Source organism: Gymnoscopelus braueri, assembly GCF_963280865.1.
Source record: "Gymnoscopelus braueri genome assembly, chromosome: 24".
Taxonomy (NCBI): domain Eukaryota; kingdom Metazoa; phylum Chordata; class Actinopteri; order Myctophiformes; family Myctophidae; genus Gymnoscopelus; species Gymnoscopelus braueri.
In genome coordinates this window covers 7,173,323-7,245,411 of record NC_137626.1, presented here as the reverse complement: position 1 = coordinate 7,245,411, position 72,089 = coordinate 7,173,323, and the positions used below count along the sequence as shown (strand labels likewise).

The following is a 72,089-nucleotide window of genomic DNA, read 5'->3' as shown; positions in this document are numbered from 1 at the left end:
GCGACGGTAACGGTAGATGAGCAAACTGATAATCAGGCTAACAACTAGCCTGATTATCAGACTGAAGCTGCATGGCGCTATCAGTCAAAGATTGTTAATTTAGCAAGATACGCACTCTCCGGTTTACTTCCCGTTTCTGCGTGACGTAGGTGGACGCCTTTTTAGGAGACCGGAAGCAAGTTGGAGTCTATTGATTCCAATGGAAGAATGAACGTGAACACAGCTTCTGAACCACCGGTAACGGCGACCCCCATTACAGCTTCTGAACCATTCCTTAGCTCCATGGTTACTGAACTAAATATTGGACCCAATCATCACAAGCCACACAATATGTACAAGATTTTCATACTAAAATGGCTTTTTTTAGAGACACAAATTAGGAGAAAATCTACTTTGTTATCGACCTTTCTCTATCCCAGCAACACACTCTCGCGAGATTTGGGAAGATATCTGAAGAGTCCATCTGCAGTCTGACGCACGAGACATAGAGGGCTCTGTCTGTCCCTTATATTATATTGTATTATTATATTAGATTTGAACTCTATGCTCTGTACGCATAAGATATGTTCTAGAAACTAATAAACTGAGATTCCATATGTGAATATAGTACGTGAAATATGGACATATTAAAAATTAAATAAAATGTGTGTTCCAATGCTCTATAATTTTCCATTATTACAGTAACTGTCTTGGTTGATGGTGTCTGATTTGGGAATCATCATGCTAAACATTCATGCTAAACACACTAGTGGTAAAATATATACATTATAAATAAAAGGTCCTGTTACAATATTGAGCAGAAACAGGAGCACATCTAGCATAAGACTGAATAATACATACGTATGTTTGTAGTGGGAATTTCATAGGTTTCTTAAAAGCATCTTTGCCAATAACAGTGCACTTTCAAACATGTAAAGCATTTATTTTCTTTAATTAAGAAAATACACAAATACACATCCATATGACGTTGTCAGCCAGGGAGATGGTGGGATGGTCGGGGGAGAAGACAACCATGCCTACTTATAGGAGACCATTTGTAGGATTTGTGTACTACTTCGCCTCTAGTGGCTCCAATGGAGAATGTGTATCTTGCTAAATTAACAATCTTTGACTGATAGCTCCACGCAGCTTCAGTCTGTTAATCAGGCTAGTTGTTAGCCTGATTATCAGTTTGCTCATCTACCGTTACCGTCGCGGGTAACGTTACCGCCGCGGGTAACGTTACCGCAACGGGGACACCCCTTACCGCCGCGGGTAACGGCGACCCCCGGGGACCCCCGTGGACGGTACTGCAGATATATAAATAGATGGATTCCATGTAATCTCAACATTGCATGCATGGCGCATTTAATAGCAGAGGTAGACCTCGTTGCTTTAGAATGTTTATGCTGAAAAGTAACAGTTTTGGCCATAATGAGGTTTCCGCCCGACAGACAATATATTTATATTGTTTTTCAGGACTTTCAAAAAGCGTTAAGCAAAATGGGGTCCGGGGACCCCCAGGGGTCCTTGGGGGGGTTCCAGGGAGTTCCCAGAAAAATGTGTATGTGTGTGTGCGTGTGCGTGTGAGTCACATTCTAATAGAGCCCAAATACCGCCCCTCAGCGTCGGCCTCAGTGGCGCACCTCGTTTATCATTAGACTTCCAGTCCTTTACTTTTGGGAGTTTGGGCTCGTCTCCCGCTTGAGACATTACTTTTTCAAACAACCACAGACTACTTTTTTTCGCCGATAAAGTATATAGTTAAGAACACTTCATTCATTATTTATCTTATCTGTTGATATTGTATAATCATACCCTGACTGTCCTCAAAGCAGTCAATGTAAATTGAAATACTCCAGCGCTGACCTATAAGAGAATTGGGATTTGAACATAGAATCTCTGCACAGAGAGTTTGACGCTTAGACCACCACACCACCCGGCCACATGTTGTAATTGTGTCTTAGATTAGTAAACTACTGTACTGTTCATTTGTATGTTAGCCCTCAATTAGTACAGTTAAGTTGAAATACTCCAGCACTTTTGAATTATCTTTCAGAAATTATCTTTCAGAAAGAACCCCCCACCTTCACAGAACAATCAAATACTGCCATTGTGATTTGCATATCAAAAACTCAAGGAACTAGCCATGAATGGCTGTGGCTGCATATCAGTGATATTAATAATAATAATAATAATAATAATAATAATACTACTAATAATAATAATAATAATAATAATAATAATAATAATAATAATAATAATAATACCAGCTAACATCCCTGCCTTGTTGACATAATTATTTTAGCCTGCTTTACATTATGTTCTTTATGGTAGTTAGTTAATAACAATCATATCTTTGATTTATTGAAGTGAGGGAATGTATTCTACTATTTCTTGATACATTTCCAGTAATCCCATCAGCGTGTTTTTGCGACGAGGTCTGACTTTTTGATGGTTACAGCCTGTAAGAGACATCAAATTTCTCTTTTGGGCCTTGAGTCCCAAGACTCAAGGTCTTGAGTCGAACCAATTACTCCCGCGAACGCATTAGATCCAAGTAGACATCAAATTTCTCTTTTGGGCCTTGAGTCTTGGGACTCAAGGCCCAAAAGAGAAATGTGATGTCTACTTGGATCTAATGCGTTCGACTCAAGACTCTTTTGGGTCTTGAGTCTTGGGACTCAAGACTCAAATCCTGGAAATCAAATCCCGGAAATGGCAAATCAGCATGTGTCTGTCCCTGGGGTCTAGGTTCAAGGTTCAAGGTTCAAGTTTATTAATGTCCCAGAAGGGCAATTAGGTTTACAGCCAGAGTAGTGGTTTAAAACATACAGACAGTACAGGACAACAGCAGACATGAAACACCATAGCATAAAACATAAGTCTGGGCGCATCTAGTGCAAGAGATAAAATAAGAATTATAAAGTGCCGGCATAAAGTGCTTGTTTCATCATCATCATCATCATCACAGTAAAGTGCAAGAGATAAGATAAAATAAAGGGCTACATTCAGAAATATAAGGTGCCTGCATAAAGTGCTTGTTTCATCATCACCATCACCATCAGTAACATTATCCTCTATCGGTCCCTGGCAACATTGATTGCCCGAATTGAGGCAGGAACAAATGAGTGCTTGTATCTGTTGTTTTTGACACCAGGGGCAGTGCTGTAATATTGATAGACTCCTGTGTTCTTGGCTGTTGCTGACAATAAGCCCACTTGTAAAGTGCATGAGCCAAATGCGTTTAATTAATTTGGTGGAATGACCCATCACGTTCATGTAATGTCAATGTACAAAGGTCAGTGTGCTTGGATAGCTCTGTTGGAAGAGCTCTTGACTTCAGACCACAAGGTCATAGAATCGAATCCTAGCACAGGATCCTTGCAACGTTGAATTATGGGTTTCGTATTGAACTTTTAAGTGCTTACATGGCTTTTCCCAACCTGTAGCCTAAGTAACTCATGAAGACTATTATCTTCTGTATCTGTGATGCCAAAAATAAGGTCATTACAGTGAGGTGACAAAATCCAGCCCTGAAAAAAATGAATCAATGCCAACGCAACAGTTATACAACAAATTATAAAGAACACTTAGTTGATTATTTATTACTTATCTTTTGACATTGTGTAATCATACACTGACTGAGCTAGTGAAGCCAGTATTAACAGAGTGTGATTCAAATGCCAAATGAGCAACCCAAGTAAGCACACTACATAATATATGCTGGTTGACATGATTATTTTAGCCTGCTTTACATTATGTTCTTTATGGTAGTTAGTTAATAACAATCATATATTTGATTTATTGAAGTGAGGGAATGTATTCTACTATTTCTTGATACATTTCCAGTAATCCCATCAGCGTGTTTTTGCGACGAGGTCTGACTTTTTGATGGTTACAGCCTGTAAGAGACATCAAATTTCTCTTTTGGGCCTTGAGTCCCAAGACTCAAGACCCAAAAGAGTCTTGAGTCGAACGCATTAGATCCAAGTAGACATCAAATTTCTCTTTTGGGCCTTGAGTCTTGGGACTTAAGGTACACAAACATTGTTTAAAGATGGCTGATAAACATGTTGACATGTTTGTGACTCACTATATCATATGAACTTGACTGTTTGTTTTTGTAACTATGAAATGCAATGATAAACACATGTATTGCATAGACATTAAAGCTGCTTAAAATTGGTTATAAACATAGCACTGTGCAGTTCATGTTATCCATAGATCCCACCACAGTTAGTACACTTTAAGTATACTCAGATCGAGTAGTAAACTTTAAGTATACTTTAAGTATATAGTATCATAGTTTAGAGAGAGAGAGAACTTTAAGTACACTTTAAAGGAGAATTTTGGACTAAAGTTTTCTTACCTTTTCTATGACGTTATGATATCTTAGGATGAATGGTACAGTAGAAAAATTTCATAACTCCACCCCTGAGCCGCCACAGCTTAAAAGGTGCGCGGATAGGCCTTAGGTTAGATCACATATTTTAATAGCTTTTTATTATAATTTTTTGGGTGAGATCTGACGTTCATAGTGACAGAACACTGTCCCAAAAAAAAAAAAAAAAAACAGAAGTCTCGCCAGACCAGATTGAAATCTCGAGATTTCAATCTCGTCTAGCGAGACTTCTGTTTTTTTTTTTTTTTTTTTTTGGTTGCATAGTGTTCTGTCACTATGAACGTCAGATCTCACAATAAAAAAATAAAAAAAAAGCTATTAAAATATGTGATCTAACCTAAGGCCTATCCGCGCACCTTTTAAGCTGTGGCGGCTCAGGGGTGGAGTTATGACATTTTTCTACTGTACCATTCATCCTAAGATATCATAACGTCATAGAAAAGGTAAGAAAACTTTAGTCCAAAATTCTCCTTTAAGTATGTAAGTATACTCGGATCGAGTAGTAAACTTTAAGTATAGTCAGTGACCAAATTCTATACAAAAAGCCCAAGCTTAAATGTAATAGCACCAATGAAATGAGCAAACCATTATTAAAAAACAACCAGAACCAGAACTTTAACTGAAATTCTTCCATTGGGAGCCATAACGGTCAGAAGAGCTACAATTGCACTCAGTGTTTTAAGCTGAAATAAGAAAACAATGTTGAATTGAGAAACTCTTTCATTTAGATTAAGTACCATGGAGTAGAACGATGTAATGCATATATTTTTCAATTTCCGCAGTATTGTGGCTTTTCAGTTACTGCTATTTTTGTAAACATGTCATCAAGGGCACAAACAACAGAAGCACACCATTCCATATCATATCCGTAATCAGCAATTGCCCAATAATATGCATGGCTCTCTTTCAATCTGTGTGTGGTCAACTCTGAGGTACTTGCATTCAATATGGCTTTGTGCATTTGGGCATTTAATTTCAACTAACCCAAATGATGGTCTCTCAAGTGGGTCATAGACCAGCCCATCAGGTGAGGCCCAAGCCACGGTGCATCACATCTCCTTAAGTTAATGTTTTTCTGGGTTGCACCCGTGTCTCCAGATCGGACTCGCTTCATGAGTGTGGTTTGACGTGTTCCTCGGATGATCCTCTCAGCCAGGTTTTCTGCTGAACTCTGCCCTCTTAACGTGGCTTACCTCTCTAAATGTTGAAGCCGTCACCCTCTCTTTCCTGAGCGAATGCCACTCAGGCGCTGCACTTTGGCATCTTGTTACCTCTTCAATCTTGTGTGACTGAGACACGGTCACAGACAGAGATCTCATGTACACTGTGTTGGATCTAGCTGGTATCCCTCTAAAGGTATTTCCTCATGGTTGATGACACAACCCTCTGATGTAGGAGGTGGCTGCTGATATGAAAGGATGCTACCAGCCTGTACTTTACCAAAGATGGAGTCTACAAGTGGTTTAATGATATGATAAGTGCAGATTAGTGGAGTGGAGCCTGGTTTGAAGCCAGCATAGGCAGGAGTAGGGTCAAGCTCACCGCTGTAGGCTCTGTATAGCGTAGACCTGGAATAACAAATAAGTGATCAATTGCCATTTTTGTAACACAGTGTAGTGCAGTGTGCCCGTTTACACCAATCCAATCCACTTTATTAATAAAGCACATTTAACCCATTAAGACCTAGATTTATTTGGCTATTCAAAAATAGCAGATATACAAGCTCATAGCGCGGCACCGAGTGCCGCGCTATGAGCTTGTAGATCTGCTATTTTTGAAAAATCTTGAATTATTTATTTATTTTTTCAAAAAACTGTTAGGATTTAGAAAACATTTTTAAGAATCGTCTTAGGTCTTAATGGGTTAAAACAACAGCCTTGAACCAAGGTGCTGTACACTCAGTAACACAAATATATACTAAGAGCAACACTATACACAATAAACCTCTCGGGATCCCAGATCCAGAGAGGAGGTGTCACAGGGCTGTGCTGGGTCTGAACACCATGACCTCCGTTTTGCTTTCATTAAAATGTAGACGCAGCCAGAAATAAGTCTGGCAGTGAAAGAGTTAATAAGAAGTCGTTCGACATCACGAGAAAAGAGGGAATGATCTACATGGAAATGGTTCAGATTAAGAGCTTTGGTAAGAGTCAATATGGTGAGTGGTTATACATTAGTATTAAAAAATGGATATCCACTGAGGATTAATGTCTCTTATTAGTGGTTAATCAAATGATTGATATATAAAATAAATATTTTTTTATTTTTACAAAAAATTATAATCAAAAATTATAATCAGTACTTGCGGGCTTGTGGAGCTCCATGTGTTTGGACCTGACCTCCTGACCTCCCAGACTCCTCTCCTCCATGTCTTTGGGCCTCCTCTACTGTTCCTGTGTCTGGATTACAATCCACACACACACACACACACACACACACACACACACACACACACACACACACACACTAATTACCTGGAGAGTAATTGAGTTTCAGGTCACAATCAACTGAAGTTGCAACTGAACACACGCACACACGCACGCGCGCGCACACACACACACACGGTTCTACCTAACATTTCTGGTAAACATACAACAGGACAAAGGTGAAAAAGGTCAGCAGGGCACCCCAGGGAGTTGAACCCCGTCCCGCTAAAGCAGGAGTACCATACTACCAGCGCCTTTTGCTTTTTGACACCATGTCCTTACCTGCATGTGAATCAGTGTTGATCCAGTAAAAAACAAGTCATTTTATGTTTAGTTGCGCTCGGGTGTTGCCTCTGAAAATAGCCGATCTACAAGCTCACAACGCGTCGCAGTGCGACGCGTTGTGAGCTTGTAGATCGGCTATTTTCAGCATGCAACCAGGTGTAAAATCAGCCATTACGACACCATCAAGGCACCGCCGAAATATATTTTAGTCGACTAAATCAACTGTAGATTTATTCGACTATAATCTTATACTTAGTCTACTAAAACTAGACAAAAACATTTCAGATGACTAAAATATGGAATTCTATTCAAAAGACTGTGACTAAAACTAAATCAAAATTTGCTGTCAAAATCAACACTGATGTGAATACAGTTTGTACATCACAGATCAACAGAACGTGAAGAAAAGAACCATCACAGCTCTCCTTCAGTGTTTACTGATCAACCTGTAATCAAAGTACACAATAACACCGTGATTCTCACTTTGTGTTAATATAGCATCAAAATCTGTGTAGCCACTTCAAAGTTTTTCAAAACCTTTTCAGATGGGTGGCCAAATATACAGTATATGATTGATTGATTTTTCTTTGTTAAAGTGTCATCCTTCCAAGGAAGCCCCGCCCATACGGACTTACAGGACACTTTTACATTTGACATGAACCGACATAACTCACAAACAATGAGCAAAGGAATGAATATTAACTTGACTTGAAAACGTTTACAACCACTGCTGTAGCACACATGAACATGTATTCACATCAACAGATCTCTGTCTGTCTCTATCAGTCCAAAGCCTTAACTCTGTCTGTATATCTATATATTACACTAGTTGGCAGCATAATATGAACACATTATGCCCAATCATCAAGAACATGCCCTGAAGAAGGCCATAAAGGCCGAAACATGTTGGCTTTTATTGCTCAAAGATGAGCTAGCCTTTATATGAAAGCTTTTTAAACTTTGAAAGCCTTTTCTAACCAAAGAGCACCTTCCTACCATGTATCTTACACAGACTTTAAGAACACTGCAGCCCTCTTAAGCTTTTTTCTTAGATTTCTGTCCGTCTCTATTGGTCCAAACTAAGCCTAAACTCTGTCTGTAGATATTAGTCGCCCAATCATGTACACTAGACATAATGGAAAATATCAAATAAAGTAGTGTGGTTAGAATCAACATATCTGCTATATTGTCTATTGTATAAAATGGCCAATTATGTCCCTGCATGTATCTGTCAAGTCCCCAACAACTGAAATGAAATAATGCAATAACATCAAACTTACCATAAGGAAGCAAACACATATGATGTCGTAATAAAATCTATACTATATCACACCCAATATTGTCTCCGCCAGTATAGAGTATAGAGTATGTATTAAAAATATATATACATTAAAAGATTTGCACACATTTTCACGATTTATTTTTCCAAAAAAATAGCAAATCTACAAGCTCATAGCACGGCTATTTTAAAGAAATCTTAACATGACACAGATGCCTTCCTGGTCTGAATGGATGAACTCAACTACTAAGTCAAAAGTTGCTTTGTCAAATTATTAAAATTACAAACAATGTTTTCTTTTTCATATCAATGCAGAGCTGTAATTGAGATTTAGACCCCCACTCCAAATAAAAAAAAAATATTTTTTTTCCACAACCTTCCAAAAAATATCAATAATAGAGAAAATAGCAGCTCTAGAAGCTCACTACGCGTCGCAAGTGAGCTTGTAGATCTGCTATTTGCACTATATTTGAAACAGGGCTTCTAGTCTAGTGGTTCATTCATAATGAACTTTTCCCCTTCCTATAAATGCAGTGGGAGTCAATAGCACAACATTGGTCTTTGAAATGTGTAGTGGAGTGAAAGTATTAAAGAAATACACCTACTCAAGTAAAGTACATAATACCGGTACTCCAAAAGTGACTTACTTTAGATAGAGAGTTATATATATAGAGAGAGAGAGCTGCGTCACGCTTTTGAACTGGCTTTGATCTCTCAATTTATTTTAAAAGGAAGAGACGCCAACATCATTTTCTCTATCCAGCAATTCCATTGGTCAGATTGGTGGCACTGGGTGTCAGACTCACATCGGAAGTTCAGTGAAATAACATTGGAGCCTATGAGAGCCGGCTGGACAGCTTGTGAACAAACACTATTTCTGAACGATTGAGACCTTTATGAAATACTCAGCTCAGGAAAATAAAAGAAGACATATCACACATTGTTTTCTGCTGTGTTGCTTTTCCATGTGTACCCTGTATATAGTTATAGAGGTATCTAAAGAGCACAAAGTACGTTTCTGAACGGCCAAAGTGTCACAAGACTGTCCATCATTTCCTGTCTGGGGCCAAATCTGGCGATACCTCTGAGACAGAAGCGATACGCGTTGCTGTTTAGATGCCTCAATAAAATGATGTACTGTGCACATGGAAAAGCAAGTGATTCTAAAACAACCATTTAGAGCTTGTGGATCTGCTACTTTTGCTACTTTTGCCATTTTTGAATTTGAATCCTGAAAAGTAACAGTTTTGGACATATGACAGAGACGGTAAGCAGAGGTGATAATGGGATGCATGTCCATCAACTGAATTTTAAGTTAAACACAAATGCCGCCATCTTGTGTGAGCTTACTGTGATTTAACCAGTTAAGCCCTATTTCATACTTCCCTATTTTATGTGTTCGACGGTGTAGCACGAAAATAGCAGATCTACAAGCACACAATGCTTCGGCAAGTGACGCAACACACTGTGAGCTCGTAGATCTGCTACTTGTGAAACTTGGACCCCAACAGAAGAGAATACAGAGCATGGAGATGAGATGCTACAGAAGACTCATGGGTATCTCCTACACCCAACATGTCACCAACGAGGAAGTCCGGCAAAAGATCAGCCAAGCCATCGGCCCACATGATGACCTGACCTCTGTCAGAAAGCCAAAACTGAGGTGGTACGGACACAGCACCAGATCCTCAAGCACTTTGTGAGCCTCTGTGAGAAGTGCTATATACATAAAATGTACTTACTTACTTACTAATCTTATACTTTGGCCATTCAAAAATAGCTCATAGCGTGGCACCGAGTGAGCAATCCCACCGATACCTCCCTGCCCAGGCGTCTTCACTTTGGCTGTCACAATCCTGTATAGAACCAAACAAAAACAACATTACAACAGGGAAACGTAGACACTTTACACACATCTGCATTTAGAAGTTTTATCAACATTGGTAGGCCTACTTTGTTTTTTGACGGTGTATTACTCATTGTAAACTTAATCAGCACAGTCAAATATGTATCTGAAAACATTTTAGGTTAGAAATAAGCAACTTGGTAACACATTCTGCCTAGTGGCCGTCTCTCTCTCCCTATAGCAGCGTATAGTCCCTCTCTCCTTGAGCAGCGTGGTAACACACATTCTGCCTGGTGGCCGTCTCTCTCTCCCTATAGCAGCGTATAGTCTCTCTCTCCCTTGAGCAGCATGCGCGTGCAGGCTAACAGCAACACTGCACGCCATGTGAGTGAGATTCCACCGTGCCATAGCCTGAAGGGATGGAACCTTCTGATTGGTTGCGAGGCCGTTTCAGACTGAAACGTCAAAATAAAGTGAACAGAAATGTCATTTCACTGGACCTTTAAGATGTAACTATGAGAACTTACCAAGGCAGTGGTGTAGAAATTGCTGGGGTCATCTCCAAGCAGAAGAGGGAGGCCTCGGAGAACAAGCGTACGCAGCGCTGTCACATCTGGTTTCTAGAAGTGGATAATGAACAAATAAAGTTCAAGTTCTGACATTCAAAACTTACAGAACAGTTACAGCATGAAACACAATTTATGTGTGATGGTGCAGAGAACCGTTACTGGTTGGAGATGTGATTTAAAACAATACAATCCACAGCATTTAGTTATCAACAACAATCAATAGTTAACAATAGGGGTGTGCCGATATATCGTCCCGCGATATATCGCGATACGTTTTCGTGACTATGTGTATCGTTTTGGAAAAAAAAAAAATAATAATCAGGCATGCAAACAGCCCGAGGTGAAAATGTGACAACATGTTGTTTTTTTTCTCATCAGGTGTCACACTATTGCCCTATTTGGATTCAAAACGGCTATTGTAGCTGAAAAGCTACAAGTTTGCGTCTGAATAATGCAATAACAGAATAACTCCATTTTTAACATGTTAGATTCATCAAAAACACCCGTCCTTGGTTCTGGTGACTCACCCTACCCTCCTAATACGTGAGGGGGCCGTGTTCTTTCGATAACTTTTAACATTTATTTTTAATATATTTTTTGGAAAATGAAAAGAATTAAATACAATAAAAAAAATTAATAAAATAAATGAAAAAAGTAATCGAAAGAACACGGCCCCCTCGCGTATTAGGAGGGCAGGGTGAGTCACCAGAACCAAGGACGGGTGTTTTTGATGAATCTAACATTTTAAAAATGTAGTTTGAAGTTATAATGGGTTTGTATAGGAAGGGGGCGTGTCTGATAAAATGAATATCAAATATCTAAATAGTGAATCAAGCAACTTAAGAACTGTCTGGGGGGCTCACAAAAGCCTGAGTAGATGATAAAATGACCCAAAGTTTTTTTTAAAGTGAAATATCCCTTTAAGCCCTTATCCCATCGGGACCCGGTGCTTTGCGTGGGTTAATTCCTTTGAGTGTTCTACACACTCTGTTATTAAAAGTGATTGACCACTGCCAAATTGGTCCTTTAAAAAATCACGTTCAACAGAAAAATCTGAGGTATCAAATCTGCCATAAAAGGTATTTAATTCATTGGCAAAAGACAGATCGTCATTATTTGATGACCTCTTTCTTTTCTTTTATTCCTACCATTGTATACAACCCCTTCCATGCTTGTCTTACATTTGTATCCCTCATTTGCCTTTCAATCTTAAGTTTGTAGTTGTGTTTACATTCACTGGTTATCCGTTTTATATCTTTCTGAATAGCTTTCACTTGAATTAGGTCACCTTGTTCAAAAGCACGTTTCTTCCTATATAATGCTTCTTTCATTTCCTTATTCATCCATGGTTTATCATTTGGAAACACTTTGATCCTTTTGGATGGAATAACACTATCTGTACAAAACTGTATATAGTGCGTCACAACAGAGTTAAGTTCATCAAGATCAGCACATGTGTCATTAAACATGTCCCATAAAGTCACTCCTCACTCCACTTAAGGATGTTTTTTACTTCGGGTTTGCTTGATTTGAGTCTCTGTTTGTAATGTGGGATCAGATGGACAGCATTATGATCAGAACTCCCAAGCTTCATTTTTTGGTGGCTATTATATGCGCCCTTTATGTTTCCAAAGCATAAGTCAAGAGTTTTTTCCTGTCTTGTGAGACAAGTGACATACTGATGCTTAAGCGAACATCCATTGAAATCTCCCAGTATGAACTTGGGCGAGTCAGGATAAATATTCTCCTGCTTGGCTATTGTCTCATATATTACCCCCGCGGCTGCCTTCATATTCGCACGGGGATGAATATAGACAAGAGTGATAAATATCTGAACAAATTCTCTTGGCAGGTAAAACGGTCTAAGTGAGATAGAAAGGAGTTCCATGTCTTCTGAACAATAGGAGTCTCTGAGTGTGTAGTCTTTGCACCACCGCTCATTCACAAATATAAACCCCCCCCCCCCCCCGCCCGTTTCTTTCTCCGTTACCTCAAGGTCTCGGTCAAGTCTAATAGGCTCATTGAACCCTGGAATACGGATGGAATCATTGACAATCGTATCCTTAAGCCACGTTTCAGTGAAACAAAGCCAGCAGCTTTCCCTGTACTCAGAGACGTACCTCTCCTCACGCATTCCTCCGGTACATTAAGTGGAAAGTTGCCACGATCGCTGTATTCCCTCAGCTGACATAGCTGTTCGTGGCCGTAACGGAGGGCCAGGTGGCCCCCCGTGGAGGTGTGTTCAGCGGTGTTGAGTGTCAGCGTCCCAGGCAACAGCAGGTAGAATGCATAAGCAGTAATATACAACACAATGGCTAGATTAATTGTTGCCAGCTTCCGTCGTCCCAACTGCAAGCACTTAATGACTGTATGACTGGTGTCTATTTTGGGCAAGATGCCCCAGTGAACGTACAAAGACACAGATAACAAACAATAACAAACAATCCTGATGAGCTACAGGCACCCGTCGCCACAGAGCAGCGCCAGATTGTAATGCATTTTGACCCATTTTGAACTATTTTAGTTGAATTAACCCTTCAACTAAAATAACATGAACTAAATGGGTGAATAGAACCTGTTTTTTTTTTAAATCTCAAATGGTGCTGGTTTGTGGTGTCTTGTCCTTTGATAAAACTCAGGCAGGGTGTGGTGTTAGGGTTAAATTCTTACCCTCTGGTAGCATTCAAGCAGGGTGTACATGGTCTATAGAAGGTAGAGTTCAGGGTGTACATGGTCTATAGAAGGTAGAGTTCAGGGTGTACATGGTCTATAGAAGGTAGAGTTCAGGGTGTACATGGTCTATAGAAGGTAGAGTTCTCTGCATCAGGATCCTGATCCACTCCCTCAACAATGGATCCACACTGAAGGTCAAACACAAAGGTCATAGGTCACAAACCGATGCACACAGTGATATTTATAATCCATCCATTTCAACAATATAATAATGATCAGATCCTAGATCAGCTACAGTGGTGTAGCTATAGACAGTGCAGCCAGAGTGGTCACACTGGGGGTCCGTGGGGTCTGGGTTTATCTCAACCCGTTAGCCAAGCCTGCCTGTCACGCAGCCTGCAGTTAGTCCAAAACGCTGCCACTCGCCTCTTAACAGGGTCACAGACGTATGATCACATCTCCCCGATTCTTGCCTCTCTCCACTGGCTCCCTGATCGTTACACGATTTGGTTTGTTCCCGCCTGTGGTATGTTGGGTCAATTAAGCCATTAAAACATGGTCTGTGCCCGCCCCCCCCTAAGTGAATTCATTAAAAGGAAGCCTGAAAGAGGAATCAGTACCAGAGCAACCACTCGAGGAGATTGTGAAGTGCCGCACCGGCAAACAACTTTCGGTCAAAATGTCCTCTCAGTACAGGGTTGTGTAGCATGGAATGGCCTTCCTCTACGTATAAGGGATTGTGCTACATTTCCATCTTTTAAATTCAATGTGAAAAGATGGTTGCTTGAAAACCAAAGCTGCAACCATTTGTGATCATGTTTTAGGTTTATTTTTAGGCTATGTAATGTTATGTAAATGTATTCCACCGTTTGTCTGTTTTTCTGATTTTATGTTTTGTGTGAGGACTGCGGATGAAAATTAGCATCTTTGCTAAATCCGGTGTATTTACGTTCATGTGACGTTCATTAATATGCTCTGTCCTGTCTAAATAAACAAATAAAGTAAAAAAGTAAAGTAAAACATAACTACAGTATAGACCCATGAAAACACAAATCCACCACAACCATGGTTTATTTGTTTTAGTAAAATAGGCTGATAATAAAATGATATGCAACATTTGGGGCAGAAGTTCTTCCTTGACCAACTGCGAGAGTGCATGCAAAGTTTGAACTGGCACGCATGCGCGCACACACGCACACTCACACACACTCTATTGCCCTGGATGTGGCCAAATAAGCCCTGTTTGACTGCTTTTGATAAGAGAATGATTAACTGATAAGGTCCTATCAAATATGGATGTAGGACACACGTCACTGGATATTTTTTGTAATTATCTATTTTGAAAAAAACAAAAACTAATTAGAAATAAATGAGAATATAGTCCATGAGTAAAAAATTAAAAAAAAGTAAATAAAATCCTCAGTGTGTGCGTGTGCCTGCGTGTGTGTGTGTGTGTGTGTGTGTGTGTGTGTGTGTGTGTGTGTGTGTCTCGTTGGCTCACTGTGTGTGCGATGGTGTTGGCGTATGTGTCGGTGATCCAGGACATCTCCCTCTCTCCCGTGCTCATGTCAGCGGCCGGGATGTCGATGCCGGGTCCTGGGTGAGGAGGAGGGGAGGGAGGGAGGAGAAGGAGGAGAGTGAGGAGAAGGAGGGAGAGAGGGAGAGGAGAGGAGAAAGGAGGCTTATTTTGTGGTGGAGGAGCACACGTTCTTGTCACGCACGGGTCAGTGCATTGTATTTATGTCACATAAAATGACAGATACGCATACACATACTTTTATATAACTGTCAAAAGGATAAAACAAAGCTTGAGAGGTTTCTAATATTTTTATGCATCTGATGTATTTTTTCTTAACCCCAGACTGAGAGATGCACAGTTGAGAAGCAGATTAGAACAATATCTGGCATACACACTGGCCGTAATTCTATCCATAAACAGTGAAATACTCCATTTTGAATAATATAATAACAAACTAACCAACTGGTGGGCTTTGAAAAACATGACTTGCATATCTATTAGTGACCTCTGTGTGGAGGATATGACCATGTTTCACGTGAGTGACCAGGGGGCGTACATTCCAGGTTCTGTGTCCCTTGTGTCATAAATACACATGACCTGCCTGCAGACCCCCCGGGATGACACACACACACACACAGGGCAGGGTTATGAAACTAAAATATAAACTAGAGACATGTAGGAAGACAAAAATACAAACATTTTACGGTCAACTTAGGTGGTACCAAAATCTGTCTTGGCCCATGGATGCATAAAATGCACATAACGCTTTGCGTTTCTAGCTTGTAGATCTTCCACTTTTGATGCTTTTGTGAGACGCTGTACTATATTTCAAGTTGGCAGTTAATTTACGAGAAAAATAAATAAACGTTACAATATGGTTGATAGGAGGTTTCTGCGACAATATATCTTCATAAACACTTCTGCTCGTTCTGCTGCTGTGCATTTGTCTGCCAACTTGTTAGTGGTTATTGGTTGTACTATTACTGTACATTAACCTCTTTTTTTTCCACTTACTGGACTGTGTGTGCGTGTGCGTGTGTGTGTGTGTGCGCGCGTGAGAGACTAGCGTGACCTAGTCATGCATCCCTATGGGGTTTCCTCTTGCACTACGCTAATAATGCCAGAGGCGATGTTGTGTGTTATTTCTAAGCATTATACTGAATATACTGTAAACTTAACATACAGAACAGATCCATACTTGCCGCCCTGGATGTCTGCTTGCATTTTGGGATGGAGACATTTAACAGCACAGAATGCTTGATGGATGGACAGCGTTACGCTTTTATGTATTCATTTTAACCAATGCAGCCCTATTTCGGGCATGTAATTTATAGGTGATTGTTTTATATATAATTTAAAAAACATTTCAGAAAATAAAAACTCAAACATTATTTATAAAAACATCTAGATATATCTTCAAAAATAGTAACAATAGCAGATCAACAAGCTCAAAATACAAGTTATAATTTAGCAGGCGCTCCTAATCCAGAGCGATTTACAGTAAGCAAGGTATACATTAAATGCAGAGAGACAGTGTAGTGCCTCAGAAATCAGTCTATAGTATCAGCATCGGTCTAAAAAAAACATGATAATATCCAAAAGAAAATATCTGTTCATTGAAACTATATACAACCTATATGCCTCAGGTCACACTGCGTTGTGATTGAGTGTATAGATTGGCTATTTATAGGCTACACTATATTATAAAGTTAATAAATATTAAGTTAAAATAATTAATAATTAATAATAAGTAGTTTAAATACATTCAAGGCAAACATTCCCCTTTTGGACCCTTTAGTGTTTGTAGAATTATGTTACGAACTGAACAACAGTAGAATATTCACTGACGGACAGTTTTGTGTGTGTATGTGGCTGTATGTATTCTCTTAGCTCCGACGGAACCTCTCCCTCCGCTGTATATAGATAGCGGAGGGAGAGGTTCCGTCGGGGCTAGTATTCTCTTTACTACAGTACAAACTCATGACATTTGACCCAGTTGGCCTCATCAGATAGAATACACAATAATAACTGGAGCACATCACCATCTCCTCCTTTTAGCTCAGAGAGCACCCAGAGGATGCTACAGTATACAGAACTGTACAGTAGAGTTCCCTCGAAGAGAATGCAACCTAGCTGTAGAATACAACTCTCGTAGACGTATTTATGATTCTGACGTTTTCAATCTACGAGAGTTGTAGGGTTCACGCCCCATGGAGACAGGGACTTTCTGCACTATGCCCCGTAGACACTCCAAACATGTACAAATTGAACATAAAGGTGCTTACCCCCAAGCCCCAAATGTTAACTGTCTCTACGGGGTAGTAGTTTAATGTAATAATCCATATCTTTCAATAAAGAAGTGTTTTAATGCCGTCTGTGGCCGAACGCCATTTTTTCACCCTCGTTTACTTCCTGTTTACATTTAGTGTAATTCCGAGTTTCACCGGATGCGCCCCGTCACTACCCGTCACTACCGCCCATTGGGCACTTCCGACAGAATCGGCCACAGACGGCATTAAAACACTTCTTTATTGAAAGATATGGATTATTACATTAAACTACTACCGCGTAGAGACAGTTAACATTTGGGGCGTGGGGGTAAGCACCTTTATTTTCTTTATTTGACCATGTTTGGAGTGTCTACGGGGCATAGTGCAGAAAGTCCCTGTCTCCATGGGGGGTGAACCCTACAACTCTCGTAGATTGAAGACGTCAGAATCATAAATACGTCTACGAGAGAGAGTTGTATTCTACAGCTAGCGCTGCTCGGCACCACTCACCAGCAGCAGTGGGTTATCCGTGAAACCGAGCAGTCAGTCTCCTTTGCAGGTTAGTTAGAACAACTATCCCGGCGTGAAGTGTTGACTTCAGAGGAAGGCAGTGGAGGTGGTGATTCTCAGCTCTCCATGACAATGGCGCTTCACAAAATCAATCCACTTCTTTTTCATTTCCTCGTTCTTTGGAAACGCGAAACAGTGACATTGCACAGCACTGCTCTGACGCGCCTGGCATCCACCATCCAGGCAAAACGCATTTGCGCCAAGGAGCCATGATGATGATGATGATGATGATGGACTAAATTAGCAAAAGCTAAACTAACAAAACTAACTGTGTTTCAGAAAAAAAAAGTACCGCAGGCTACTATAGCTGTAGGGACTGAAGAGTGTGGGGGAGGGGAGGAGCAGCAGCAACAACACAGCTGACTAAAACATTGGTTCTCAAAGTGGGGTCCGGGGACCCCCAGGGGTCCTTCAGGGAGTTCTAGGGGGTCCCCAGCTAAATGATAGATTAGGCACCAAATGGACCCTTATGGGTCTGTAACTCTGAGAGTGTACAAATGGAACCAAATGGACCCTAACGGGTCCATTTGGTTCCATTTGTACACTCTCAAGAGTTAAATTGACATAGACAATATAAATTGCGGTCCAAGTGATAGAAATGCCATGAAATGGGGGTCTGTAGCCCTAATGCATGTCAAACTGGGGGTCCTTGAAATTAAAATGGTTGAGAATCACTGCTAGAGCCGTAAAAAATCTTCTCTTATGGGGGTCCCTGGCATATCTTTTGAAAAGGGGGTCCTGGGGCTAATAAGTGTCAATTTGGGGGTCCTTGACATGAAAAAGTTTGAGAACCACTGCTCTGGGGCATGCATGAGGGGCGGAGCTTCTGCACCGGATAACTGACTTGTGTACAGTATGATAGTACAGTAGGCTCATTACATATTACAGTATCACCGTGGTGTGTACACAGGTGATATTTTAATCCCGCCCAGAATATACTACCCCAGATTTTATTCAAAAAACATAAAGTGGTCTTATTCCATAACACTGTAAAATAAAGTTCAATTTTTTTTCCAGGGTTTCAGCAATGACTATTTTACATGTATAATATGTCTATAAACAAATAGCTTAATTCACTTTACGTGCTCTTTAAGTATATTTTGTAGCTGATACTTTTACTCATACATCTTTAATATGGGAGTGTTTTACTTAAGTAAAACATTTGAGTACTTTTTCCACCACTGGTTACAGAGGAACGTCCTGTCGAAGTCGTTTCAACGTCTGATTTGGACGTCGTATCGACGTCGTATCAACGTCGTTTCAAGGTCTGACTTGGACGTCGTATCGACGTCGTTTCAACGTCTGATTGCGTTACAGCTGATGTCTGACTTGGACGTCGTGTCGACGTTGTATGGACGTCTTTTTGCGACGGCCGTGCATTACAGCTGAGGTCTGACTTGGACGTCGTAGCGACGTTGTATGGACGTCTTTTTGCGACGGCCGTTGGTGGTGGTTACAGAGGTCTGACTTTGGACGTCGTATGGACGTCTTATGGACGTCCGACGTCGTATGGACGTCAGTTGGTTGTGCGTTGAGTGAGGTCTGTTGAAAAGACTGTCCGTGCAACATTGAATTGACAACGTTGCAAAGTCCCCATTGATATGCACTAGGCCAGGGGTCTTCAACAGGGGGTCCGGGACCCCTAGGGGGTCCTCAACCCAAAGTTACTAGGGAGCCGCCAAATCTTTGTGTGAAAGAAACCTTTTTGTCTTTCTTTTTTTTACATGAACCACTTGAAATGATATTGGTGCGTATTTTGATTATTATTACAAAACATGCATTAACCACTTCAGCCCTATGCATACTTAGGCTATTTGAAAATAGCCGATCTACAAGCTTGAGAGCTTGTAGATCGGCTATTTTCGGTGCACGACACCTCTGCTCCACTAGTCCCTCGCTGACATTCAATTTTTATTTTATTTGTTGATGAATTTATCAGTATATGTATTAGTCATAGTGATCATATCATAGTTATTTAGTTTTCGTCATCGTTTTAGTCGACACACAGAGACAAGTTTGATATAAAACCCTTTTTTAAATTTTTATTATCATTGATCATCGTCATTCAAATAAACCTCTCAGCCATGCACTCACACTTGTCACTCACCACAGCAGTGGTTCTCAACCTTTGGGTCGGGGTCCCCAGATAACACAGATGACAGTGAAGTGACAATTTAAGGACATTTAAGACCTTTTTAATACCTCAAAAAAAGAGGGAAAAAAGACAAGAAAGAAGCCCATTACTGCATCAAAAGTAATCAACAAACTATACTACTAAATATACTAACTACTAAAACTGGTCAAACATTGGCCAAATTGTCAAATAATATAAGAAAGAGACAACATTTTTGAAAATAGCCGATCTACAAGCTCACAACGCCTCTTGAAAATAGCCAATATTTTCACAACATTTATCTGTGGAACCGAGTCAAACTAAATTGAATGCCTCAACTTTTACATCCCAAGTGCTTGTCAGGGTGGGGGGTCCCCAGTTCAAATATGATTATTTTGGGGGGGGGGGGGGGGGGGGGTCACAGCCTGAAAAGGTTTAGAACCACTGATCTACAGAAAACATTGCATTAGGCTCAGTGTAGAGATAATGTAGTGCATTGTGTGTGTGAAGTGAACACAGCTTGGGGGAATGCTAATGGATGTAAACAAAAAACAAAAAAACAACAACAAACAAAACAAAAAAAAACGGCATATTGTATTAGTCAATATAGCGTTGTACATTTGCAGGGTTGTTGATTTGTAAAACAAACAGACAAACAAAAAAAAAACGGGGGAGGGGTTCTTTACTATTAACTATTATTCTTTACTATTCTATTATTATTAAGACTTCTGGTGATTAGTAGTTTCGTTCCCTACCTATGTTGAATGCACTTATTGTAAGTCGCTTTGGATAAAAGCGTCTGCTAAATGACTGTAATGTAATGTAATGTATTCGTCTTTGTACGCAGAATTGTGAAAGTAGACAATCAACAAAGTCACAACGCAACTCACGATGCGACCCATTCACTTTGCAGGTTGTCTATCTTCTTATTTGATTCATTTTGACAAATTGACACATTTAGAAAATGTACCCCATATACCAGGGTTAGCATGATTAACATATGTTTTTTTCCCTTTACTTAAACAGTTAAATTGTGATATTATCAAACATAAATAAACATATCAGACGCTCCACATTTCCCCGAAAGGAAATGCATGTATTTAATGTGATCAGTAGCAGGGATAAAACATATTCCCCACCGGACATTAAAAAAAAAAGAATGAGCAGAGGGTAGGGATATCAAAAGCAGAGGCATAAATCCCCCCCCCCCAGCCCCCCCAGCAAATCAAACCCTGCATATTTACAATACATTGTGCAGCCCTACAAAATACTGTCAGATTGCTTATCATTGATGTCGGGCGGAAACCTTGTATCTCCATATTTCAACTCTACTATGTTTTTTTGTGTAAATTAATGCCCTTCTTCGTCATGCTACTGTGTCACCCAAAAGTAGCAAAAATAGCCGATTTACAAGCTATTTTTGAAAACATTTGAATTGAAAGTGGTGAAGTGTGTCTGGGTTTTATAAATATTGAACCAATGAAAAGTATTATCAAGAGCTTGTGACTAAATAATAACTACATTGGATCCATTGGAACACAGGTTCCAATTTGATGTTTTTCATTTCCTGAACGGTAACAGTTATGGACATACAAGGTTTCCACCAAACAGCGACATCACAATGAGGTAAATGACACTTGTATACTGACTGGCAAGAAGTGGGAACGACTGCATAATTGAGATTGAGATGTTGTTCCCTATGGCTTTTAAGTCAATGATGAAAAACGCATTCCCTCGAGTCTCAAGTAGTGTGATACTGTAGGTAAAGAATTTCCTTGATAAAAAAAAAAACAGTCTTTGGTAAAGGAACACGTAGGTAGTTCATAATGTTGGCTTGCAGATGGGGTAAATAAAATGGACACAGGAAGAGTGGGACCAGGTGGTCTAGCAAGCCAGACTGTTGCCTCCCACAAATTTCAATCAACTCCAATGCATCCCACTGAACTCAAGGCTGCAGTCTGGCTCCCTGGTGCGACGAATCTGCCGGCTGGAATTGCATGATAGCGAAAATGACGTAGATGACCCTACCTTCTTTACATATACCTTGTTTGGTATATGTATATGTTACAGGACGATTGAATAACCAGGACGATTGAAGAAGGAGCGCTTGTTTTCAGGCAATTCTGTAAAACCAACGCTAGAGGGCAATGCAAGCCAGACTAGAGGGAGGGTGTGTGTGTGTGTGTGTGTGTGTGTGTGTGTGTGTGTGTGTGTGTGTGTGTGTGTGTGTGTGTGTGTGTGTGTGTGTGTGTGTGTGTGTGTGTGTGTGTGTGTGTGTGTGTGTGTGTGTGTGTGTGTGTGTGTGTGTGTGTGTGTGTGTGTGTGTGTGTGTGTGTGTGCGCACACGCATGCACACACATGCGCGCGCATGCACGCGCCCGCACGCCCGCGCACACACGCATTGTTTTAGTTTCTCCCTGAGACACACGCATACACACACACACACAGTGATCCATGAAAAGAACTATTCTGTCCCTATCGGTTTACAACTCGGACGGCGCTGTGTCGACTATCAGAGCATCGGCCGGTCAGTGCGGGCACTCGCGCCTGGAGGCGCGAGGGCGCGCCTCCTCGGCCTCAAGCTCTGCTGAGTCGGCGCGCCTCCGTCATGGACAATAACTATTATCACGTGCGTGTGAACGCGTGTTCAGCGTTCCCCTAGCGTAGCTTCCTGGTTGCTAAGTGGGGGGGAACAACAACAGACAGGTCCGCGTCGCAGCAAAGCCCCGCCTCGCCCCGAAGCCCCGTGCCTAAAAACGAGCGCTCTGTCTTCAATCGTCCTGGTTATTCAATCGTCCTGTGACATATATATTCGAGCAGCTTTTCATTTAGATTGCAAAACCGAACCCGCCTGTCATTCATTTCTCTCTTTTGTTCCTCAGAACCAAAAAAATGCACATGATGAAGATTTCTGTGGCGAGAAGTGATTCATATTTCATCTTTGTCTTCTGTGTGTGTGTGCGTGTGCGTGTGCGTGTGCGTGCGCGTGTGTGCTTGCGTGTGTGTGTGTGTGTGTGTGTGACTATGTCAGTGTTTTGGGAGATCGTGCGTTAAATATTGTAATGTCCTGGGCGATGCGGTGTGGTGTGTTGTGCTCTGCCGTGTTCAGTCTGTTTGTTCAGATAAAGAGTCGTTTCTCTTTTCCTCACTGTCATTTCTGTGCTTACACTCAAAGGCCAATATTTAAAGCTCATGTTCAAGATTATTATGTATATACTTTGTTGAATGACAGTATTTTAACATGCACATGACCTGTGTCACATGTGCACACACGCATGCATGCCTGTACACACACACACACACACACACACACACACACACACACACACACACACACACACACACACACACACACACACACACACACATCCAAGAAAAATCAAACACCAATACACCTACACTGACTGTCCTTGCGTTGACAAATGAACAGACATCGCAAACCCTATGTATGCACTAGAAGAATGCACACCCCCCCCACACACACACACACACACACCCAACACACGCACACACACACACAGTCTCAAACCTAAAGCTATAAAAAGGACATCTGTCCTAAATATCCTGCACTGGGGCCGTAACTACACTACACCACTCATAAATATAACATGACAATCAACCAATAGTAAGACGTACAAGGATCAGATCCTAGATCTGTCACATTACAATGTAGGCATTTAGCAGACTCTATTATCCAGAGTGACTTACAATAAGCAAGTTAAACACACACATACATCATTTTTCCTTTTTTACATTAACCACATGAACCCCACCATCCCTATTCTGGTGGGAACATTCGCAGGAAAATTGTGAGCTTGCAGATCGGCGATTTTTGGCAAAAACATTTGGTGTCGAGGGAGAAAAGAACAGACCAAGTACCCAGTAAGAGTGTGTATCACACACAGAATCCATTCTTTTCGGGTCCAAACATACCCTTAGTAACACAAATGATTTCAAGAGTCAGAGTTGACGATTGGGCAGTATTCTTGACAGCAAACTGACGGGTGATTTTTTAAAATCAAAAGTGATCGAGAAAGTCAATCCTTTTGGGCAGGATTTCCTATTTTGGAAAATGTTTAGAAAATTCATGCTTGCACCTCTTGGTTTTCCAGCATCTCAATGTCACTAAAAACTAAGCTTCAGACCTTCCAAAACAACCTGATATGACTACTTCTCATCCTAAAGCACATGACCCACCTAATTACAGCACACTTTGCTAGTTTGGGATGGCTCAGGGTAGAAGACAGGATTAAGCAAATATCAATGCCTGGGATTGGCATTTAAGACAGTCAAAGGGACAGTTTATGAGTTTATGAGTTTATTAGGATCCCTATTAGCTGGTGCATAACAACAGCTAATCTTCCTGGGGGTCCACAAATAACGGAAAACATGAAATTTGACAGTACATTACAGGACAATGATACAAATAGTGTGCAGCGTAAATTTTCCTTCGAACAGTGCCTTTCATATCAACCATCACATACAGCTTATTTTCTGATTCCCCATTTCCTTGGAAAGAAAAATTAAAAAGAATAATAATAATAATAATAATAATTTTACAAATGTCTCCCTTCACTTCTTTTAAAGTAAAAACAATCGAAACTAATACAATCCTAATCATAACTGTGAAAGGATGTGTGTGTGTCTGTGTGAGCGAAAGTGCCATATTCCTGCATGTGTTTAAAAACTCCTACCTATATGAATGGGTACGTATGCTGCTGTATGTTTACCATAACCTGTCTGCTGCTTGTGTAATTACAATCTTTGGGCTTCTAGGTGCCTCTTCAATCGTCTTTTGAAGCTTGATTTCGTTTTTTTCTTTAGAAATCTGATCTGGCAGTGTGTTCCATGCAGCCATGGCTCTATACAGCACTGTGCTCTTCATAGACTCTGTTTTGGCTTTAGGGATTTGATAGCAACCTCTTGTGGCATAGTCTTATATGTATGGATTTTAGAGCTAGGTGTAAGTTGCTTATATAGAGTATAGACAGGTAAGATGTTTCAGCTCATTAATGTTTCGGTTGTTTCCCAAAAAGACAAGGAGTGATACCATCAGCCTCTCCGTGACTATTGTCCAGGAGAGCTTGACATGCATTTTGTTTACATTATGCCTTGGTGTACACCAAAGGGCAAGCCGAGCTGCTCTGTTTTGAACCAGTTGCAGCTTTCCCAGGTCCCGCTTGTTTACCCCTGACCAAACCATTGAGCAGTAGTCCAGTTGTGAAAGGACTAGAGTCTCAATGACTTGTTTTGTCAGTTGCGGTGGTAAAAACACTGAACACCTCTTGATAACAGATATATTCCTCCCCATCTTTGCCACCACTGAATCTATGTGTCTCGTCCATGATGAATTGTTCACTAGGATGAGTCCCAGGAGCTTTGTTTCCTCCACCTGCTCAACCTCTACATTATTCAGCATCAGATTCAACTGTGGTTTAGACCTTAGTACGTCATTTGTGCCAAATACAATACTTTTTGTTTTTTGAATGTTGAGCACTAATTTGTTGCTGGTCACCCATTCCATTACCGTTTAAGTTCTATGTTCAAAATCTTATCTCACCGATTGTGGGAGCCTGTGTATATATTGTCGTGTCATCCGAGTACATAGAGACTTGTGCTTTTTCAAGAGCTAATGGAAAATCATTTGTAAAGATTGAGAAGAGTAAAGGACCTAGTGAACTTCCTTGTGGAATTCCACTCGCAACACATCTAGCACTAGAGATACTGCCATTAAAGTATACACTCTGAGTTCTGTTATATAGATAGCTTTCTAGACATGATATCGCCTTTGGGGCAAAACCATAGCACTCCAATTTGCCAAGTAAAATTCTATGGTCTATCACATCAAAGGCAGCGCTATAGTCTAATAGTACTGCTCCCACCATTCTCTTCACATCAATCTCTTTCATCCATTGATCTGTCATTTGTGTCAGTGCTGTGGCTGTTGAGTGACCCTCTCTATACGCATGTTGATATACTCACTCATCAGACTGTTAACAGAAAAATAGCATTGTATTTGATTGAATACAATTTGTTCTAGTAGTTTGTTTAGAACGGGTGACAGGCTTATTGGTCTGCTGTTAGAGCCAGTGAAGGCAATCTTTGGATTTTTAGGGAGTGGAATAACTTTGTCTACTTTCCAGATTTGCGGGCATGTACCTTCCAGACTCATGTTAAAAATATGACAGATGGGTGCAGCAATGAACTTTACATTCTTTAATAGCTGACCGTCTAAGTTATCAATACCTGGTGGTTTATCATTATTGATTGCCAACAATAACTTTTCCACCTCTTCTGTCCTAACTTTACCCAGCTCAAAGGTGCAATTAATTTTTTTCATAATACGTTCTCTAATATTTACATAGGACGACTCGCAGCTACATTTTGGCGTACCCTGCCTTAGCTTCTCCACTTTATCAATGAAATAGTTATTAAAATAATTGGCAATATCTAGTGGTTTAGTGATGTATGCCCCTTCTGATTCTATAAAGGATGGTGTTGAGTTGTTTTTCCTACCCATGATGTTATTCAAGGTACCCCAGAGCTTTTTTCCATCATGCTTTATATCATTTATCTTAATCTCATAATACATTTTCTTCTTCTTTCTGTTCAGTTTTGTCACATTATTCCTTATTTTGCAATATAACTGCCACTCAGAATTCATTGCTGCCTTTTTCGTTCTGTCTCTATCAGCCATACATTTCTTTAGCTCCTCGTCAATCCATGGTGCCTTTACTGTTTTAACGGTTAACTTCTTTACAGGTGCATGTTTATCCATTACTGGTAACAACAATTTCATGAAAACATCCAGTGCCACATTTGGGTCATTCTCTTTAAAAACATTAGACCAACATACTCTCTTAACATCATCCACATATGAATCACAGCAAAACCCTTTATAGGATCTCTTCAGCACTATTTTCGGTCCTGCTTTTGGGACTTTGGCTTTCCTAGATATTGCTACAAGGTTATGATCGCTGAAGCCAATTGGTACTGATACCGCTTTTGAGCACAGTTCACGTGTGTTTATGTATATGTGATCAATGCATTTGGATGATGGTACTCCAGAGCTATTGCTAATTAAATTACCCTGGTTGTTTGATTGATCATCTGATCTAGGTTACATGCACTTGTTACCGTCATCAATTAGTTTTTCAATGAACAGTCTGTCAATATTTTTCAATGACATAAAGTCAATATTCACATCACCCAATAACTATATCTCCCTGTTTTCATCACATGCCGTCTCAATCATTTCACACAAATGATCTAGATAATTACTATCAGAGCTTGGTCTATAGCAACATCCCAGCAACATAGGTTTAAATGGGGCAGGTGAACCTGCAGCCATACCATCTCTACCTCACTTCAAATCCTCCCTATACTTCACAGGAATGTGACTTTGTACATAAAAAGCCATGCACTCCTCCCCCATTGCAGTTTCTATCCTTTCTGTAAATATTGTACCCCTGTATTGATAGTGCACCGTCCTCAAACGAGTCATCTAAGTGAGTTTCAGAGATGGCCAAAATATGAATTTTATTTGATATCAACATATCCTGAACACACTGAACTTTATTTCTAAGGCTGCAGATATTCAAGTGAGCTATCTTTAGCCTTCACTGACATAGATAGAGAGAGACTAGCAGCAAATTAAGCACAATGTCCATTACAGTCCTGATGCTAAAGTGCATGTTTGTGTGTGTGTGTGTGTGTGTGTGTGTGTGTGTGTGTGTGTGTGTGTGTGTGTGTGTGTGTGTGTGTGTGTGTGTGTGTGTGTGTGTGTGTGTGTGTGTGTGTGTGTGTGTGTGTGTGTGTGTGTGTGTGTGTGCATCCCTTGTGTGTGTGCGTGTGTATATGCATGCACCAAGCTACAAACCCCTTCTGTCTCTTGAGTCCCTTCTCTCAGTCCTCTGATGAGACAGTGCCCTCAATACCCTCATATCTGTCTAACTACTTCCCCAAAGTGAGTGACACTCACAGCCACAACACTAGAGGGACCATGATCTGGTATCAACCAAATATAGAACAAACATGTGAACGTTCTCGTTCTACTGCTCTGCCACCAACATGTGGAATGACCTGACACCATCCATTAACCCTTTAAGACCGGGAACGCATCTGTGTCATTTTCTTGGCTATTCTAAAAATAGCAGATCTACAAGCTCATAGCGCGGCACCGATAGCCGCGCTATGAGCTTGTAGATCTGCTATTTTTATGAAAAATCGTGAAAATGTGTGCAAATCTTTGAATGCATTTATTTTTAAAGCATAATTTGTAACTCAAATCTTTGTAACTCAGTCTTTTGAAAAAACCTTTTCATGTCAAGGACCCACAAAATTAATGTATTTGGCCTCGGACCCCCATCTCAAAATATGTTGTTCCAGGGACCCCCAGAAGCAAAGATTTGACTAAACATTTTTATATAAAATATATATATATATATATTTTTTAAATCACGATTATTTAAAAATTGCAGATCTACAAGCTCATAGCATGGCACTCGGTGCCGCGCTATGAGCTTGTATATCTGCTATTTTTTGAATAGCCAAAGAAATAAAAAAAATTACCCGGTCTAAAGGGGTTAAATGATTTGTAACAATGGTTTCTTTCTAAATTGGCCTGAAAAAAACACATCTATCAGGAGACCACCAGGGGAGGTACATGTAATTTTCCCATCTTGTATGGCCTACATAGTGTTTGTATTTGTTGATGAACATGTATTATTGTGTTAATTTAGCTGTTTAAATGTCTGACTAATAAAGTATTCAATCAATCACAAAACACGGCTGCAGAGACACTCATTCAAGCCTTCATCACATCCAGACTCCACTAACTGCAACAGCCTCCTATACGGTGTCACCACCAAGGTTCTCAAGAAACTACATTCTGTACAAAACCTTGCTGCCCGCCGGCTCACCAGAACCCCATCCAGGGAGAGTGGTGGAAAAATAGCAGATCTACAAGCTCAAAACGCGTCGCACTGCGACGCGTTTTGAGCTTGTAGATCTGTCTATTTTTGCTACTTGTGTGTGACAATAGCCCGACAGTATATGTAATGTGGCCCTCTGGAGTGAGTGTGGAAATACAGTGGCCCTCTCCATCATCAAAGTTGCATCAGCCCTGGTCCAGGACAACACCAAGGCTCTTGGCCGTTGGAACAGAAGTCACCAGGGAGTTGTCTATGGAAATAGTTAGATCCTGCGTGGGCCAGGACTTACATGGGAAGAAGAGAAGCTCAGTCTTGTCCGTGTTCAGCTTGAGGTGGTGAGAAGACAAGACATCCACTGTGAGATGTCAGCCTGTCATGCAGCGATGCACTCTTCAACCTGAGTGGCAGGGGGTGGAGAGAGAGAAACACAGTGTTTACAACGGTTACAATCAACCAATAGTAAGGAGTCTAAGGATCAGATCCTAGATCAGTAGGGCGATGATGATTAATTGTCTTACAGATAATTGCGATTAACAATTGAATTGTCTTTTTCCATTGAACGTTGGAATGTAGCTTGTAGGCTTTGTAAACAAAAATTACATATGGCAAATAACTTAAATATAAGAAGAAATGAATGATACCAATAATCAAAATAAATAATATAGGCTACTATGGCCAAAATAGGCCATATTTAATAATTTTATATATATATATATATATATATATATAAATATATATATATTTTTTAAGTAGTGGATATAGCCGATCTACAAGCTCACAACGTGTCGCATTGCGATGCATTGTGAGGTCATAGATCAGCTATTTCCACTACTTGGAAAACGTTTGAAAATATATGAACATTTTGCAACATGGAAAGGATTATGAAGGCGATTATATCATAATTGTGACAGGCCTATCAGTGACACTTCAATCAAACAATAGTTACAAAACTAACGTCTAACTGACTGATTTACAGATCATTAAAGCAGCGTCACAGATGAAAAAGAGAAAGAAGCAGTGGATCACTCTGCTTTCATTTCTAAATGATTCTAACATGAAGGACCCATCCAGTCCAAAGGAACATTTTTAACAGTTTAGCTTCACAAACCACTTTGTTTGTTGGAGTTTATTTGACGCTTGTTGGAGTTTATTTGAAATCCTCAATGAAAGGATTGTCTGTACTCACAGTTCCTTTGAACTAAAAACTTTAGACAGCTGCTGGAGAACCCACTACCCCACCTGTCTGTGTGCTGGAGAACCCACTACCCCACCTGTCTGTGTGTGTGCTGGAGAACACAGCACCCACCTGTCTGTCTGTGAGCTGGAGGGGTTCTCCAGCTCACAGACAGACAGACAGGTGGCGTGGGTACTGTGTACCCAATGGTGTAAAGTAACTAAGAACATTTACTCAAGTACTGTACTTAAGTACAATTTTAGGTATGTTTGCTGTATTTAGTATTTCCAATTTTCAATTCCAATTTTCCAATTCTCACAACACGTCACGATGCGACGCGTTGTGAGCTTGCAGATCTGCTATTTTCAAACATTTAAACATTAGTACTTTTACTTTTGGTACTGCAAGTATATTTTTATGCCAATACTTTGGTACATTTACTCAAGTAACATTTTGAACACAGGCCTTTTACTTGTGACAGAGTATTTTTATATTGTGGTATTGCTACTTCTACTTAAGTAAAATATCTGAGTACTTCTTCCACCACTTTCAGTAACCCACCTGTCTGTCTGTGTTGTGGAGAACACCTGTCTGTCTGTCTGTCTGTCTGTCTGTCTGTCTGTCTGACACCACAACACTATTAAAGGTCCTATCCATAGAATGGCTGTGACATTACATTCATTCCATGTATTCCATATACAAAGCCATAGATCACTCCTATGCCCTCCTGTGTCAGTGAAATGTATCACAGCCTTCTAGGCCTATAAAGGTCCTATCCTTTAACTAAAGGTCCATGTCATTACAGTTCTCAGAGAGCGTCCATACTCACTCAGAAACGTGTTGAAATGTCTCACACACTCTCTTCTCCTCGAGCCTAGTGTGTTAGTTCAGTTGACCAGCCACAGACCATCTTGTTATTATTAATGTCAGCTGGTTATGGTAGAAATACTGAGTGAAAACCCAGCTCCAAACACACAAACATACTGATATATCAACACTGATATTAATCCCTGGCTCTTCATTAACCACATTATTGAACATCTCTGTTTTCACCTGTTTCTCTCACTCTCACACTGTCTTCCTTCCTCCTTTTTAGTCCCGCCCCCTGTCAGAACCTGCTAGGATGCTAGGTAGGAGCTTTCTCATTCTCAGGATTAACCCATTTTGGGCGGGAACCCCTATTTGTAACTATACGAGGACACATTTCGTGTAAGTGCAAAAGTGTTTCCGTGGCAAATACTATTATTATCATTTTTATTTTTTTACACCGCCCCTCATGAATCAACACCCACTAACTAACTACTGCCTGCAGTCCTGTTCAGACAGTGTTGTATGCATGTAGGTCTTTCTTGTGCTGCTGTCGTATATTCATCTGCTCAATATGTTTCCATTAAAACTAACAGTAATTGATATGGTTATGCAGCTGCAGCCCATTTGAAGTAATTAAACTTGTGTGTGTGTGTGTGTGTGTGTGTGTGTGTGTGTGTGTGTGTGTGTGTGTGTGTGTGTGTGTGTGCGCGTGCGTGCGTGCGTGCGTGTGGTGTCCTGCTACTAGACTACATCATTTCATTGGTGCCGAAATGAATACAAAATGTTGATGAAAAGATACAAGAGCCAAATGATATGAAATGTTCATTATGGAAATATGGGATTTGTTTCTACAACTAACCAGCAACACTCTCAAAAGACGTGTTACAGCTGATTTTATACAGTTGGTTTTATTTTGAAATGGCAGTTTTATCACATGAGTTTTGAGTGAACTTTTGTTATTTTGCTCTTTGGGTGTGGATGAGGGGGGAATTTAGAAAATGATGTAAAATAATTCCTAATGACGGGCCTGACTACACCACATTGCCCAAATATGGACACATCTGCATCACAGGTGACGTCACACCTTGACATAGTCAAGTCAAGTCCCGTCCAGTCCAGGTCCAGCCACTCCTCACTAGCACTAGCTTAGACTCAAACATCATTCAGCCATCTGCCTGATATCGACACCGTGTTTGTTCTAGACTTCAGTGACGTAATCATGGCGGCCACTCGGTGCCGCGCTATGAGCTTGTAGATCTGCTATTTTTGAATAGCCAAAGTGTAAAATAATGCTTTTTTTTAGCTCAAATCAAACAATAACACAGATGCGTTCCAGGTCTTAATGGGTTAAAGACAGTTGGACAGTGGAGCCTCCGATTTGGAGAGAGTCACCGACTATGCAGAGGAGAAGGAGATCTCCAGTTCCGACTTGGAGAATGCCATGTCAGTCATTGGAGACGGGAGATCACAGGAACAGCACGCCAAACAGGAGAGGGAAAAGGAGCTGGCCAAGGTCACCGTCAGCGTCAGGAGAGAGGACGTAGAGCTAATGATGGCAGAGATGGCGATTTCCAGGGCCGTGGCAGAGCGCAGTCTGAGGGAGCACAGGGGGAATGCGGTGGAGGCTCTGGTTGCCCTGACAAACTGAACTCAGATATAGAACACAGCAGCCATATTGGAAAGAAATTGGGCCTCTGTGGTTTTCAAACTTTTTAAATTCAAGGACCCCCATAACCAGTGTTGTGCTAATTTTGGAAGGGGAGCGCACCTCTGAAGCCCGCGCCCACCCCGCAGCGCTAGGTGTAATGTATTTGACCTGTATTTGTTAAATGAGGTGAGATTAACTTTGTAAACCCCACATGGTTTTCTAAATCTCACCTGCACAACCCAATATTATGCTGTTGTTACAAATATGTTGCTTTTAAAAAATATAAATAATTTCTTTAAAACAATTCAAAATTCAAAATAATTTCATAAAAATTAAAATATATATTTTTTCAGCAGTTAGAGAAGTGAGGGAGCGCCGCTCCCCCGCGTCCCCCCTCCTCTACACCCCTGCCAGTAACTCTGAGAGTGTACAAATGGAACCAAATGGACCCATGACCATTTGGACACTCTTAGAGTAAAGGTTTCAACCTTTTAGGTGGAAACGTTTTCACCTAAAAGGTGATTATGATAAAAACAGAGAGATGTGTTGGGGTGAGCGGCGAGTCGCTTATCACCGCGGCTCAGTCACACCATGCTGTAGTTTTTCTGCGGTGAGAGGGTGATCACCGAAAATGGTAGCATGCGGCATGCGCCCCCCTTTACACACCCGTAAGGGGACATTTGGAACTATGAGGGTACCTGGACCACACTTTGAGACCCACTGGTGTAGCCGAGTGTTTCCAGTGAGCCAACATGGCCACGCACAATATCAGCACCCTGGGGCCCTGTTTGTGTGGTGTGGCCAATGCTGTTTCGCGACTCTGTTTGACCAGAATGCAACAGAGCCTTCATCATCGTAGAATTGATAAGACCTGTGAAGGAAGTAAGGAAGAGGCCCAATTTATTTCCAATATGGCTGCTGTGCATAGATCCTATTGGGCTCTGATTGGGCTCTGAAGACCCCTGAAGTAGGGGATTTCCTGGGTATCTTTATATGTGCATGTGGTCAAGCAGTGAAGCTCTGTCTCCACCTCTCCTAGACTGCAGTGAGAACACAGTCTGTTCTCTCTGGTCAGCCAGGCAAGAGTCCATTTGGACATCGAGAAAGGCCGTCAAGCCTTTCTCGGTGTCCAAATGGACTCATGCCGGTCTGTGACTCTGAGAGTGTACAAATGGAACCAAATGGGTCCATTTGTACATTCTCAGAGTTATGGGGGGGGGGGGACTGTGTGCTAAATTCATACCATCCTGGGGGTGCTTGAAATAAAACGGTTTGAGAACCACTCATGTGGAGCTTTCTGACTGACTTTGTAAGGCTTGTTTTTGGGTTCTGGGCGCGGGGACAACTTGGACCGCAGCACTGGAAAAAAAGAAGCTATATGGTCTATTTATAAGAGGAAAGAAAGAAGCTATATGGTCTATTTATAAGAGGAAAGAAAGAAGCTATATGGTCTATTTATAAGAGGCCCATTAAGCAACAGAAGGTCGTCCTCTGTCACTGATAAAGACACAAACAGATGGGCTCTGTACGCGGCTCTCAGAGCAGAGGCTGAGATGTTGAAAATGGATTCACGGTTGCCTTTGAGGCAATTTCAGAAATAGATTTTTTGTCTTTTTTTATTTGTTTTTAATAAATATTGCTTATTCTTGTGCAACTCAGCGTCATTGGAAATGAGGGGTTTTCCCTCAACGAAGTAGTATTTATAGAATAGAATGAAATAGAATAGAATAGACTGTCTTCGGTGTCCTGCACAAGCAAGCATTTAGAATGTCTTAGCTTTTTTTCTTGATGGCCAGTGTCAGTGATGTGGCGGATTTGTTGTGACAGTGCCTCCCTCTTGTGGCCACATAAAGGGCGACAGTTCATTTTAAGCAGCATAAAGCTGTCTCGTTCAGCTATACTATGCAGCATATTATACATACTGTAGGCTATCACATCATTCAGAGAATGAACGAACAGGTAATGGAAGGATTTTTTCTTTCTCTTTTTCAACAAAAAAAACGCTGTTCATATAATTATATTAATATTGTCATAATAACATGACGTTACTTGTCAAATGTCAATGAGTCCCCACCTCTCTCACATGAGTGCTTCTGTTTACAAGTGTGCTGCTGGTCTGGGGGCGGGGCGCAAAGAGAAACAAACCAATCGTGTCTTGATTCTTAAAAGAAAGACTTTGTTTACTGACATTTTGACCAATCGCTATTGGTGTCACCTGACAAGCTTATATTATCCTTGTGTCTTTCCAGTGCTGCAGGCCAGCCACAGTGCTCCATGAACATGCATGGCCTGCTGCCATCCATGCCAGGCATGTCTCATAGGGGCTGGGCCGGATCCTGAGTCTATGGCCCCTGGGCCTGAGACTCCCTCAGGGCCTCACACACACACACGCGCACGCACACACACACACACACACACACACACACACACGCACACGCACACGCACACACACGCACACACAAAGCCGGCACCACTGCCAGTACCAACCTAGTACACATTGTGCAAACACTCTACAGTGGTTCTCAAACATTTTCATGTCAAGGACCCCCACATTGATATGTGTTTGGCTGCAGACCCCCATATGAACATATTGTGTTCCAGGGACCCCCATAAGAGAGGGCGTGTGTTCAAATGGCAAATTCTGAAGATTTCTTTAAAAAAAAATAGCCAATCTACAAGATCTGTATATCTGCTCTTTTTGAATAGCCGTAAAAGTATAAAATAGGGTTAAAGTGGTTAAACCGATGTTGATGTTAATGTAAGTCATTTAGCTGGGGACCCCCTCAAAGACCCCTGGGGGTCCCCGGACCCCACTTTGAGAACCACTGCTCTACACAACTGTCTATTCACATTCATAGGAATCCAACACACTGCGTAATGTTTTATGACTGAGGAGATAACAGCTCGTGAAGGATTTACAAAACAGTGATTATTTGCAAGGAAATCAATACAAATCAATACAATAAAAAAAAAACTGGCCCTGGTTTTATAGAGCAGTGGTTCTCAACCAGGGGGGTCCACAAATAATTTTTTGGGGGTCCCCATGCAACATTATCTCATTCAACGGTAAACAAACCAACATACAGTGTAAGTGTATATACAGGGTATCTGCACATTTCTAAAATGACAATTTAATGACTTTTAAGACCTTTTTAATACAAAATTGTCAAAATTGTCAAACATTACGTAAAAAAGAGGCAAACAATTTGTGCAAATAGCCGATCTACAAGCTGCGAGGCGTTGTGAGCTTGTAGTTCGGCTATTTTCCCAATATTTATCTGTGGAACCGAGTCAAACTAAATGTAATGCCTAAAGTGCTTGTCTGGCTGGGGGGTCCCCAGTTCAAATTAGGGGTCCATTTGGTTCCATTTGTACACTCAGAGTCATGGGGGTCCTTTGAATTAAAATAAGTTTGTGAACCACACTGTGGTACACTATGGAACAGAGCCTGAATTAGTATAAGTTGTAAGACCTGTGAAGGAAGTAAGGAAGAGGCCCACTTTCTTTCCAAAATGGCTGCTGTGCATAGAGCCTATTCTCAACAGTCTCATCATAATATGATCATTGTATTGATTGTGATAATGACATCTAGACATGTTGTGTGGTTGCAGATTGAACACCAGGGGGTGCCAGGACAACATCACTCTATGTAAAACTATCATGTGGTTTAGTTTTTATGTTGAAAAAAAAAAAAGGTCCAAATAAATTGCACTTAAGTTAAGTGCAGTACTTCAGTAAATGAACTTTATTAAGTTACTTTTCCCCACTGTTATACTACACTATCATCAGTGTTTGATTGTTTGTTTGTTTGTTTACACATTATCTTTTCTATTAAATATGTTGGATTCATGTTAATGTATATTTTCAGACAGTTAACCACTTAAACTCTGAATACTTGAATAGAAAACTTGTATTTAGTCTGCTCTTTTCCCCCCTATACCAAACCTATATGCCGAAAATAGCAGATCTACAACCTCACAACGCCTCGCAGCGCAAGGCAGTGTGAGCTTGTAGATCTGCTATTTTCGGCTAATGTTCCCATCAGAATAGAGATGCTAGGGTTCAAGAGGTTAATGTTAAACAAAGTTCCAATCACACAAAGATTTGGATTTATTATTATTATTATTATTATCATTAAAGATTGAAGCAAAACAAGGTGACTTTCTTACAGTATGTGTTTATTAGAAAGCATGTCACGCATGATACACAGGTTACTATAACATAAGAGTTAATAAGCACAACATTGTAAAACCCATGTCAATGTTCCATACAATGAATTCATAGGTCATTACATACCATTTGACCAAACACATGGCTTTGATAAGCACAATAAATCGATACAATCATAGGTCATTACATTACATTAAGAAAAGGCTGAGACTAAGGAATAAAATCAATAGAAACAGTGGAATGATGATAAAAGGAGGATGTGGGGTTGATGTTTATTCTTCTCTCTCTGTATGTATGTTTCCTTTCTCTTTGTAGAACCCATTTGTATATTTATACCCATGTTACTTTGATGTGTTTCTCCTTTGCTATAATGTGGAATGAACTACCAAAACCCATTAAAGATCTGGAGTCTCTACCCAAACTCAAAGCTAAACTAAAAGAATGTCTGACCTCAAAATACAAAGTGAGCATAGTTTAACTCCTTGAACGCCTTGCAGTGGTGGAAAAAGTAGTCGATGCGACGCATTGTGAGCTTGTAGATCTGCTATTTTCAAATGGCCGAAATGTTTATATGGCTGAAGTGGTTAATGTGTCTTTTGTAATAATAATAATCAGAATCTACAAAGTAACTAGTAACTGTTTTCAAATGATTGTAGTGGAGTAAAAGTACAATATTTGCCTCTGAGATGTAGTGGAGTAGAAGTAAAAGTATAAACAAATTAAAATACTCCAGTAAAGTAAAAAAATACCTCAAAATTGTACTTAAGTACAGTACTTGAGTAAATGTAATTAGTTACTTTACACCACTGACAGCATCCTATGAATAACCCTCTATGTCCAAAACTATTACTTTTCAGGATTCAAGTTCAAAAATATATAAAAAGTAGCAGATCTACAAGCTCTAAACACGCCGCTTTGTGCCGCGTTTAGAGCTTGTAGATCTGCTACTTTTGATGCTTTTGTGTGACGCTGTAGTATGATCAAGTAGGGGTTAATTTATGAAAAACAACACAAAGAGTTAGAATATGGAGATCAGAGGTTTCTGCCCCACAGCAACGATATGTATTACTGATGAATTGAGTACAATAGACCACAATGGAAACGAGACGATCTACAAGCTCACAACGCGTTGCGCTGCATAACTCTGTGTGTGTGTGTGCCGTGTGTGTGTGTGTGTGTGTGTGTGTGTGTGTGTGTGTGTGTGTGCGCACGCGCGCAGCAGTGTCTCCAGGACACATGACGTTACCGTACCTCCTAGATCTGACACAGAGACACTGAGGAACCAGAATCCCACCCGCACCAGAACCCAGCACAGAGTGGTTCAGTGAAAGTGCACTGGTAGGTGTGTAGGTGTGTCAGTGTGCTAGATAACACTTTGTAGAAAGACAGACTTCCAGCTGAACAGTCTACATACACGGCTACTCTGTTAGAGCGACGGAGACGGAGGACAGAGTCAGAGGGACGGACAGAGAGTTTAGTCTCCTCCCCTTTGTGATAGACATGGTAAGCGTTGTCATCATCATCACATACCAGACTCCAGGATTTGTCATTGTTTCCTAACTTACAGTCATAACCCTTTCCTCTCCTGTTGATTCCTCTGTGTGTCACTGATATAAGAACATCTCCACTCCACTCTACCTCCCAGTAACAGTGGTCAGGCAGACTCTCTCTACACAGAACCTGGTCATAGAAGTCAAATCTGTCTGGATGGTCAGGATATGGTTGCTCCTCCCCCACACGTGTCGCCTTCTTGTTGTCCTCAGACAGAGAGAGGAGTCTGTGTGCTGTGTTTGGATCCAGTGTGAGTTCACACACCCCTGATGAGAGAACAACACACAACACAACACCAGTTTACTATCATATAGAACTTCATAATAATGTACAAATGTAACTTATTAACCACTATGAGCACTGTTCCAAATGGGAACACCTTTCCATTTCGACGCACCACCACTTCGACGCACGGGGGGTCCGACCCACCGGGAGTCCGACACATCGCTAGTCCGACCCGTAATGGATATTTCACCCCCCCACTCCGAAAGTGATTTTTCAAGTCTCTGCATATAAACTCATGCGTAAAACCGTGCGTAATATGCAGCTGTGGTGCTCATATTGACAAGCTCTACAGCAGATCTACAAGCTCATCGAATATTAATAACATATTATTATTATTAGTATTATTATTTATTATATATTATTATTATTTATTATTTGGTCCCTGAGTCGATGAGACCATAGACAAATCCACAGCGCCTATATTAATTGTATTATAATGTCAATAAAAATATGTATTCTCTAAATATTAATGTACAAATATTTCCTGAATGAATGAACTTGGTGAAGTGTCTCGTGACGTGTTGCTATAGTTGCTATTAATTACCCCAACCAACATCGAAGCACCTGCCGTAACACACACACACACACACACACACACACACAAACACACACGCAAGCACGCACGCAGTTAACCCCGAGATCATCGCCACATGTCCCCCCCAAGGTGAATAAATAATCATTTAAGAAAACCATTATATTAAAACCCCGAAATCTATCTATCTATCTATGATCTATCTATCTATCTATCTATCTATCTATCTATCTATCTATCTATCTATCTATCTATCTATCTATCTATCTATCTAAAATAGCCGATCTATGTTGTGAGCTTGTAGATCGGCTCTTTTTGGCTAAACTTCTCCTCAGAAAAGGGATGCTAGTGTTCAAGTGGTTAAAGTAAAACAATAAATCATATCACACAAAGATTCGGCGGACCCCTTTAGTAACTCTGAGGACCCCCTAGGGGTCCTGGACCCCCTGTTGAAGACCCCTGAATGATCTACCATCTAAAGAACGCTGACTGCTCTGTCTGTATAGCCAGACAGCTGTGTGTGTGCGTGTGCGTGTGCGTGTGCGTGTGCGTGTGTGTGTGTGTGTGTGTGTGTGTGTGGGGGGGAAGCCCAGTGGTAAATTGGACACTAACGCAACCGGTTTTTGCATAAACTCTCACTGGCCCATGCAGTCCTAACCGGACTGATGTTTCTCTGGAGTGGAAAGGAGCAGACGAGCATCTCAGAGTCTGTGATGAGTCTGTCATTCAACACGCACGCAACAGTGGTCCCTCCTTTTCCTTTGGAATGCACTCCCCAAAACTTTCAGAGATGCGCCCACCTTCCAATCCTTCAAAACCACCATCAAAACCCACCTCTTCAATATCACTAAGCTAAAAGGTGTAAAACATGAATAAATAGACCGCCTATTATTATTTCGTAATATTTCAAGTAGTGGTCCAAAGGAACTGCACATGAAGTCAGTCAGTAGGCCTTATACGGTACGTTGTTTTCTTTTTTAAATCCACCTGCTCCCTGGACCCCATGCCCTACAGCCTTTTATTATTTAATTATTCTTAGTAGCAAGAAAGTCTGTACTACCACTTTAGCCCGTTTGGGTAATTTTTATTTCATTACATTTGCAAGTAGTGGTGCAAACTGTACATTTACTCACTACTCAAGTATGGTACTTAAGTACAATTTTGATTTTTTTTATTTTATTTAGTGGAATAATTGAACCACTTTAGCCCGTTTGGGTAATTTTTATTTATATATATTAGTTGGTGGAGTGATTTGTCTTTTTGATTCCGATAACGAACGAGACTCCACCTTGTTAACTAGTTTCGCGCCCCCGTGTGGTCAGCGTTTGGCCACAGCACGAGAAGGAACAATAACAACAGGTATTTGTTTTACTTCAGTGAAGTATTTAAAATGTTCAATACTTTTATTTCGAGTACTCCACCACATCTCTGATGAGAATATTGTACTTTTACTCCAGTACAATTATTTGAAAACTGTAGTTACGAGTTGTAGTATTTTCATTATATTTTCATTATTATTACCAAACATACATTAACCACTTGAACCCCATGGAAGCTTTGGGTAATTATTTAATGTGTTCTTTAAATCCTGTAAGTTGTTATAATTTGCAATAGAGTGTCACTTGGGTGATTTATTTTTTATTTTTTAATTATTGTTGCCTTTTCTCTTGCGTGACTGTACATATTTATATTGTGCCTTTAATCTTCATCTGTACACATAATGTTTTGGGAACTACTTAGAAATGTGTTTAATACATTAACATTATCATCATTGTTATGTCAGTATCATTTTATTATCTGAAGTGTTATTTTACTTCATACTTTGTGCTGTCAAGGCTTATTGCCAGCTATATTAGGTTAATTCATTTTTATTCGACTGTATTGTTTATACTATAATTATTTTCGCAGAGAGCACAGTGTCTCCTCAGTGTTCATTTAACTCCCAGAGAGTATAAATGGAACCAAATGGACCCGTGCAGCCTGATCTGTACTGTGTCGATCTACAAGCTCACAAAGATCTGAGCTGTAGATCTGCAATGTTTGTATGTATGTATGCATGTAGGTGCATGTATAGCCTATGTGTATGTATGACTCATTACACTTTCATAATTCTGCACACCTAGCATGTTACTGAATGAATTTTCCATTGTGCTGTGTATATGTGCTGCTCATATAAATAGGATGTGTGATACTTTGATATCATGAATAAAACAGATTAAACACTTACACTTCCTCAGACCTGGTTTCAGCCTGCACGCCCCACAATGGTCGACACTGGGGATGAAGGAGACACAAAGTCAGGCCTGCATATTCTATTTGATAATAGAAACAATGATTGATAATAATGTCATGCTATTACACTTTAAACAGCACTACACAGCATGACAGTATAATGTCCCTCTAAACCTACTAGTCAAACTTGCACTGAGTAGCAAGTCTCTCCATACCTGAGGGTCTCCAGTTGTCCAGCAGAGCGCAGCTGTTCTTCTGAGTCTGCTCCGGGGTGATTGTAGCTCAAATCCAGCACTTTGAGATGGGAGTTGGATTTCAGAGCTGCGACCAGATAAGAACAGCCTACTTCTGAGACCATGCAGCCTGACAACCTGCACACACACACACACACACGCACACACACACACACACACACACACACACACACACACACACACACACACACACACGCACACGCACACGCACACGCACACGCACACGCACACACACACATATTAAATGTGTACTCTGCATTTATCCATTCTAGCTAGCAGTAGGTGATAGTGTTATCACAGCAGTCAGGTAGGAGTCAAGGGGTTGCTCTGGGACTCTTTGACACATAGACTTTGTGGGCAGGGTGGCGAACCGAGAGCCTTCTGATTCCAAGGTGGCCTCTTTAACCACTCAGCTATGGCACCTTGTGAAACACCTTGTTTCACAAAGTCGGGCGGTTTCACGCTTTGCATGTACATTACACAAGTAGCATGTAAGTATTTTAGGATGCACCAAGGATGACCAATTTAAGTTTGTATCTACGTGTATGTATTATTTACACACTGATTTCAGCTCTAATGGTTAGGTGAATGACAGCCACGTATTTCAGGATTGTGACTGTGGGATTAACACATGTTGGATGAAAAATGTTCTTATGGCTTTTCTTCTCCTCTCTGCTCAACATTGCTTGTAGGCGGGCGTACCCAACGTAAGGCAGAATGGGTCACAAATGGTCATCTATTGAAAAGGTTCAGGAATACTGACCTGAGTGTCTCAAGGCTACATTGTGAACTTCCCAGTCCATCAGCGATTAGCTTCACTCCTGAATCGAGCAATTCGTTGTGGCTCAGGTCGAGTTCTTTTAGCCTAGAGGAGCTGGAGCTGATGACAGATGATAACATCTTACAGCATCTCTTTGAGAGATTACAACCACTCAGCCTGGGAAGAAAACAAGCAAACAAACAAACAAAAACAACAAAACAACAAAACACATCAGTAATACAAATAAATAAAATGTTTTATTAGGAGTAGGATGAAATAATAAATTAAGCTGGTTCACGTACAGAGCTGTATTGGAGGCTTTCACCACTGGCAGGAGCTTCAGAAGAGCCTCTTCTGAACCAGAGTATTTCTTCAGGTCAAACACTTCCAGCTCCTTTTCTGATGACAGCAACATGAAGACCAGAGCTGACCACTGAGCAGGAGAGAGTTTGTCTTTGGAGAGAATTCCTGAGCTCAGGTTTTGTTGGATCTCCTCCTCTAGAGAATGATCATTCAGCTCGTTCAGACAGTGGAACAGATTGATGCTTTTCTCTGGAGAGGGATTCTCCTTGATCTTTTTCTTGATGTACTTGACTGTTTCCTGATTCGTTTGTGGCTTATTTCCTGTCTGTTTCAACATACTTTGTAAAAGAGTCTGATTTGTCTCTAATGAGAGGCCCAGGAGGAAACGGAGGAACAAGTCAAGGTGGCCATTTGGACTTTTTAAGGCCTTGTCTACAGCAGTCTGGTAGAGGTGATTTATCTTAGACGTGTCTCTAAATCGCTTGGAAGTTGATAGTACGTTGACACCTTCATTGACGAATGAAAGGAAGACATAAAGAGCTGCCATAAATTCTTGTACACTCAAATGGACAAAGCAGAACACTATGTCTTTGTACCCCCCACGCGCCACTTTAAAGATCTGTTTGAACATTCCTGAGTACACTGCTGCATCTTTGATATCAATGCCACAATCTGTCAGGTCTGTTTCATAGAATATCAGGTGGCCTTTCTCTAACTGTTCAAAAGCCAATTTTCCCAGAGACATGATGATCTTTTTATTCTCTGGATTCCAAAAAGACTGTGCCTGAGTTCTGCCATGATACTTGAAGTTCATCTGTTTGAATTGAAAGATCATGAAGTGGATGTACATCTCGGTCAGGGTCTTTGGCAGAGCACCATTCACCCCTGTTCTCAACATGTTCCAGAGAACTGAAGCAGTGATCCAACAGAAGACTGGGATGTAGCACATCATGTGGAGGCTTCGTGATGTCTTAATGTGTGAGGTGATTGTGCTGGCCTGGTTCGCATCACTAAAACTCTTGTTGAAGTACTCCTCCTTCTGGTGGTCAGTGAACCCTTTCACCTCTGTCACCCTGTCAAAATACTCAGAAGGGATCTGATCGGCTGCTGCGGGTCGTGTGGTTATCCAGATGCGAGCGGAGGGAAGCAGCTTTCCCTTGATTAGGCTTGTCAACAACACATCCACTGAGGCTGGCTTTGTGACATCAGTCAAGACCTCGTTGTTCTGGAAGTCTAGAGAAAGCCGACACTCATCTAATCCATCCAAGATGAACACAACATTGGACTCTTTGATGCTACAGATTCCTGCTTCCTCAATGTCAAAAACAGTATTGACAAGTTCCTCCAAGCTCTGGTCCTTCTTCATTGAATTCAGCTCTCGGAAAGTGAGTGGAAAGATGAAATCGGTACCCTGGTTGCCTTTGTCTTCTGCCCAGTTCAGACCGTACTTCTGAGTTAGGGCTGTTTTACCAATGCCAGCCACTCCCTTCGTCATCACTGTTCTGATTCGTCCTTGTCCAGGTAGAGGTTTAAAGATGTCTTCGAATTGGATTGGTGTTTCTTGTCCGGCTTGTTTACTGAATGCTGTTTCAATCTGTCTGACCTCATGTTGATTACTGCCCTCTCCACTCTCTCCTTCTGTGATGCAGAGCTCTGGCTTTATGAAGATATGATTTTCTTGGATCTGAAACTTCTTCTTCAGATTGACCTTGAGTTGTTGTTGTTGTTGTTGTTGATGAGTAAGAGTTTCTAAATGACCAAAGAATAGAGGACATCAATAAGTTCATATTATGGTAAATGTGATGTAAACACACATGATGCACATGAGGCTGATAGTGTAGAAACTAAGTATACTTATGTGGCATTAATGAGCTATGCTAAAAGACACAACTTTGCCACTCTAATTGAAGGGTAAGAGATCGCTGAAACATGTAATCCCCAGTAAGGGTTTTCAAATAAATTCATGAACTGGAATATAAACTATATCTGAGTTTATTTTGTAATCAGGATGAAAAAATTAAACATGGACAATGTTTCTGTTCACCATGATTGTGTTCACAAAAGGTATGACACAAAGGACACCAAATATTGTTCTTACTGCTCTCCATCATGTTAAAGCTGTGAATAAAGACTATCTTACTGCTCTCCATCATGTTAAAGCTGTGAATAAATACTTTCTTACTGTACTCCATAGAGTTAAAATTGTGAATGAAGTTGAGAACTTAGAATTATTATTAGTAAAACAAATCTCCCCAAAGTCTTTCATAACTCACCATCGTTAGCTGAGTCTTTTGGTGAAAGAACAGGTCCTGCATAAAGAGATGAGCATAAGGAAGGGAGCTGTGAGTTTTGATTGAATGAATACTTCATTAACAGTTTGCAAAAAGGTACAGAGGTTTACAAAGGTACAGTTTTACAATCATGCTAAAAGGATAAAAAAAAATAAGTCCATTGTGGTCCTATGTATTAAATGTATCAAGACATATACATAAATACAATACTATGCAAGAAATCATCATCAATAATATTAATTATAATACTAGAGAAACACAGTGGTGAGGGGGGGGGGGGGGGGTTTGGCAAGCTAGAAGACTTGTCTAGGTCCAGTTCCAAATTGCAGACAGGAGGAGGGTAGGGAGTCACACTTTTTAATGGCTGGTGGTGGGGCATTCCACATTTTGGTGGCATAATAGTAGAAGTATTAGTCAGAGGTACATGGGCACTGGTCCCTTGAGTATCTTGAAGACCAGGCCCCATTGCAAGTTGCTGTACTCTGGACATTACTGTGTGTGTGTATGTATGTATATATATATATATATATATATATATATATATATATATATATATATATATATATATATAAATATATAAATATATATATATATATATATATATATATAGTAATGTATGTTGTTTACACATATTGAGCTCCCTATTGATACCAGGAGTGTCTAGAATTTAACCTGATGGTAGCTGTCTTGGCAGAAACACATCCACTTTATGGAACTGCTGTTGTAATTTATATTTATGCTGTTAAACATTAAACAAATATGTATACATTAATTAGTAGATTATGATCTTACCAAGCCTCTCCACCAGGTGGGGCTCGTGTTGTTTAAGGGCATTGTAAAACGCTGCTTTGATGGCTGTTCCACCTGAAAGTAGCATCGTATACAGTTTCCTCATTTGGCCCATAGTTGTCTTCTCGGCTTGAATCTCTGCATAGAGCTCACGATGAACCCTGGCTCCTAGACTGTCTACGATAGGCATGACTCTGGACACATTTTGAACCAACTCTGCCCTGTTTTGGATCACAAAAGCCTCTCTTGCTGTTTGCAAAACAGAAAAAGAGAGCGGTTGAGATGAATACATCACTGAAAAGTATGTCATTATGTCAATGAATATCAAATAACACTGAAGCATCTCTACATCCACACAAATAGTGTAACAACTGATAGACTTATAGTTTGGGAATAAGATATTGAGGATGGACAACCTGGCAAACATAATTCAGCACTAGCCAACAACCTACAAACTGGTCTCAAGCATTGAACTGTATCAAGGACAGAAAAAAATCACCTTTTTCTGCATCCATTTTTTCTGAAGTCAAGCACGCAGCAGCATCCTGTTGAACACACAGTCATGTTATTTCAATCATATCATGCCTGAGTGTTATAAAACAACATTACGTATTGTATGGTATTGGACACAGTAGTGGTTTTCAACCTGAAACCCACTACCTGGGATGTTTTTTTGGTCACTGTTATTTTTTACATAGCATTAACAACCCATTTAAATCAATACGATGTCTCTCAATACAACAATGCATTGGTGTGAGAGAAAAGGCCTTGAGATACAAGCCATGCACGGTGCCCAAAAAATATGAATGAATGAATTAATTAATTAATTAAACAATCAATTAATTAATTAATTAATTAATTAATAGAGAGCAGTGAGTTGGTATTTTCGGTCATAAAGTACCACTCCTCAAATGGTGTACCTTGCAGCAACAATTAGCTTTTCCGTTTTTGATACAGAGACAATTTAGGAATATCCAGTGGATTCATTATGCTGCAGGCCATACCAAGCACATACTGTATATCTAGGGCCATAGCGGGGAAAAGATTGGACCTGTTCCAAAACTCTTTTTTTAAGGACAACAGTTTGTTTGTAAGCTGTAATGTACATAACATGAGCTGGATTTATTTTAGAACAGCAATATTTTAGGGCGAAAAAAACAGATTTGATGCTGAGCCATTGTAAAGTGATGGGATCAGAGACAGACATATATGGCAGGGGTATTCAACTAGATGACACAGTGGGACAAAATTGTTAAATTAATTGAGGTTACGGCCACAGGACTGAGGACAAAAATGTCATGGTTAACTGTTTAACCGGTAACTTATGAATGTGTAACCAGTTAATACCAACAGTTAAATGGTTAATACATTGTTTTATTTAATTGTTGGTGCAAATGTACCTTTTCCCCCAACCTAAAGTGATGCCTGGAGACAGATGCACAGTAAGACTGCAATTGCTTTATGATGATTGCTGCCACATTCTGCCTTAAGTTAAATGCAGGGAAATAAAGTACCTTGTGCAAGTTGACATGCTGACATGGACATAGTCACAGATGTTAAGCTGTGAATAAAGAAGCAAGCAATATGTGTACCTGGGCCTGTGGAGCTGCCACTGATGCTGAAGTTGACTGGTTCTCCATTCTGGGCTTTACCGATGTCAGAGGACTGAGAACCTGCACAATTAAATAATCATCATGAAGTGTTCATTTACTGTAAAGGGACTACACCATGAATTTTTAGTTTTTCTTCTTTTTTGTGTGTTTTTGGTCTCCCCTACCTCTCTTCTATCCTCAAAAATACCCCAGTTTGAAGACTCAGGCTTTCACAGCAAATCTGGGGTTTTCTGTAAATGGTCTCAAAACAGGCCAAACTGATTTGGTCCCTGACGTGACGTCACATCAGGGTACACTCCCTCCCGTTTTTCAGTTCCAACCAAAAAAAAAGAATATATATATATATATATATATATATATATATATATTATTATTATTATTATTATTATTATTATTATTATTAATTTTTAAATTCATTGTGTAGTCCCTTTAAGTGTAGAAATTGACAAATTCATGGTTAGCAACTCTCTGTGAGCGAGAGAGAAAGCTATCATTACAGTTGTCCATGATACAAGCATAAAAGGCTGTAAAACAACTTACTGGCAGACACAATTATAACATCCTAAAGACTTTGAACAAGAATATGAAGTGATACACTTTGATATGAATTCAGGTGTACAACAGTTTTATCATTTTTTCCTAATGCTCATGTCACCGGTTCCTTAAACAAATCACAGTCTTTTTGATCGTCATGCCTCAACAATATGAGAGATAATGTAGCGCCCAGGGCAACAAAAGTGCAGTCTACGACTCTTATGTACATGCATTGCACAGATTATGAATGCACGCTGCACACTGGCAGAGACAGATGCAGTCATGCATATCAACAGGCCTCTCAAAGGCAACAAAACAAGAGTGTTTGATTCTTAAACAGTACATATTGTCGCTGTGGGGCAGAAACCTCTCATATCCATATTTTAACTTGTGTTTTTTCATAAATTAATACCCTATTCATCATACTACAGCGTCACACAAAAGCAAAATAGCAGATCTACAAGCTTGTCGATCTGCTATTTTTGCTATTATAGAGACAATATATTTCACAGCAATTCACAGCAATTCAATTTGGGGAACTGTAGCACATTAGTAGATGTACGAGAAACAAATTCTAAGAGTTCAAACACACGCGCGCACACACGCGCGCACACACACACACACACACACACACACACACACACACACACACACACACACACACACACACACACACACACACACACACACACACACACACACACACACACACACACACACACACACACACACACACACACACACACACACACACAGATAGCAGTGAAATCAACAACCAACAATGTAACAATGTCAGGCTCATTAACTAGATTAAAAACTTGACCAGATTGCTTTTATCATGCCATGCACTTGGGCACTGTTCTGGAATGAGGAGAGTGTGGAAATCAGACATGGGAGAAAACCTCAAGAGGTGGCTGTTTGTAGCTACAGTGGAGTCAGTACTACAACAGGAAAGGGCCTTGGATGGAGCAGAAGAGAAAACGCTGGAGCAACACGGACAGTTTAGGCCTTTTATTTAATTTCGGTGCAGGTAAAACAGACTGACGTTTCGGTCTTGCGACCTTCCTCAGAGTCATCAAATGACTCTGAGGAAGGTCGCAAGACCGAAACGTCAGTCTGTTTTACCTGCACCGAAATTAAATAAAAGGCCTAAACTGTCCGTGTTGCTCCAGCGTTCTCTCTTCTGCTCATACTGTCCCATTCCCTGTGACGCACCGGACTGGCCGTTTAAGGCTGAGGCGCAACGGTAGAATCCCTTTGTTCAAGGCCTTGGATGGAGTCTAAGAATGCTAAGAGGAATGGCACTAGGTGTCACATGGACGGACCACATAAAAAATGTGGTCCTCAGGGGCGCCCTCTGGCCTAGCGGTCCAGGTGCATACAGCATATGCTGGTAATCCAGCTTGACAGCGTGTCGTGGGTTCAACTCCTGACCTTTGCTGTGTGTCCCCCCCCATCTCTCCCCCCCATTTAGTGTCAGCCTACTGTCCTGTCAAATAAAGGCATAAAAAAGCCCCCAAAAATATCTTTAAAAAATAAATGTGGTCCTCTATGGGGACCTACCACGGGTCACAGACAAAGTCAGACAGAGAAGGATGAGGCACTGTGTCAGGCACCCGGAACTAGAGGCAAGCAAACTGACACTATGTGAGCCAACCCAGGGCAAAGCCAGGAAAGGCAAGAAGTGCACCACCTACATAGATGCACTGCGGCGCGACAGCTTAAAGGGAAATTTCATTTGTATCGTCTACTCAGGCTTTTGTGAGCACCCCGGACAGTTTTTAAGTTGCTTGATTCAGTATTTAGATATTTGATATTCATTTGATCAGACACGCCCCCTTCCTATACGAACCCATTGTAACTTCAAACTCCATTTTAACCATGTTAGATTCATCGGAAACAGCCGTCCTTGGTTCTGGTGACTGATATTGTCCTTCTAATACGTGAGGAGACTGTGTTTTTTCAATATTTTTTTACATGTATTTTTAATATTTTTGGGGGAATTTTTTTTAATTTATTTTTAAACACGGCCCCCTCACGTATTAGGAGGGCAGGATGAGTCACCAGAACCAAGGACGGGTGTTTTTGATGAATCTAACATTTTAAAAATGGAGTTGGAAGTTATAATGGGTTTGTATAGGAAGGGGGCATGTCTGATGAAATGAATATCAAATATCTAAATAATGAATAAAGCAACCTAAAAACTGTCTGGGGGGCTCACAAAAGCCTGAGTAGACGATAAAATAACCCAATTAGTTTTTTAAAGTGAAATATCCCTTTAACTAACAACACTGTAGAGCTCAAGACCCTGATGTTAGATAGGAGGGTGACGAGGGCAGAGATTCAGGAGTCCTGAGTTGGTGTTGGCTATAGAACGCACTGTCCCATCGCATCGCATGTCATGCAGCAGACCAGTGCTTAAGTTTATAACAGGAAGGACCCTGTCCGGTCCTGTTATAAATATGTGTAATCTTTGGTGTAACAACACACACACACACACACATGCAATGATAATAACACATCCAGGCTGTTGACAGAGTGGGCCAAGATTGCAGACTATCCCTGTAGTAACCTCTATTATGCTACTGGCTTTTCTATAAAGGTACCGCCCCACAACGTGTCCAAAGGATTTGCACACTATTTTTTTTATTTGAATCCTGAAAAGGAACATATTATACTGACTACAATATTAGTCAGTACAATATTTGTTTTTCTTTGAAGCCATTCGTATTGAAGAATGCAGTTTTCCAGATTGGTTGTGCACATTGTTAGTATTACATAATTTAGTAGAATGGGACATCACCTTGGGACGCCATCATTCATTTGGCAATAAATAATTTACTGATGGTAATTGCACTGATTTGGTCACATTCCTTGAGCCCTAAAACCTATAGGGTTAGACACCAAAACTACCTTTCTAGGTTTAATTGTAATTGAGATATAGCTATTTTAAGCATATCATGCATATCAACAGGCCTCTGAAAGGCAACAAAACAAGACATATTTCACAGCCTGTAAACCTGAGCGTCCTCATCAATTTAGGGAACTGTAGCACAGAACACACTAGACGTAGCCTACAAGAAACACATTCTAAGAGCTGAGACACTCACTCGCACAAGCTAGCAGTGAAATCAACAGCCAACAGCATCATGGTCATTAACTAGATTAAAAATATGATGAGATTGCATTTATCGTGCCATGCACACAACTTTCAGGTCATTGCCCAGGTCATTGCTATGTTGCAGTCGTTGTTGTGGTCCTGCCGTAGTATGAGTCCGATCATCGTAGGTGGAAGATGACTGGACACATACTACGGCAGGACCACAACAACGACTGCAACATAGCAATGACACGATGGGCACCAGAAGGGAAAAGGAGAAAAGGAAGACCAAAGACCACCTGGAGGCGTACCGTTGAGAAAGAAAGAAAGAAAAGAAACAGGATGTAAGTCATGAAGTCTGAAGTGAGGCCTGCAGCAGCAGCTGACCGTGAAAAGTGGAAGCGCTCTGTGAAGGCCTTATGTGCCACAAGGCACCAAGTGGATAGGTAACAGGTAACAGCACACAACTTTCAAGCAAATAATTAAAACCGGTTTACATCATGGATACAATGTGTGTGGATGCCATATGGATCGAAACTATCCAAAAACAGATCCAACAATAGAACAATTAGCATCAATCAACTAGGTATTTAGGTCAATTTATAGCAAATTCCTTCTTCTCTCTCTCTCTCTCTCTCTCTCTCTCTCTCTCTCTCTCAGCAGCACCCACTTTTCTTGCTCATCACAAACCTATTTCATGTGTGAAATACATATCGCTGGGTTCATGTACATTAAAAACGAATAGCTTTAAGGGTTTATTTCAGTTGCTGAAATACCATGAGATACTGCTCTACAATATAAGGATAATTCCTTTTAACAGGACGTTCATGAAAGTCCTTGCGGGCTTGTTTCCAATGAGGGCCTGTGAGCAATTAGGGGTTAAGAGTCTTGCTCAGGGACAAATTTCATTTCATCGACACATAATGCTGGCGTGGCCTGGAATCGTACCTGGGGCAACCAGGGCCTCTGGCTCCCTGGGCGGGCTCACTAACCACTCAGCTATGGCCGCCCCCTAAGGTCGAAAATCAAATGATTCAGGAGTCAAGGTCAACTGGAGGGCCAGGTTCCTCCAAAAAGGATTGGAGGAGTGTAGCAGGGTTAGGAGGCAGGACTACATTGCCTCCTGAGGCATTTGACACTGTATCTCATAGTATTAGAGAAATTGAAATACACTAAGGTACTTAATACGACTACTACTACTACTACTAATAATAATAATAATAATAATAATAATTATTATTATTATTATTATATATATATATATATATATATATTTTTTTTATGATTAACAATAGGTCTATAATACATGCATCCACACATACAGTAACTCAGACCATTCAGTAGCCAAGATTGGTTATAATTGAAGTAACTGATTCAATATCATTATTAACCAGAAGTTGAAGTAACCAATTACACAATCAGGCTAGTATTAACCCATGCTGTATACATTTTACTGTCTTTATATTTGCACATTGGGGATGATTGATATGTTAGTCCTGAAACTGACGTCACCACCATTATGCATGGAGTTGAATGTCTTTCACTTTCAGCCATTCTAAAACAGTAGCTACACAAGCAATAACGTTAACATGACCAAGTTCAGCAGAACTGATGCACTGTCATCATGGAACCAATGCATTTATCCAAAAACTATGTAAAAACCCTTTAAGACCGGGGAACGCATCTGTGTAACCTTTCTATCCATATTTTATACTTTGGCTATTCAAAAATAGCAGATCTACAAGCTCATAGCGCGGCACCGAGTGCAACGCTATGCGGTTGTAGATCTGCTATTTTTGAAAAATCTTGAACGTTTGTGCAAATATTTGAATATTTATATATATATATATTTTAAAGGGAACATTTGTAACTCAAATCTTTGCTTCTGGGGGGGGGGGGGGTCCCTGGAACAACATATTTTGAGATGGGGGTCCACGGCCAAATACACATAATTTTGGTGGTCCTTGACATGAAAACGTTTGAGAACCACTGATATAGCAACATATGTTTTTCAGAAAAATGTTAGGATTTAGAAGACATTTCCCCCAGATGCAAAGATTTGAGTTCGCTTTTAAAAATATATATTCAAAGATTTGCATTTTTTTTCAAGATTTTTCAAAAATAGCAGATCTACAAGCTCATGAGCTATGAGCTTGTATATCTGCTATTTTTGAATAACCAAAGACATCTTAAAATGACACAGATGCGTTCCGGTCTTACTGGGTTAAAGGGATAGTTCACCCAAAAAATGACTTATTTTCTATCAATTATACACCCCATGAAGCCTTGAATTCATGTAGATTTTTTTTTGTTTTTTGTCTCATTCCTAAGCCAATAATTTGATAACCGGCAGAAAGATATTAATGTCTCCGGTAGGAGACTCAAAGTTGACACTTTGTGTCTCCTACCGGAGCCGCTGCCGGTTCTCAGATTATTTGCTAAGGAATGAGGCAAAACTAAAAGAATCTCCATGAATTCAAGTCTCCATTGGGTGAGTAATCGCTAGAAAAAATGTTGGGGTTGAACTATCCCTTTAAGTATAGGCTACCGACATTTCAACAGAACCTTGACGTGAATCTTGTCAGTTGCACCAGCCCCTCCTCCTGCGTTTACACAAACGCTAGCTGGCATGGCTAGCAGACAGTAAAAGCATAGTAGGCTCTATGCTCAGCAGCCATATTGGAAAGAAACTAGGCCTCTTCCTTTGTGTCTTCACAGGTGCTACCAATGATACTAATGAAGAGCTGTGTTCCATTCTGGTCTAATCTGAGTTCCCAGAAGTTTTCGCCAGCTCGGCGAGGAACTTCTGGGCCAGAGCCCTGGTATTTGTGGGCGGGATGTAACTTACGCTCAGAATCTGAGCGGACACGCCTCTTACCGGTCTGAGAGCTGTGCAACTCGTCTAAAAAGTCAGACGAGAGGCAAACAGCAGTACACAACAATGGCGGCCGCAATTTCTCAAGGGGAAATTGCTTCCCGTCGATCCTATTTAGATGCAACACCCAGTGCATGTGGATCCCGCCCCCTTTTCTTCATTGGCTGTTGATTTGAATCACAACGCAGTGGCCGCGCCCCTGCTGTCCAAGCTCCGACGCAATGCCTCCCAGACTAATTCTGGTCAAACAGAGTCAGGGTGCTGATATAGGGCATAGCAGTGGCGCCATTTTCTGGTTCCACTTCAAAATACTCAATGCATTTTTCCCATTGACATTTCCAAAAATATTTATATCAATTCATTTAAGCCTAGATTCAAACCATCCAGGGTCCTGGTGAATCATGACCATAAAACATTATTTTCTGTGATTTTTTATTTATTTTATATTTAATTATATGATATACTATATTTAATAAATACCCTTTGCTTTGCCGTTTTCAAAAAAGTTTTTTCACAGGATCAAACGTTTTATGGTCATGATTCACCAGGACCCTGGATGGCTTGATTCTAGGCTTAAAATAATTGATATAAATATTTTTGGAAATGTCAATGGGAAAAATGCATTGACTATTTTGAAGTGGAACCAGAAAATGGCCGCCACTGCTATGCCCTATTGTGCATGTTGGCTCACTGGAAACAGTCAAACTGAGTCAAACTCCCCCACATTCACTCCATATATATTCTGTTCCAACCAAGGCTTACCTGTTTTGTAGCTGCTGTTTTTAGAGGTCTGTAGTCTGTAGTCTGTGGTCGCTCAGAGAAGATTGACGGTGAACTGCACCAGATCGAGCCTCTATCTTATATACAGCACTTCAAACAATACCTGTATTCCTAGTTTCTGGTTGATTTACATTACTGGTCAGGCTACTATTCAGGTATTCATTATGCAGACATGAGCTGTTTTTAGCCTTTAGGCAAGGAGCAGGGGTCAGTATGTTAATTGTAATGGCTGCTGTGAATGATGTATAGGCTACTTGTTGTTGTGAATTCTTGTTAAGTGAAGTAAAAGGAAAAAAAGGAAAAAGAAAAACTGTAAACTAATACTAACTAAAATCAAAAATGTCCTTAGCCGATCTACAAGCTCACAGCTATTTTTGCTATTTTTCTGACCTTGTTGATTCTTGCCCCTGACTAAAACATATTACATTTAGAAACACTAAAACTAATAAAAAATGGAAATGGAACTATACGCCAACTAGCAAATCCACTTACAAAACTAGTCATAACTAAACTGAAATTGAAAAGAAAAATTCTCATCACCAAAGCGTCTCAAATTTCTCCCAAAATATTTCCACTTTGTTGGTAAGAAGTGTTTTGAAACATATATACATATAAACATATAACGTGACATTACCGTCCTTAACTTAAAACAGGTCAAGTTACATTTTATTTGGCATAATTTAAATGAAAAAACAAACAAAAAAAACATTGTTAGAGCAAACATGAAGGTAAGCCAAAATGAATGCATTCCACCTGGAGTTGAATATATAGTTATAACATATAACCATATCAGTTATACATCTTTCATTTTTATCACAATAAATCTTACCATATTCATCAATATCAATATCACTATTTATCATGATGTATAATTTCATAATGCTGCCAGTTTGAAGAGTTTCCTGGCAATTACTAAAGCCTGAAGAAATTAGGGAATTCATTAGTTGAACGACTGGTTCTCAGGGCGAGGGAGTTTCAGGGGTTTCAGGGGTTTCGCAGTTAAATGATTGATACAACAAAATGGACACCTATGGGTCTGTAACTCTGAGAGTGTACAAGTGGAACAAAATGATTAATTTGGTCCCATTTGTACACTCTCAGAGTTATGACATTTAAGAGTTTTGTAGTGAATACAATTTAATAAAAATCATACGAAAATGTATGAGATGGCCTAATGCAGAGGTCTTCAACAGGGGGTCCCTGCTCCTTCACCCCATCAGTTTGGGGGTCCCTGGCCTGAAAAGGTTGAAGACCCCTGGCCTAATGCATATCCAACTGGGGGTCCTTGAAATGAATAACTAAATAGTCACTGAGTTAAAGTATAGAATATAGTTATTAACATAAAAATGAAAATGACCCAATGAAAACATTAACTGTGCAAACAGGGCTTGGTTTAGAATATATGTTGGAGTAAAATAATGTATAAATATAAACTTTGTCTTCCCAAGGCCAGAAGTGGACTGGTAAGGGAGACAATGCTCTCTCCCTCGTTGCGGGACATTGGACATTGGACATCTCTCTCTCTCTCTCTCTCTCTCTCTCTCTCTCTCTCTCTCTCTCTCTCTCTCTCTCTCTCTCTCTCCCCCCCCCTCTCTCACTGTCTCTCATTGTAATTAGCTACAGAGGAGTGCAGTAGACTGGAATCCAGACCGACTCGTTACATGAATGTTTTTTTATCTTTTCAGGCAGAGTGAAAACAATCCAAAACATGTAGTCAAGTACATTCCTATTCCCTCTCCCGCCTCCCTCTCTCCAACTAGAGTTGCAGCTGCAATACACAGAAATCACTATGTTAAGTCATAGAGAAGCCATTGGCTCAGACAATTAATTCACTATCACTAACAGCTGCTGGCAGCGAGTCAAAACAATACTTATTAGATAAACAATAGGCTTTATCAAACCCTGAGTGAATTTATGGTATGTTACTATATTTTGTATTTTTTGGCAGCACTTATTTATCATTGTAAAACTATCTAAATGTTTTGGTTGGGCTTCATCAACATCATGAGGAAAAGAGGAAGAGAAGACATGACAGGAGACAAAAAATAATAATTACAGGCTACTACACTCCTCTGTGCATTACAATGAGAGACAGTGAGAGGGAGGGAGAGAAAGAGAGAGAGAGAGAGAGAGAGAGAGAGAGAGAGAGAGAGAGAGAGAGAGAGAGAGAAGAAGGAATTTTCTATTTTCTAATCTTTCAAAAATCTTCCAAATATTCCACATTTTATTTCAAGATTGATTTTAATAAATAGCAGATCTACAAGCTCTGTGAGCTTTTAGAGCTATGCAGAGCTTGTAGGCTATTTTCAAATAGCCGATGGATACAGTATATACTGTAGGTTTAAAGCAGTTGTTTTCAACCCTCATCATATCAAGGGCCATTATTTATTCTGCATTTGAGCCATGGACCACCATTTGATGAGACTTAGAATATTTTGTTGTCGTTGGATACGATTTTGCCCACAATTCCATGCTGTATTAATGTTGGTACCATAAGAGAGAGAACAGACAAACATTGATCAAAATAACACTTCTTTAATTAAGTAATTTGCAGATGCTTAACAATAACTTAACTCTTGAGAGTGTAACATGAAACCAAATGGACCCGTAATCATTTTACACTCTCAAGAGTTAAAGATCTATAAGGGCCCATTTGGTTACCAACTCTGTATCATTTAGCTGGGGACCACCTGGAACCCCCTCAAGGACCACTGGTTGAGAACCACTGGTTTAAAGTGTTCATGTGGCCTATTAGTCGCTTCTTTTGGCCTTGTTTTCCCAGACATGGTTGCTTATTCCTCTCACAAAATCTGGCAACACTGCACATATAGCCAACATACAGTTTGGTTCATACTCATTCCCACTGACTTAAGCTGTCAAAAGAAAAAAATAAAGTTGAATTGTTTTCACTGTTGTGGAATTGTGGATCAATCAGTAATTGATGACTGAGTGTTATTGATGAGAAGTACAATAACACCCAGGTGGGTGGTATAGTTCTGTAAGGAACACAGGGAGGGATCAGACCATAGTCATACTAGCTGCTACAAGGACAAGTTGAACCATAACAGGACGGGCTGAACAAAAACAGCCTGTCAGGCCTAAGCGGGACATCTTGGCAGTGTTGGAAAAAGTACTCAAATTCTTTACTTAAGTAAAAGGATCAATACTGCAATATGGAAATACTCTGTGACAAGTAAAAGTCCAGAATTCAACGTTTACTTGATTAAAAGACTATTGGCATCAAAATGTACTTAAAGTACCAAAAGTGCTAAAATGTTTGTAAATAGCAGATCAAGCTCACAACGCGTTGCATCGCGACGCGTTGTGAGCTTGTAGATCTGCTATTTTCAAATAGCAGAAAAAGTATAAAATAGGGCTGAAGTGGTTAATGTATGTTTTATAATATAACTAGAAAAAGTGCTCCTCGGAGCACAGGTCTCCGCCAGGTCAGGTACGTTATTGTGGCCTCCTGGTGGCGCTATAATAGGCCAATGTGAAAAGGGTGGCATTTCTTCCTCGGCCTAGTGGGAATGTGCGTGCAAATTTTCACGGAAATCGCACGCCGCGTTCATGATTTCAGACATTTTGTTCAAAACGGACCAATCCTGCAAACTTTGGAAGTCAACCTTAGCCAATCAGGATGGAATATGAAATATCGGACAGATGCGTCTTACTCACATGAATATAGAGATACTGTGAACCGATTTGTGTGATGTTTGGATAAAATCTGAAGGATTAATATCCAAAAATGTATTTGACATAAGTCGGCCTCCTGGTGGCGCTGTAAAAAGCAGATGTGAAAAATGCAGTGCAGATGTTTTTCCTTGGCCTCTAGGGAGTAGGCGTGCAAAGTTTCACACAGATCGGTGCAGTTATAGTTAAAAATGCAAATCGGCCTGTTATAGCGCCACCATGAGGCTGATGTGAAAAGTTTTAAGTGCCATTTCTTCCTCGGCCTAGTGGGAATGTGCGTGTGCAATTTTATGCAAATGGAAAGCTGCGTTCATGATTTGAGGCAGTTTGTTCAAAACGGACCAATCCTGCAAACTTTGGATGGTAACCTTAGCCAATGAGGATGGAATATGGGAAATCGGACAGATCAGGGTTGATCACATGACTATAGAGATACTGTGTACCGATTTGCATGAGGTTTGGTTAAAAACTGTAGGAATAATGGGAAAAAATGGGTTTTGCACAAATCGGCCTCCTGGTGGCGCTATAACAGGCCCATGTGAAAAATTTGAGGCAGAGGTTCTGAATTGGCATCCAGGGAGTGTGTGTGCACAGTTTCGCAGCGACCGGGCCAACGGTGCCGGAGATTTGGTGGTAACACACAGACAGGACGGACGGACGGACACACGGACGGACGGACAGGGGCGAAAACATACTCTCTCGCCATGCCTTTCGGCCTGGCGGAGACAATAATTTATATCTGCAAAGTAACTAGTAACTAAAGTTTTTAAATACTTGTAGTGGAGTAAAAGTACAATATTTGCCTCTGAGATGTAGTGGAGTAGAAGTAAAAGTACTGAAAACTGGATATACTCTAGTAAAGTAAAATAAATTAAAAAAAAGGTTACTTTACACCTCTGATCATAAGCAGTGGTGTAGTGCTCGTTGCACGCAGTACCACGGCATCCCACCAGTCCTTTTGAGCAGGAGCATGCGCACGCACGTGCACGGATATGGAGGACATTCCACCTGGAGCTAAATATATATAACTTATAACCATATCAGTTATAAATCTTTCATTTTTATCACAATAAATCTTACTTGGAAAAACACGGATGCCCCAACATTAAGGATGTGGCACAGGCAAAGTGAATATCTATATTTACAGCTTTTCTCTTCATTAAGAATATGAATAATATGCCATCAGTCAGTTTGCACCCACTGATGGCATATTTCGCAGACTGTTTTACCGTGCTGCCTCACTTTTGAGAAACCCAAACCACTTCAATATAATGGACATTGTGTAACCTTTTTTGTCAACAGTTTCCTCACCTTTGGAGGATAATGCAAGTTCACGTTCGTTCACTCTCATCTCATGTCCAACTTGAACACTTTTGCCCCTCCGCTGGTAGCTAAATGTAAACAATGCGTCTCAGTAGGAAATGGCTGTGTATTTTGTCACATTCACCAATGCTGTGTGTTAAACTGGGAAACTAGATTTGTTGGTAGCTGTGTGTATGTATGTCGATAATTTCAAACTATCCAAAACGATGTGGAATAATTAGCAATAGCATTAATCAACATTGTATAGAAAATTCCTACTCCTCCTCTCTCTCTCTCTCTCTCTCTCTCTCTCTCTCTCTCTCTCTCACCCCCTCCCTCTCACTCACTGTCTCTCATTGTAATTAGCAACAGGAGTGTAGTAGACTGGAATCCAGACCAACTGGTTACGTGAATGTTTTTTGATCTTTTCAGGCAGAGTGAAAACAATCCAAAACATGTAATAATAATAATAATAATGAATTTTATTTGTAATGCACTTTTCATTCACAAGGAATCTCAGAGTGCCACATGGTAAAACATCATCAATCATATAAAGTTAAAAAGCAGGATTTAAAAACAGATTACTAAACAACAATTCAACACGAAAATGCCCTCTGAAACACAAACGTTTTCAGGCCTATTTTAAAAGAGTCCAGGGAAGTACGCTGTGAAACAAAATGTGTGTCGCAAGCTTTCTTCCATTTGACGGTGTCAGGTTAGGTCTGTGGTGCTCTCAAGTCAATAGGAAGGCTGTTCCACAGGCGCGGCGCTGCCGAGCAGAAGGCCCGGTCACCCATAGTACGTAGATTTGTACCAGGGACATCGAGGAGGAATCTGCTCGTAGATCTGAGGGTGTGGGTGGAATTTTGTGGGGGCCTAATTAATTTCTGTAGGTTTATCCCCTCAGCCATTTGGCTTCTAAATTAACACAAACCCCCTAATACCTGATCCACCTCACCTGGTCGAACTGGACTTGCTCGCTAATGCCCTAATGCCCCCCCCCCCCCCCCCATACACACACACACACACACACACACACACACACACACACACACACACACACACACACACACACACACACACACACACACACACACACACACACACAGTCACCTGGATGAGCTGGACTCTGTGCTAATCGCTCCATGGACTTACATACATGCACACACACACGTGAAACATATACAAACACATGCTGGGTGCTCTACAAGTGTGGAGAGGACATTGCTTTCTTTTAAAGTCTCTTTTAAATGTTTAGATCTTTTTTTATCTTTTAGAGAATTGAAGTACTTTGCTGGTGTTTTAATTGTGGTGTTTATTTATGTATTGTCTTGTTGAATGTATGCATTGACCTGAGCAAAACAATTTTCCCTTGTGGATAATAAAGACATGTAATCTAATCTAATCATGTAGTCAGTGTGGATTCCAGGTTAGGACTGTGGGCCATTTTAAAGTGAATTCCTATCCCTCTCCCCACCTCCCTCCCTCCAGGGCCGCACCAAGGGTGGTGCGAACTGTGCGGCCGCACAGGGCCCCGCGCTTGGGGGAGCCCCGCAAAAAAACGAAAAAATAAAATAAAAATAAAAATAAATATCCGCCCAAAGCCGCCAAAAAATCGGACCCGTAAGGGTCCATTTGGTTTAATTTTACACTCTCAAGAGTTAAAGATCTATAAGGGACCATTTGGTTACCAACTCTGTATCATTTAGCTGGGGACCACCTGGAACCCCCTCAAGGACCCCGGTCCCCGGACCACTGGTTGAGAACCACTGGTTTAAAGTGTTCATGTGGCCTTTTAGTCGCTTATTTTGGCCTTGTTTTCCCAGACCTGGTTGCTTATTCCTCTCACAAAATCTGGCAACACTGCACATATAGCCAACATGCAGTTTGGTTCATACTCATTCCCACTGACTTAAGCTGTCAAAAGAAAAAAAGAAAGTTTAATTGTTTTCACCGTTGTGGAATTCTGGATCAATCAGTAATTGATGACTGATTGTTATTGATGAGAAGTAAAAGCCTCAGCCTATCAGAACGCTTGTTGCATTCAAAAATAATTTCTGCCTAAGTCAAAAAGTCGACTTAAAGCATTCTCATAGGCTGAGGACGCAGGCAATAAGGCACAATGTAGCAGCAGTGTTAGGAGAGTAGAGTTAGGCAGAAATGTCAATTTGGCAAAAGAATTATGACTTAGGCAATTATGCTATGAGGCTAACGATGTGTCCCTCACTGAGAATACTTGAATAAGGTGAGACTGCATGGTATTACTGGAAATGCAGGTCATTTGCACCCGGACTCACTGGTTCAGTCAGATAACATTCCATTCATTCTGACAAACCAGTTTCAGGGCCTCTCCCTGACACTGATTGATACCAAGTGGTTCCTTGTCAAGACATGGCTGCTTGTATCGTATGAGAACAAAGATGTAAACAAACAATAATAATTATATATATATATATATATATATATATATATATATATATATATATATATATATATATATATATATATATATCATATTACAAAATACATTTAAAAAGTTTAAACACAAAAAATCACAACAATTCCAACATACACAAGTATTTAATGAATATAATCCTAATAATATAATAATAATAATAATAATAATAATAATAATAATAATAATAAGGGTAATAATAATAATAATAATAATAGTGTTCTAAAAATCTAATCACTAAATGGGTGAAAATTGCATATTTCCATGTTTGAAGGCCTGACAGTCGAGGCCTGCATGATGGTGACCATACCCAGTGGTGGAAAAAGTATTCAATACTGCAATTCAGAAATACTTTGTTACAAAGATTTTACTTGAGTAAAAGTACTAAAGTATTTGCATCAAAAGCAAATTGTTGTGAGCTTGTAGATCTGCTATTTTCAAAAAGCCAAAGAATATACAGTATAGGTCTGAAGTGTTTGATGCATGTTTTGTAATAATAACACAAATCTACAAAGTAACTAGTAACTAAAGTTTTCAAATAATTGTAGTGGAGTAAAAATACAATATTTGCCTCTGAAATTTAGTGGAGTAGAAGTAAAAGTATTGAAACTTGGAAATACTCATAGCAAAGTACATTACTTGAGTAAATGTACTCGGTTACTTTCCACCACTGACCATACCCATGTGACGGCTGCAGGTCAGCAGGTTGTGTACATGTCTGTTTGTAGATCTGTAAGCCCTTCTGTTGCTCAATGATGAGCCTTCAGAATGCACTCACTGGGTCCAAGGTTCAGAGGTCAACATTTCAAAGCAGGAGCCTTAGTTGCATCATCCTCAGACTGACATAATGCTGATCTCCTGACCCCTGACCCCACCTCTCTGACATCATCCTCAGACTGACATAATGGTGACCCTTGACCCCACCTCTCTGACAAAGCTTTCATTTTCACATGTTTTGGATACCAGTATAGCAGGTGCTCCAAAAAAAGAAAGAGAGAGAGAGAGAGAGAGAGAGAGAGAGAGAGAGAGAGAGAGAGATAGATAGAGAGAGAGAGAGAGAGAGAGAAGAAGAAGGATTTTTTTTATTTTCTAATGTTTAAAGAATCTTCCAAATATTCCACATTTTATCTCAAGATTTTTTGATAAATAGCAGATCTACAAGCTCTTTGAGCTTGTAGAGCTTGATGGATACAGTATATAGGTTTAAAGCAGTGGCTTTATACCCTTCTCATATCAAGGCCCATTATTTATTCTGCATTTGAGCCATGGACCACCATTTGATGAGATTTAGACTCTCAGACCCAAAACTTATTCATATTTAAGAATTAAGAATATTTTGTTGTCGTTGGATAAGATTTTGTCCACAATTCCATGCTTTAACTCTTGAGAGCGTAACATGAAACCAAATGGACCCGTAAGGGTCCATTTGGTTTCATTTTACGCTCTCAAGAGTTAAAGACTCTCCATCATTTAGCTGGGGACCACCTGGAACCCCCTCAAGGACCACCGGTGGTCCCCGGACCATTGGTTGAGAACCACTGGTTTAAAGTGTTCATGTGGCCTATTAGTCGCTTCTTTTGGCCTTGTTTTTCCAGACCTGGTTGCTTATTCCTCTCACAAAATCTGGCAACACTGCACGTATAGCCAACATGCAGTTTGGTTCATACTCATTCCCACTGACTTAAGCTGTCAAAAGAAAAAAATAAAGTTTAATCGTTTTCACTGTTGTGGAATTGTGGATCAATCAGTAATTGATGACTGAGTGTTATTGATGAGAAGTACAATAACACCCAGGTGGGTGGTATAGTTCTGTAAGGAACACAGGGAGGGATCAGACCATAGTCATACTAGCTGCTACAAGGACAAGTTGAACCATAACAGGACGGGCTGAACAAAAACAGCCTTCAGGCCTAAGCGGGACATCTTGGCAGTGTTGGAAAAAATACTCAAATTCTTTACTTAAGTAAAAGGATCAATACTGCAATATGGAAATACTCTGTGACAAGTAAGAGTCCAGAATTCAACGTTTACTTGATTCAAAGACTATTGGCATCAAAATGTACTTAAAGTACCAAAAGTGCTAAAATGTTTGTAAACAGCAGATCTACAAGCTCACAACGCGTTGCATCGCGACGCGTTGTGAGCTTGTAGATCTGCTATTTTCAAATAGCAGAAAAAGTATAAAATAGGGCTGAAGTGGTTAATGTATGTTTTATAATATAATAATTTATATCTGCAAAGTAACTAGTAACTAGAAGTTTTTAAATAATTGTAGTGGAGTAAAAGTACAATATTTGCCTCTGAGATGTAGTGGAGTAGAAGTAAAAGTACTGAAAACTGGATATACTCTAGTAAAGTAAAAAAAAAAAAAAAAAAAGGTTACTTTACACCTCTGATCATAAGCAGTGGTGCAGTGCTCGTTGCACGCAGTACCACGGCATCCCACCAGTCCTTTTGAGCAGGAGCATGCGCACGCACGTGCACGGATATGGAGGACATTCCACCTGGAGCTAAATATATATAACTTATAACCATATCAGTTATAAATCTTTCATTTTTATCACAATAAATCTTACTTGGAAAAACACGGATGCCCCAACATTAAGGATGTGGCACAGGCAAAGTGAATATCTATATTTACAGCTTTTCTCTTCATTAAGAAGAATATGAATATGCCATCAGTCAGTTTGCACCCACTGATGGCATATTTCGCAGACTGTTTTACCGTGCTGCCTCACTTTTGAGAAACCCAAACCACTTCAATATAATGGACATTGTGTAACCTTTTTTGTCAACAGTTTCCTCACCTTTGGAGGATAATGCAAGTTCACGTTCACTCTCATCTCATGTCCAACTTGAACACTTTTGCCCCTCCGCTGGTAGCTAAATGTAAACAATGCGTCTCAGTAGGAAATGGCTGTGTATTTTGTCACATTCACCAATGCTGTGTGTTAAACTGGGAAACTAGATTTGTTGGTAGCTGTGTGTATGTATGTCGATAATTTCAAACTATCCAAAACGATGTGGAATAATTAGCAATAGCATTAATCAACATTGTATAGAAAATTCCTCCTCTCTCTCTCTCTCTCTCTCTCTCTCTCTCTCTCACCCCCTCCCTCTCACTCACTGTCTCTCATTGTAATTAGCAACAGGAGTGTAGTAGACTGGAATCCAGACCAACTGGTTACGTGAATGTTTTTTGATCTTTTCAGGCAGAGTGAAAACAATCCAAAACATGTAATAATAATAATAATAATGAATTTTATTTGTAATGCACTTTTCATTCACAAGGAATCTCAGAGTGCCACATGGTAAAACATCATCAATCATATAAAGTTAAAAAGCAGGATTTAAAAACAGATTACTAAACAACAATTCAACACGAAAATGCCCTCTGAAACAAAAATGTTTTCAGGCCTATTTTAACTCTTTGACTGCGGACGACGCGATAACGCGTCAAGTGCTACTTTGTCCAGTTGGCCGTCGACGCGCTCGACGCGCTGGACGCGCGTTCATTGTTTAATCTCTGATTGCGCTATGCTGCTTAATATTCAATGTTATTCTCAAGTTCCACTTACTTCACGGACATCTGCATCCGGTTTCATGGCCTGGATTCCGTTTCCGGTTTTTGATTTTTTTCCCCAGTCATTTTCGTCCAAAATAGGTAAATAAACGGGTTTTCACACGGTATAACGGACAAACGGACAGCTTCTCTTCTATAATCTATGGTCTGGGTGACGATCAGTCATCGCCGTCGTGCATCACAACGTAATTTTCGCTGATCAAAACAATCTGGGTGACGTCACATCCGTTTTCATGTTTTTCCTTGTCTAATCTATGAAGAAGGGTGAGAGAGACCCAACGACATGATCACGCTGTCATGTGCTGCTCTCTGCTGGCGGATTTGTGCTGGGTCTTTATATTATGTGTCCTTAAATTATTTTCATGAGAAAAATTCAAAATAAAAAAATAAAAAAACACGAAAATTGCTGGCACTGGGGGAGTACTTTATGAAAATACTCTGGCAGTCAAAGAGTTAAAAGAGTCCAGGGTCTGTGGTGCTCTCAAGTCAATAGGAAGGCTGTTCCACAGGCGCGGCGCTGCCGAGCAGAAGGCCCGGTCACCCATAGTACGTAGATTTGTACCAGGGACATCGAGGAGGAATCTGCTCGTAGATCTGAGGGTGCGGGTGGAATTTTGTGGGGGCCTAATTAATTTCTGTAGGTAGGGAGGGGCATGTCCATTCATGCAGTTGTGGGTGATCAGCAGGACCTTGTAGTCGATCCTACTTTCAGGTCCTGCCCTCGGGTAGGAGATATGGTGCCTCTCTATTTAGGAAGGCAAAGGGTAGTGCCAGTGTTATCCCCTCGGCCATTTGGCTTCTAAATAAACACAAACCCCCTAATACCTGATCCACCTCACCTGGTCGAACTGGACTTGCTCGCTAATGCCCTAATGCCCCCCCCCCATATACACACACACACACACACACACACACACACACACACACACACACACACACACACACACACACACACACACACACACACACACACACACACACAGTCATCTGGATGAGCTGGACTCTGTGCTAATCGCTCCATGGACTTACATACATGCACACACACACACATGAAACATATACAAACACATGCTGGGTGCTCTACAAGTGTGGAGAGGACATTGCTTCATTTTAAAGTCTCTTTTAAATGTTTAGATTTTTTAATTTTTTAGAGGATTGAAGTACTTTGCTGGTGTTTTAATTGTGGTGTTTATTTATGTATTGTCTTGTTGAATGTATGCATTGACTTGAGCAAAACAATTTTCCCTTGTGGATAATAAAGACATCTAATCTAATCATGTAGTCAGTGTGGATTCCAGGTTAGGACTGTGGGCCATTTTAAAGTGAATTCCTATCCCTCTCCCCACCTCCCTCCCTCCAACTAGAGTTGCAGCTGCATTACACAGAAATCACTATGTTAAGTCATAGAGAAGCCATTGACTCAGACAATTAATTCACTATCACTAACAGCTGCTGGCAAAACAATACTTATTAGATTTAAAAAAAACTGGCTTTATCAAACCCTGAGTGAATTTATGGTACGTTACTAGTTTTATTTTTGTATTTTTTGGCAGCACTTATTTATCATTTTAAAACTATCTAAATGTTTTGGTTGGGCTTCATCAACATCATGAGGAAGAGGGGAAGAGGGGACAGGACAGGAGAGGATGTTCCTAAAAAAAAAGAATAAAAAATCCAGGCTCTGTAGCTAGCATTACAATGAGAGACAGTGAGAGGGAGGGGGTTAGAGAGAGAGAGAGAGAGAGAGAGAGAGAGAGAGAGAGAGAGAGAGAGAGAGAGAGAGAGAGAGAGAGAGAGAGAGAGAGAGAGAGAGAGAAGAAGGAATTTTCTATTTTCTAATTCAAAATGCTTCCAAATATTCCACATTTTATTTCAAGATTGTTTTTAATAAATAGCAGATCTACAAGCTCTGTGAGCTTTTAGAGCTATGCAGAGCTTGTAGGCTATTTTCAAATAGCCGATGGATACATCATATAGGTTTAAAGCAGTTGTTTTCAACCCTTATCATATCAAGGGCCATTATTTATTCTGCATTTGAGCCATGGACCACCATTTGATGAGATTTAGACTCTCAAAACTTAGAATATTTTGTTGTCGTTGGATAGGATTTTGCCCACAATTCCATGCTGTATTAATGTTGGTACCATAAGAGAGAGAACAGACAAACATTGATCAAAACCATGGTGAATTTGAGGGTGGGGGTCAGATTGTTTAGGTAAGACCCAAATTTGTGTAACTCCTCCTCAGTTCCCTGCCAGATGAGAAAAATATCATCAATATATCTCTTAAATAGCAGCATGTTATGAGTAAATGGATTGTTGTGCCACACTGAATTATGCTCTAGAAAGCCCAAGGCAATGCCTGCATAATCTGGACTGAATACTGAGCCCATTGGAGCCCCCTGCAGTTGGAGATAGAAGGAGTTTTCAAACAGAAAAAAGTTTTTCTGTAGAATCATGGATGTCATTTCCACCAAAAAGTTGGTTGGAGGTGTCATTTCTCCCCTTAACTAAAAAGAATCTTTTGTTGATCGCCACATGAGACCCATTGTAATCAAATTACCCTCCTATTTAAAAGATACAGGAGACTTCATTCAACAGCTTTCAGAGGTAAATATTCCCAATTCCACCACCAACATTTATTTGGTTACCCTTGATGTGGTCTCCCTTTACACCAATATCCCCCATGACTTAGGCATGGAATCCTTAAGATTCTTTTTAGACTTAAGGGGAGAAATGACACCTCCAACCAACTTTTTGGTGGAAATGACATCCATGATTCTACAGAAAAACTTTTTTCTGTTTGAAAACTCCTTCTATCTCCAACTGCAGGGGGCTCCAATGGGCTCAGTATTCAGTCCAGATTATGCAGGCATTGCCTTGGGCTTTCTAGAGCATAATTCAGTGTGGCACAACAATCCATTTACTCATAACATGCTGCTATTTAATTGATGATATTTTTCTCATCTGGCAGGGAACTGAGGAGGAGTTACACAAATTTGGGTCTTACCTAAACAATCTGACCCCCACCCTCAAATTCACCATGGAGTTCAGCAAAAGTGATATTTCTTTTCTAGACACCCGGGTACTTTTACAGGAAGGTAAATTGTCCACTACTCTGTACACCAAACCTACAGACAAGAACAGCCTGTTGCATGCCACTAGTGCACACCCCCCAGCTTTGAAAAAAGGCCTACCATATTCGCAATTCCTTAGACTAAAACGAATTTGCAGTAGTCCTACTGATTTTGAGAAAGAAAGAGATATCATGTACGCACACTTTATTGAGAGAGGTTACCCTCAAAAGTGGCTGGACTCTGCCTTAACTAAATTAAACAACCAGAACCAGGTGATGCAGACCAAAAAGAAACATTCATGTGCCTGCATCACCACTTACAATCCTTTGAGTAACGATGTACGCAGCATTATAGAGAAACACTGGCATGTTTTGTCAGCTGATCCTGAAGGGGCCAAACTGTTCACTGACCCTCCTCTCTTCTCCCACTATAGATCTCGAAGCATCAGGGACTATATGGTGAAAGCAGACTGCTACATACCCCCCCAACAACACACGGGGCGGCTTGATGGAGTCACCGGCTTCTACCCTTGTCTACACTGTGTAGCATGTAAATATTCTAAGAAAATGAACACATTCAAAAGTGCAGTCACCAACAAACAATACACGATCAGACAGTTTGTCAACTGTAGTTCTGCTAATGTAGTCTATATGATTTCCTGTAAATGCAATCTCCAGTATGTAGGCAAAACATCCAGACCAGTCCGCACACGCATTATAGAACACATGAGTGCCATCAGACGCACGGACATTAAATCTCCTATTGCCAGACACTTTATGGAAGCCGGTCACTCTGTAGCAGATCTGTCATTTTCAGTGATAGACCAAGTTAAAAAATCCAGAAGAGGTGGTGATTTAGACACCAAACTCTTACAAACTGAATCCAGATGGATTTTCTACTTGCAATCTGTTAATCCGGGTGGCATGAATGAAGACCTTTCCCTCCAATGCTACCTATAGGAACCCTGCATATAATATTCTGTACTAATTTGTATAATTTATTTTCTTCAAAAAAATCCTTCATTGTTACTAATGTGACTTTCCTAACAAATGTTTTTCAAAAATGTATCAAAAGAATGCTGACATGACTGGATTGGATGCATAAACTGCTTGCAAAGTGTACTCCATGATTCAAATGTAACACAAATGCATAATCCTGTTTCTTTCCTGTCTGCAATTGATCTGTCCATGCCCTATGGTAACCATGGTGATGAACCTGAGTAGTGATCCTCAGCACCTGAGCTGATCAAGCACCATATATAAGCAGTGTTTTTGTCTGTGTCGACCATTATAGCACTGACGAAGGTCCCAGGAGGACCGAAAACGTTTTGCTTTTTTAACTCACTGAGCACCGAGCACATGATGGGCATCAGAAAATAAAGAAAAACTTTTTCTTTAAGTCTCGTCTAAGGAGTTTTTCCTATAATTACATGCAGTGAGCGAGTCTCCTTGTCAGCCTATCTTTATATTTCTCGAGACCATCGCACCTGCAGTTAAACTTTATCAAAAGGACAAAGAAAGGCGCAACAGTTCTCCTGTTCGATAATATAGACAAGAAACACATTTTAGATTTTAGAGAAGGCTATTAAAAAAAACATCAAATCTACAAGCTCACAGATCTGCAAGCTTGTATAACTGCTATTTTTGTGTTTGAAAAACGTTGAATCATTTAGAATTTTTAAATACATCTTCTCTTGTAGGAGGGGGGGGGGGGTCGCTGGCACAAAACATTTTCAGATGGGGGGTCCGTGGCCAAATACATATTATGGGTCCTTGGCACAAAATAGTCTGAGAACTGCTGATTTAGAAGGCATTTGTTGTAGAATTGGCCTCAGGTCTTAATGGGTTAAATGAGTGTTTTCTGACTTACATGAGTGTAAAACCACAAACACACAAACACACACACACACACACACACACACACACACACACACACACACACACACACACACACACACACACACACACACACACACACACACACATTCTCTAGCTGGTTGAGGCATGTCACCACTGGTGGTGCAGAGAAATCAGATGTCTGCCTGTGACCCAAACTAGTGAAAATATCAGATCTACAAGCTCACAAGGTGTCGCTTCGCACCGCGTTGCGAGCTTGCAGATCTGCTATTTTCTTAAACATTCGTTTTCTGATTTAGGGATATTCTTTGATATTATTGTTTTATTTTATTCATGAAATTGTTTTTGAAAAATGTGTTTTTCAACTCATGAAAATGTGTGACTTTTTGTGGAAATCTTTAGAAAATCTTTTAAAATTATAATAATTAATGAAAAAATTTAGGGGGAAAAAATGAAGGGATATTCACTCAGTCTAGACCCACGAAAATAGACCGCGACCCCCAAATAGGTCCCGACCCACTGTTTGGGAAACGGTGCTGTAGACTGTCATGCTGGGGTCCTTTAAGTTACTGACACATTAAAGAGATATTTCACTTCACTTCATTTTATCGTCTCATGCTTTTGTGATCCCCCCGGACGGTTTTTAAAGGGTAAGACCACTTTAGTAGAGGTTTGGGTTGTGTAGTTACCTTGCCATGATGTAACTCCAAAGGTGGGCAAGAAATAAAAAATAATTGCTCCATTGATTAGAAATTGATAATTCAAAATATGCTCCTCATTGACTTACATTGTACGGTAAAACAGCTCTCAAAGTCACTCTTTTAGCACATAAATGAACCCAAACATAGCTGATTCAGACAATATAGAACATCACCAAACCCAGTACTGTTTGTTTTTTTAATAAAAATGTCAACTTCCTGTTGATTTTACTATTTGAAGATCTGGATCCGGATCCGCCGATCCAGTCCGGGTTTTCTACTTATTAAAAATGGCAAAATCAACAGGAAGTTGACATTTTTATATAAAAAAAAAACAGTACTGGGTTTGGTGATGTTCTATATTGTCTGAATCAACTTTGTTTACGTTTGTTTTTGTGCTAAAAGAGTGACTTTGAGAGCAGTTTTACCGTACAATGTAAGTCAATGAGGAGCATATTTTGAATTGATTCAGTATTTAGATATAATTTTTTTATCAGACACGCCCGCTTCCTATAAAACCCATTTTAACTTCAAACTCCATTTTTAACATGTTAGATTCATCAAAAACACCCGTCCTTGGTTCTGGTGACTCACCCTGCCCTCCTAATACGTGAGGGGCCTGTGTTTTTTGATTACTTTTTTCATTTATTATTTTATTTTATTGTATCTTTTTCCAAAATTATTAAAAATAAATGAAAAAAGTAATTGAAAAAACACGGTCTCCTCACTTATTAGAAGGACAATGTCAGTCACTAGAACCAAGGACGAGTGTTTCTGATGAATCTAACATGGTTAGAATGGAGTTTGAAGTTACAATGGGTTTGTATGGGAGGGGGGGGGGGTGTCTGATAAAATGAA

General features: G+C 40.3%; 2 protein-coding genes across 2 annotated transcripts; one reads left to right on the top strand and one right to left on the bottom strand.

Annotated features, from left to right (window-relative positions):
* Positions 1–32,070: 32,070 nt before the first annotated feature.
* Positions 32,071–32,499, top strand: LOC308080159 (huntingtin-interacting protein K-like; the record flags this gene model as incomplete). The annotated part of the gene is made up of 2 exons (XM_080421937.1): positions 32,071–32,084; positions 32,205–32,499. The coding sequence occupies 2 exons, from the start codon at positions 32,071–32,073 to the stop codon at positions 32,497–32,499; spliced, it is 309 nt and encodes a 102-aa protein (XP_080278063.1).
* Positions 32,500–36,656: 4,157 nt separating this feature from the next.
* Positions 36,657–45,754, bottom strand: LOC308080157 (protein NLRC3-like; the record flags this gene model as incomplete). The annotated part of the gene is made up of 7 exons (XM_080421935.1): positions 36,657–38,486; positions 41,265–41,311; positions 41,485–41,640; positions 42,287–42,460; positions 42,586–44,335; positions 44,860–44,895; positions 45,670–45,754. 7 exons carry the CDS (start codon positions 45,752–45,754, stop codon positions 37,924–37,926), a joined length of 2,811 nt encoding a protein of 936 aa, XP_080278061.1. The 3' UTR covers positions 36,657–37,923.
* Positions 45,755–72,089: the final 26,335 nt, after the last annotated feature.